Genomic DNA, 72089 nt, shown 5'->3' with positions numbered 1-72089 from the left:
GGCACGTGGCTCTCACCTGACGTTAGCATCTCTGACATATCGGGAGGTAAAGCTCAGACAGGTAAGGCCTTCCGATATCAACCTCCGCCGTCCGATCTCCTTGCGTGTTGTCAGCCGTCGATTCTTGAAGGTGCACGGGCCTGCGTCAATTCAATGGTTTGCGTGGCGTGCTTGGTTTTCCTGTTGACCACCGCAGAAAAGGAATTAAATTGAATTTATTGAGGTCGTAAATGGGTGGTAGAACATTTAATTTTAATGTTCTTTTATATGCACGGCGGTATGGGCACATACACTATATGTGTCATATTTTTAAAAGGAGCGTTGACCATTATTTTTTTATATAAACACATGGAACGAAAAAAAGGGTGCTCCGGGGTTGTTATACGTGGACCATTGTAAAAGGAATAGATGGGGCAGCATATGTTAAAAAAAATGGAAAATTGTAAAATGTATAGAGTGCATGGTGAAAAGAGGAATGTATATGAGAGTGCGTAAAAATTAGTTTTTTGCTGCAGTGAAAAACTTGCAAGAAAACTATGGTGATGCACAGAAGTGCATAAGTGAATGTGAATGTTTTTATGCGTAGATCTCTGTTGATCTTGCAAGGAGAAAAACAAATGCACAGCAGTGCGAAGAAATTACATGGAACAGGTTGTAATGTTTTGTGAGACATAGTAAAACAGAGGAGTAGCAAAAACCATGTGTGGTTTTGCACAGCAGTGCATAAAGAAAATGGTGGAGCGTTTTTTGTAAGTCTGTGTAAATTTTGTTTTACAGCAGCCTGTAAAAGGAGTTTTACATCAGTAAATGTAAATGGGGGTTTTACAGCAGTAAACCCAGCATAGTGAAATCTCAGGTGGAGAGAAAAGACAGAGTCTTGTTTTTTTGATGGGTGAAAGTAATTTTGGTGAATCCCTCTCAGCAAAGAGGATGAATGTTGTTTCAGGCTTTATATTTTAATTAATAGAAATATTTTTATGGCTGTGTAATACTCTATTATGAGTATATTTGTTTTTAATAGTTTCGTTGTGCAAAGGTCCTGGTTTGTGTTTGTTTGTTATGGTTTTTGGTATTTTCCCATTGAAAAATACCCAACAGTGGTATCAGAGCTAGTCCAGGCTCTTTGAAGGCTCAAAGATGCTGAAGGAAGGACTCTTGTTGCAGCAGTGAAGGTTCTCCAGCAGTGTGAAGCCACAGCCAAAAGGATTAAGGTATTCCTCAAGCTTTCCTTTGTGTTACTGTTATAGAAACAGTTAGTGATTAAAAAAACACAGTCAAGTATTTAAAGCCTAGATAAGAATGGCAAGGTCTAAGAAGAAAGCCTTCAGGGTTGTTAAAAATGTGTCTCCCCCTTCTACTAAACTAGAGGGCAATCCATTAGAATACATTTTATTTGAAACCCCAAAGTTTGATGGAAACTTTGATGTATGGGAAATAATGATGAGGGCTTTCCTAATGTCTGAGGGGATTGAAGTCTGGGAGTCAGTGATTGATGACAGCAAGATGGATAAAGAATCCATGGAGTATGATGCACAAGCAACAAAACTAATCTTGGATGGACTCCCTGATTCTGTGAAGAGGAATCTAGGAAAATACTCATCAGCAAAGGATATATGGGACAGACTGCATGACCTTCATGCAAAGGGAGCACTGACCATGAAAATGAGTCAAGAAGAAAGTCATGAACCCATCATAGAAGCTGAGAATGAAAAGCTTGACCTCATCAAGCTTCAAGTAAAGGAAAGGGATGAAGAGCTTGCCAAGCTTAAGAAGGAGCTTGACCAATGCAAGAGGAAACATCATGAAGAAGTCATATCCATGACAAATCAGTTGAATGAAGCAAAGAAGCAGGCAGATGTCTTGACAAGTCAACTTGAACAAAGACACAAGAAAGTGAATAAGCTTGTGGAAGAGATTGGACAGTACAAGGTAGAGGTCTCCTCCCTTAAGTCAGAACTACAAGAAGCCAGGAAGCAGGCACAAGGAGCTGAAAAGAAAATGGAGAGCAGTCAAGCAGAAATCTCCAAAATGAAGTCTGATATTATCTCCTTCAAAGTAGTAGCAGTTGAAGCTACTCGTAGCAAGGAAGAAACTGAGGGAAAACTAGCAAAGAAAAATAATGAATGTGAACAGTTAGAAGAAGAGATTGTCCTCCTCAGGAAGAAGGTTGAAGGGATGAACAAGATCATGAAGAGCTCTCAAGCTTTGGATGACATGCTCAGCTATCACAGATCTCCATTTCATAAATCAGGACTTGGGTATGTAGGTGAACCCTCAAACAAGGATGAGGATGCTTTAAGCAAAGGAGATGTGAAGAAGCCAGAAAGAGATGGTGATGCTCCTAGTTCCAGCAAAGGCAAGGAGAAAAATGAAGGCTGCAATAGAAGAGATCCTGCTCCAAGCAGAAAACCAGCTCCAAGAATAAATGTAGCTGATGTCAAAGAGGCAAGAGGCAATGGTGATCAACAAAGGATCTCAAGGCAGCAAGGCTTCAGAAGTGAATCAAGAAAACCTCTTTCTCCCAGGTACCAAAGTTCATTTTACAGTTATTGTTATGCTTGTTCAAACTTTGGTCATATGGCAAAAGACTGTAGAGCATTTCATGGAGATAGATGTTGTGGTCCCCGACAATCTCCAAGAAATAATTTCACAAGAAGAAATCATGAATTCTTATTCATGAATGAAGTTGAATGCTTCAAGTGTCATAACATTGGGCATATGGCACGTGAATGTAACTTGACATGGGCTCTTACACAAGCTAGTCCCATGCAAAAGAAGAAAGTTACACAAGTATGGAGAAGGAAGGTAATACAATCTGAAAACCCCTTGAACTCCCTAGTGGATCTAAATTTATTTTGAGAAGAGTCTGCCAAAAGAAGACAAGCATACATTAAAGGGGAGCTTGTAATTTTTGTTTAACAGTCATTTGTTGATGGAGGATGTATTGCAGCGCAGCAGTTGCAAATGAAATCTTTGTTAAACCCTCTAAAAGGTAATATGCAGCAGTGATGAAATCAGCAATGTTTTTGCTCTGTGTTTATGCAATATGCATAGAAATGCATAAAGAAGAAAAGATGGCAGCGCTGAAATGTAAAGAGCAGCAGCGAGATAAGAGAAAAATGCAAAGCATGGAAACCCTCACAGCAGTGGGAAGATAGAACATAAGACAGCAGTTTGGAAATTTTTTTGAGCACATGGATTAGAATGAACAGCAGTTTTGAATTTTTGCATGGCAATGGAAGGTAGTTTCCTTCTATGTAATGTGAGAGAATATACTCACAGCAGAATGAGTGTAATGCACAGCAGATGAAATGTTTCATACTGGGAATGAAAATGCAAAGCAGTGAGAAGAAAATGAGAAGAAGGCAAAACGCAGCAGAACGTAAATGCCAAGTGGCTGAGAATGCAATGAAATTCTTTCACACAGCAGTAAAAAAAATGTAATGTTTTTTTTATGCAATGCAGCATGCAAAGAAATGCATAAAGAAAAACAGGGACAACAGATTTTTAATGCACATGGGTGAATGATAATTTGTGGCAGCAGAAAGCCAAAGGAATTGCACAGTAGTGCATGGTGTAAAAAAAATGAAGACTAAGATTGTGTGAAGCAAGGGTGCATAAGAAAAGGCAGCAGCCTGTGTTATTTTGTGGAGAATGAAGTGCCAAGAGTATGGGCACACAGCTGTATGATGAAACAAAAGGCAGCGACAGTGCAAATTGCAGAGGCAATGCAGCAGCAAGAAGTTATGGATAGCAGCATGATGGCAAGAAGGAGAAGCACACAGCAATGCAAATGTGAAAAATGCAACAGCAAGAAGTTTTGAACAGCAGTACATGCAAAAGAAATTTTCCTTACAGCAGTAAAGGTAAATGTAATGAATTTGTTGTTCATTGAATTAATATGCAATATATGCAACAACAGTGAGTGTAAGAAATGTTTACACACAACAGTGTAAATTTGTAAGGTGGGACAGAGTAATTGTTCCAGAAAAGACAGAGTATTATGTCTTTGAAGAATGCACAGCAATGCAGAGTTTGCAAAGAAATGTAAGTGAAGTGCAGCAACACAACAGCAAGTGTAGACACAGCAGTGTGGGGTAGACGCAGTAAAGAAGATGGCACAACAGTGCAGCAGAGAATATGCATCAGCATAAGAGAACATTGTAATGAGTTTGCACACACAACAGTGCAATGATTGTTTGTTTTGAAACTGCATGTAAAGCAGTGTCTGTTTGTAATCCCTCTGTTAATGAGGAAGGTGCTTTTCAGCACAGTCATTTGGTGAAACCCTCTATTAAAGAGGAAGGTGCTTTTCAGCACAGTGTCATGGTAAATCCCTCTATCAAGAGGATGATGCTTTTCAGCATAGTCACAGGTGAATCCCTCTGTCAAGAGGAAGGTGCTCTTCAGCACATTGTTATGGTGAATCCCTCTGTCATGAGGAAGGTGCTCTTAAGCACAGTTTCAGGTTAATCCCTCTATTAAGAGGAAGACAACTTTGTTTGTTTGTGAACTGCATCAGAAGCAGTTAGTGAATCCCTCTATGTGAGGAAGATGTCTTTGTAACAGCAGTGTTGGTGAATCCCTCGATGTGAGGAAGTGTTTGGGTATGTTTGAACGCCCAACAATTGAAATTAAAGGGGAATGTTGAAAATGTAATTTCAACGCAGCCGTATTGCGCTCTCCAAAACCGCCAGATTGAAAACCACAAAACCGTCCAGAGCACATCGCACCGCCTTCCCATGAAAAGTTGTTTCCGTATATTGGCCTCCGATGCGTTTTGGTGCAGGCACGTGGCTCTCACCTGACGTTAGCATCTCTGACATATCGGGAGGTAAAGCTCAGACAGGTAAGGCCTTCCGATATCAATCTCCATCGTCCGATCTGGTTGCGTGTTGTCAGCCGCCGATCTCTTGAAGGTGCACGGGCCTGCGTCAATTCAATGGTTTGCGTGGCGTGTTTGGTTTTCCTGTTGACCACCGCAGAAAAGGAATTAAATTGAATTTATTGAGGTCGTAAATGGGTGGTAGAACATTTAATTTTAATGTTCTTTTATATGCACGGCGGTATGGGCACATACACTATATGTGTCATACTTTTAAAAGGAGCGTTGACCATTATTTTTATATAAACACATGGAACGAAAAAAAGGGTGCTCCGGGGTTGTTATACGTGGACCATTGTAAAAGGAATAGATGGGGGCAGCATATGTTAAAAAAATGGAAAATTGTAAAATGCATAGAGTGCATGGTGAAAAGAGAAACGTATATGAGAGTGCGTAAAAAAATAGTTTTTTGCTGCAGTGAAAAACTTGCAAGAAAACTATGGTGATGCACAGAAGTGCATAAGCGAATGTGAATGTTTTTATGCGTAGATCTCTGTTGATCTTGCAAGGAGAAAAACAAATGCACAGCAGTGCGAAGAAATTACATGGAACAGGTTGTAATGTTTTGTGAGACATAGTAAAACAGAGGAGTAGCAAAAACCATGTGTGGTTTTGCACAGCAGTGCATAAAGAAAATGGTGGAGCGGTTTTTGTAAGTATGTGTAAATTTTGTTTTACAGCAGCTTGTAAAAAGAGTTTTACATCAGTAAATGTAAATGGGGGTTTTACAGCAGTAAACCCAGCATAGTGAAATCTCAGGTGGAGAGAAAAGAGAGTCTTGTTTTTTTGATGGGTGAAAGTAATTTTGGTGAATCCCTCTCAGCAAAGAGGATGAATGTTGTTTCAGGGTTTATATTTTAATTAATAGAAATATTTTTATGGCTGTGTAATACTCTGTTATGAGTATATTTGTTTTTAATAGTTTCGTTGTGCTGTTTGTTTGTTATGGTTTTTGGTATTTTCCCATTGAAAAATACCCAACACACCTTGTAGATCACTTCTTAAATTTGTAAATTTGTTCTGAAAGTTTACCAGCATTATTGCCAATAAGCTATTTTATTAGTGATCTTCTAGTTGTGAGAAAGAAAGCAACAAGTTTTTTTCTCTCTGCTGATATTGTTTCAGAGGCTCCAGAGATCTCTACCGACCTATCCCTTATGAAAATGAATTTAACAATAAGGTTGTAGATTTGGAAAACTTCACAAGCTTTCTGCTTCTTCTCGTCCAAGTCTGTAATCCTCACAAGTAAGGTTGTCGAGTTGACGATTGTATAAACGAACACACGCATGGGTAAATTCTACCATTAGACTACGGTCTACAATATATAACGTTGTAGACTAGTATAGCAGAATTTTGGACTATATGAATTCAGGTAACATGCCTTAGACGAGAGACTCTTTAGTAGGTTTTCACTCCAATCACTGCATGACTGATGGTGTAGGAACCCACAACATATTCTTAAAATGGCTCCAGAGTCGCTTTCTATTTCTTGTTAAATCTAGGATTTTACTGTGTATTTATAAGTAATCTATTAAAAAAATAAGAACAATGTTCTTGGATAAAACTACGAAGCCATCACCAGAAATTTTTAAAACGAAAACGACATCGTCGTTGTCATATTTTCCATGGTTTTCGTTATCTGCCATTCTCATCCATTTGCACTTTTTATAAAATTTTATATTAAATTAATTACAAATATAGGACATGATAGTTTGAGGAAGTGCTGATGCATGTTGTTGCTCTGTCATGTTTTCTGTTGGCTACGAGCAAGAATGTTCGATTTTAATTTTTTTTTTTTAACTTTTATTTTTAATTAAACTAATGCTTACTGCAGTTCTGTTGTTGGTAAGATATTTATAGGAAATGTCATTAAGATCAAATATGGAGGAATGGATCGACTTCATTCTGATTTCCTTTAGCATGGGCTTTCCTATGAAAAGAGGACAAACGAAAAGACTCATAATTGTGGGATAGATAATCATTGAATGTCTAATCTTGAAGCATTTTAGAATGCATTTTTCCTGGTCATTTAACAGGCTAATAAGCATGTTAATGTTAAAGTCCGTTTGATATTTTTATAATTTTGAGATTTGTTATTATCTATTAATATTTTATAAGAAATTGTAATTTAGAATGGAAATTATAGTATTTATTTTGTTAGTTTATAAATTAGTGTAATTATATAAATTAAATAATTGGTAATTATTCATATGTATCAAGATTTACATTCCAAGTTATTAAAATTGAAATAAATATATTAAAATTATATATATATATATATATATATATATATATAAAAGGCATGCAATAAATTAATTAAAAGAAAGTAATTAAGTTGAAAATAGATTTCAATCTTTAATTTGTGTATATTACTATGAATATTTTAGAATATTCCATGGAGATTAAATCATTATCATTAATTTCATAATTAAATTAATAAATATTACTAATTAAATTGTTATTCTAAAAATCTTATTCAAAAATAAAAACACTAGGCTACGCTTTCCTTCACTTTTTTTCCCATGGAAAAATCATAATTTTCATTAATAATTGGAAATTACATGCTGAAGATGCTGATATCATATGATGTATCAATGGTCAAAGTCACTATCTGTACTATTCTGTCTAAAACATATGTCAATCCCATATAAGAGAGACTGCTATGATAATTACATATGATAAGTTCAGTAATATATACACATAAATATATGCTATAATTCAAATAATTACATCAAAATTGCACCGAAAAAACCTAGAAGTCAAGGCCTGTATGCCTTGTCAATAAAGCTCATCTACTAAAGGCCTGTGGTAGTAATTGTAAATCACCAGGTCCTGTTTTTCTCTGATCAACTAGATCCCCCTTAGCTGATGTAAGGCATCTTTGGATAGCAAGTCAAAAATTTTGTTGCGCTCCCTGCAGATGTGATGACAAGAAATAGTGTCAAATTGTGTTCTCAGTCTCAGTGCATCATCCAAAATATGATGGAGTGTGTGTGTGTGACAAACAGATTGTTGGTTAAACCATTTAATTATGATCTGTGAGTCACCAAAAATCTACAAACGACGACATCCATTAATAAGTGCAAAGTATAATAAATGATGAAGGGATATAAGTTCAACAAAGTTATTCATCCCTCCCCCCAATCCCATCTGAATCTTGTAGAAATGGGAGTTGGTGATATGAAAAAGTATGCCTCCTCCACAACCATGATGCTGTGTCAAGCCATCAAAAAAATCCCATGGGATGCCATAATCAATAATTTCAGCAAAGATGTACATGCAGATGGTTCTCGGGTATCCTTCGATATGTTGTGAAAAGTTGTGATGAGGTGTGTTGTGGCAAGTGACCATAGAGGAGTAGTGTCTGTAAATATAATTTTATTCCTCTAAAGTTGGATGCACCAAAAGATCATTACAGATAGATTTTGAATCCTATGAGATTGAGCATTTGTCCACCATCGATCCCATGCCTCCTTGACCTCTGAACCATGCCAGAAATTCTGAATATGAATTTGGATATAACATTCGACCGGATGGAGGTAGAGGTAGGGCAATATAGGAATAAGTGATCAACTATTCCATATCATGTTTTCATAGTACACACCAATATGGGCCATGAATGGTGCATTTTTGTAAGTTGTCCATTGTAGGAATCTTATTCTGGAGAATGCACCACATGAGCAGAGAATTCTTCCCTTCACTTATATGATAAGAAAATTTATCATAATTTTTGTAAATAAGTTCAACTCATATTCTTTCTAATTCTTATTTACACTTGAAAAACAAAACCAGCTATTCTCACTTTTGATGAAAAACCTATAAAATTCTTTAAAAGTGAAACTTGTCTTTTTTGAATTATGACTGATATATCTTAAGTCAACATTTTGAAGAATAAAATTTGTAAACATTTAGTTTACAATCAAATTTAAATGTATAGATATCTAAACTTTCGTAGCATATTTGTTTAAAACAATATTCATAAGCAACTTTAGGGAAATTAGTTAACTTTATGTTAATTATACAAAAATGATCTCTTCTCATATTAATTCATTAAAAATAGATTCAATTATCTCAATAGATATGTTGAATAGAGAAGTAAAGGTGAGTTGTGGCACAATGGAAGGTTTGTAGTTAGCGAAACTTTGCAGTGTATGTGATGGAAGCTTTGTGAGGTTTTTTTATGGGAAGGAGTTTCTCTGGGAGGTTTGCTTGAGGTCTCAGTCTCTAGTAGACAATAAACACTAACCATTTTGATGTAATGGAAGACAAGGTGGACTATTCCTACCACCCTAATGGTTATGTCCAAATCTGCGCTAACCCTCTAGCTTAGATGCACCTTGCAGAGTCCTAGGGCACACATATCACACACATGTCACATTTTTAGTAGACTATGGAAGACAAGTAGAAGGAATGGATGAGAATTTTCCTTAGCCTCAGTTTGAATCCCATGGAGTGGTAGAGCTATGTATGCCACCTCCATCTCTTATTGAGTAGGATAAGGGGGGTACCTCAATGTTAGTCCTTCCTAAAGAGCTAGAGGATGTGTTACTAGGTCTTTTCTCTCATAGTAAGTAATGTTTTTCCTCACAAGCACCAGAGGAGTTCTATACATGCCATGTTTTGAAGGAAAAAATAGGGTTTGATGAAGACCAGTTAAGGGATTCTACCCCTATGGGATTATAATATTTCCAAAATGAATGTATTTAGGATGCACCAAAGGTTTTAGGGCCTATCTACAGTTTAGATCCAGAGTTGGATAATGTCCCTTTAGGAAGCATCTCATTAGGTTTCTTGGAGGGAAACCCTAGCGGGGAAAACCCAACAATTTATTTTACTAATGGGGAAGGAGTGATCCAAGATAAAATCGGTGCCTAGGTGAAGCTAAAGAATTCCCTAGAAGCCCTGGAAAAATCAGTTGGGAAAACTGCCAAAGGATGAAGATGAAAAAGAGCTAGTGTACTAAGATCAAAATTGAAGACCCAAAATTGGTTCTAGGAGAGGACATCTAAATGCAGGAGGTGTTGAGAATGGTAGAATTGGTGGTGGTAGGGAGAGAAAGAGGGAAATTTGTTTTTGCAATATTTTTGCAAGAAAGGGTTAGCAAAGAATGGAGTAAGTCAGTGTACGTGGTGCCCTTGGTGAGTATCTTGGCTTGTGGTTGGTTTATGTTCTATTTTGAATCAACAAAGGCTACATCATGGGAATTGGGGAAAACTAGAGTAAAGACACAACACCAATTTTATTGAAATGGTGAACTCCCCTTTTTGATGCTAACTACTAAAGTCTCAAAATTGCTCCTATATGGGTAAGATTGATTTGGTTACCCTGACAATTTTTGTCAATGGAAGCATTTTGGACCATAGGAAACAAATTGGGGGAACTCTCAGAAGTTGACATATCCTTCCTCTCTTTGGGAAACATGGCTTTAGGTCAGATTTGGGTAAATTTAAATCCCTAGGCTAGTATATATATATATAATTATAATTGTGATTCCTTGACATTTCTCAATGTGAAACATTGAATTACGAAGGGATCCCTTTTAGGTGTAGAAGGTGTCATCAACACAGGAACATTGTTAAGGATTGTCCCCTTCCTTTTTTTGGAAAGAATCGATTAGTGGATATAGAGTTGGGTAGGAAAAGGGGGCCATAGTCATATGATCAGGTGGTGAGTGTGGAGGTGTTCCCCTCATCTTAGTAGTAGAAGTTGGATCCTTCAGTGCCTCAGTCAAAATATCAAGCCCGAATGGTTCTAGTAGTCATGGAAACCTTGCAATGGACATGAGACTCTCGATCAAGGTTGATACATATGCTCTTTCTTCATTAATGATTACCTTGAATAATTCGTCTCCCCATCACTTGGTAATAAATTTAATAAACTCATTCACCAGTTTAGACATCGGTTCTGATCCCTCTTCTACCCTTGCTCATCCTGGTGATTTATCTCCCTCACACTCTCCATTTGTATAAGTGATTTGTCCATACCCCACTACAAATCCTTCTTGCCCCTCCCCAAAGGTGGCCTTGGCCATTGTGTAGGAAGACTCTTCATAGTTCCTCTCCCACTACAATCTTCAACCTCAACATCCTAAGGGAGATCCCACTCTTTATGTTGGTAGTCTTTGCCTCTCCACCTCATCCAAGGCTAGTGGCGACCTGCGGGGGTGAAAATCCCCTTGTCGAAAGATCGACATAAAGCCAAATAAGATGTAGTAGAAGGAAAATATTGTCCAATTAATGGGGCGATTAGAGTAACACTATCCCTACAAGGATTATCCTCATGATTTTTCTATATTTCAACTATTGGGGTTTGGCTAACCTATCTAAAAGGCTAGCCTTGAGGGGACTCATGTTTTCAGAAAATTTAGATATAATTTTACTACAAGAAACATTGGGGGAGGGTAGTAAGATTACCTAGGTGTTGGAGACCATTTTCCCAAGCTAACTTTTCATATGTTCAGATGCCAGTGGAAGATTTGGGCATCTGTCTATAGGGTTCAATAAAAGAACCACCAATGTATCTGGCTCTTGGGGTTCAGAAATGGCCCTGAGAAAATAATTTGTTTGTTTAGAGTTAGGGTTGGACCTCTAGATTATAAACATTTATGGCTGTTGTCAAGACTCGGTCCCATAATAGGACTATTCAGTGAGGAAATATGTCATCTTAGTAGATAATCTAGTAGTGGGGGTGATCTTAATTTCTTGATAAGGGCCTTTGAAGTTTGCGGTCCTCATTCCAGGTCTAACCCCCTCTCTGATTTATTTTATCACCTACTTGTAGGTCTCAAAATTATTTATGTGAACATGATCAAAAGTAAGCCTACTTGGAGAAATAGGAGATCAGGAGAGGTGATGATTACAAAATGCCTTGATCATTTCCCTTTGGAAGAATCTTTGATGGAAAATATCACATTGTTTAGGAAGTGGATAAGGAATGATGGTGAATCAAATCATCATCCATTTGTTTTGGAATTAAATGAGGGAGTGCATAAACCAACTAACCCTTTTAAGTTTATTGCCTCATGGTTAAAAGACAATAAATTTCACAATTTAGTCTAGAAGAAATGGATTCCCTTTAATCCAAATATGAGATTCCCTATGAACTTGAGAGTCCCTATTGCAACCTATTTTGTATAAAACCTAAAGGGGGTAAAAAGAACCACGATTTAGTGGTCCATCCTCAAGAATTAGAGGGAAGATAAAGAAATAAAATTAGTGGAGGAAAAATTGAGGAGTTTGGAGGATCCTGAAGGGGGGGTTGTGAGACTAATGAACTAAAACAAATAATATTTCAGCTAGAAGCATATAAAAGATGAATTCTAGAAGAGAAGGAGTCCCTATGGAGACCTAAAATCGAAGCAGTTTGCCTTAAGAGTCGGGAGGATAATACAAAAGTTTTTCAAAATTTCACTAAAGGGATAAAATCCCATAACACCATATAGGTGTCAAATGATCAAGAAGGGGGTAAGAACACCACTTTTGAGGAGTTATCTAGGCTAGGGAATAGGCACTTCAACAACATGTGTAATGCGCCTTCTAAAGCTTCTATAATGAAAGTGATTCGGGTGGCTTTGGATTTTCCCAATTTTGCTAATGATGAAGACAACCAATGATTAATGGTGCCAGTTTCAGAAGATAAGCATCAAATGGTTTTTTATAGTATTTAGAAAGATAATAACTTTCGGCCAAATGGTTATCCTATACAATTTTTTCTAGGTCTTTATGATATTTTAGGAGAAGACCTGCTCAGAGTGGTTGAGGACTCTTGTTATAATGGAAGGACATTAGAATTTTTCAACTCAACCTTTATAGCCCACATTCCCCAATCAGATGACCCTCAACCATTTGATGATTTTAGGCCAACATCTTTATGAAATTGTACCTATAAGATGATCACTAAAATCATTGCACATAGGATCAAGCTCATAATTTCTAGAAACAAAATCTAGGGAACAATTTGACTTTTTGTAAGATCATCAGATCCATGAAGCTATTGGGGTAGCTCAAGAAGTCTTTCATAGCCTCAATAGTAGGATTTTTTTTTTTTTTTTTTTTTTGTGTAACACCCTTAAACATACCTAACACCAACCGAGTCGAATCTAGCATAGGGAGTCTGACCTTAATGGACACAATGATAATTGAACCTACACCTCATGACAGAGGAGCATTGACTTGGTAGGAGGGGCTTCAACCAACTAATCTACCCATTAAGGCAAGGCAGTTGAAATCTATTGTGATTAAAATTGATCTATCTAAAGCATATGATAGGGCTATTTTTATATAGTTATTTATGATTCTTACTCACTTGGGATCTGAACTCCCTTTCATAAATTGCACTATGAGTTGTATAGATTTCATCTCTTTTGTTTTTATCATGAATGTATCAATATCCCCCTTTTCTCATGCACAATGAGGGCTTCACCAAGGATTACCCCTTTCCCCATTGTTGTTCCTTCTAGTGGATGAAAGCCTTAGCAAGTTCTTATTTAAATCCAAATGAAGGTGGACCTAAAGGATATAGAAGAAATTGAAGATTTAGAAATCACACAACTATTATTGATAGATGATATCTTATTTTTTAGTGATGGTTCTATGAGTGACATGGAATCCATCATGGTTTCTCTTCTCCTCATCTAGAAAGCTACTGAAATGTAAGTAAATATTACAAAATTGTCCCTATCCTCACTCCTATCTATTGACGAATCTAGGAATGCTCAAGCTCTCTTCCCCTTTCATATTAATACATTTGAAAATGGTTTAATATATCTTGGGTTCCATCTCAAGCCAAATCATTATTGGAAGGTATCTTGGCAATGATTAATTGTGAAGTTGGGAAACAGGTTAAAAGTCTGGAGCATCAAATGTTTTTCAAGAACGTGACAATTGGTACACATCAAATTAGTACTTGAATTTGTGCTTTCATGCGTGAGATGGGACAAAATTGTTGTTCCCAAATCATGGAGATGGTGGGGTTTAAAAAAATCCCTTTATTTGCAAAATCATTTGATGCATATGTGGGTTGGAGACTTTTATCCACAAACATCCTAAGGTCATTAGTTGTTCATAGAAAGTATATATATCCTAGCACCATGGAGGAATGTATTTGTTGTCCAGAAAAGAAAAAAGATATTTTTTTTTATCATATGGGTGGCGGTCTTGTCTTCCTTCTCAATGATTAAAGGACATCTTTCTTGGAAGGTTGGAAATGGGGATAAATTGAGGATCAATGTGGATCCTTGGGTGTGTTATGGGCTAAACTTTCATCTTCCACACGATTTGGTAAATTTTCTCTACAAGAATGGAAGGGTTACACTAAACCAAGTGGCAGATCACACGTGAACATCCATCTAGGATAAAGGATGGGATGATGCATTCAAGATTAATATTCGAACTACTTTTGAGGTATAGTGGACAAACTATACAATAACCCTTAGCCTACCACATGTCTGTATTAGGGATAGGGAAGATTCCCTATGCTAGGTTATCTCTACCTTCAGGGAATACACTCCAAAAATGGGCTACAACCACTTAATTAGTGCTAGTAGGCCAAGGGGCCACGTGTGGTAGTGGAAGAAAATTTGGAAATTAAGATTCCTAGCAAAGGATTGAGTCTTTATCTGGTGTCTCGTCAAAAAAAGTACCCATTTAGGAAAATAGTCGCAAGCACCATATGCAAGGGCCCAATTGGCGCCCTCTTTATAAAAATGTGGAAGAATCTATTTGGCTATATTTTCCTATCATGCCCCTTTACATTGGGGGATCTCAAAATATTGTAAAAGGATTTTAGATCTGGGTATTGGTTGCATGGGGAATCATTTTCTGAAGCTTAGAAAAACTAGTGGGAGTAGATAGGTGTTAAATAGTTTAGAAATATTACCCCATTAATCTGTTGGGGAGTGTTTATCACAAGGAACAATTCCATCTTCCAGGACAAAATATCCTTCTTTGATAGGGTGGTTGCTTATATTCTTGATATATTCTCCCTTCTTCCTACCTTAGATTCTTCTCTCGCCCCCCTCCCCCCTACATCATCACATCCAAAGAGATTGATCATTATTTTCGTTAGGCACACTTCAATGGGGATTGCCTTGCTAGTGACGATGGTTGGGGGAGGGGGGAACATTCCTGTTTATGCATGAACAACACTCAGACAAACTCCATTTTTTATTGGGGAGCTGAAGGATCAACCAATCTTGCAGAAGTGCTAACACTTAAGCTTCTCCTTTTGCTTGATGTTAAAAAAGATTGTTGGTCCCTATCGATCATTAGAGATTCCATGCTTGTCATAAACTGTTTCAACGAGACTCAGGTTGCACAACCACTCATTGCTTCCTATTTAGAAGAAATTGTTCATATAAAATCTTATTTTCTCATATATCTACTTTCCACATCTATAGGGAATGTAATACATCCACAAACACATTATCTAAAGAAGGTGCTACACAAGCTTTGGGGATTTGGAAGGTATTTGAATAGCTAGGCGAAGACACTCAAGAATATTTCCATAAGCCTTTTATCGAAGGGATCCAAGGTGACAGTAATAGGAATATATGACATTTCTTTCTTTCTTTTTTCTTTATGTTTATTGGACGGTTTATGTTTTTGTTTATGAAACTCGAAAATGGATATATACATGTTTACTTATGTACACAATTTCAGGTCTCTAGTTTGTACAAACAAATATGAAAATTGGGAGTGACTTTGTGATTATCCTATATTTTGTAACAGTTCAGAGATGATATCTTAGAATGCACAAAGATGCATCTACAAAATGTAATAGATTCATTTTATCAATGAAGAAATTACAATTTTTTCCATGGGAAAAATGTGGAATAGAGCTTTCACAATTTTAATTTAATTATCAATAATTATTAGGTGGATGGTAGGGACTTAATATTTATGGAATATTCTAGAATATTCTTAGTAGTATGCAAAAATCAAAGGTTGAGATTTATCTTCAAAGTAGTTATGGTTTTTTTTGTCATTTTAATTAAATTGGGAAATTAAAATAAATGTCATATGAAGTGTTCTATATGAAGTAAGTTATGGATTTTTGGGACTTTCCGTATTGATAAGCAATGAGATTGACCCATTATATTATATCAAAATATATTTAGAGAATAAGAATCTCCATCTTAAAGTAGAGATAGATATCCATTACTAAAAAATTTGTTCTAAATAAAATTATAATTTAGTTAGTTTATATAATTTTTTAAATTTTAACAACCATTTAAATTTTGATATATATATATCAATTGTATTAATCAAATTATCATATTATGTTTAGTTATGGTAAAGATTTGAAAAAATTGCATGACTTGATAGGAAAATGGATGAGTTATTGAATTATATAACCCTTAACATACACCATAAGATTGTAATGGTGAACAATAAATATGTAAATTGTGCAATTTTATGCCTATTGTATGAGATCAAATTAGGTCTTTTCCTTAGTTCATGGGCGTTAGTATTTTTTATGCAAATTTTTAAAATTTTATTTGAAAAAATAATTCAAAATTTGTTGAACTATCAAAATTATTTATAAATATTTTTGTTTTGTTAGATTTAAGATTTTTGTGATTCATAATGTAGAAGTAAGTCTTTTGGATTAATTACATTGTTAGGATTTGGTCTACGTTTCAAACCAACTAATGTGGTTCATCGTCAGAACCTTGTCCTCAGGATGAACCACATTAGTTGGTTCTAAACCTAGACCAAATTCTAACAATGTGATTAACTCTAAAGACTTACTTTTATATTTTTATTTTGGTCCATTGCAATTTAAAGTAGAATGATAATAATATTTATAATTAAATTAATATTGATCATTACATTTATGATTAAATTGATAAAAATAAAATCTAAAACAAATAAATAAACTTATGTTATATAAATTTTGAAAATAAATAAATATTATTATTATTATAGTAAAATAAATAAATAAAATTTAACAATAAATAATAAATCTATAAATATTTATAAGTAGAACTTCGGCCTAAATCACATAAAGAGAGACATTTGTTGACGCGAACCGACCAGTGTGGCTCATCGTGAGGACAAGTTGAAGAAACAGATCCAGCTTTGCATGTTAAATAGTCTGAGCAGAGCCTCCACCGGCTATCTTCATTAACAGCTAATTTTGACTAAGAGACGGTAGTCAAAAAGGCAAAAATATCATTTAATGGCAGTTAGTTATAGATAATATAAAAGAAATAATTCTAGAAGTTGACTACGTTAATAATTTATTAAAGACCGTGACTTATATGGGAATTAGTTAATTTAAGGACCTGACATCTATATATATATATATATATAAATCTAAAAAATATAAAGTAATTTCAAGAAAATAGAAGTTATAATAACTATATATTCCTAGAAAGATCAACTTAAATAGATTAAAATATACATATAAAAATAAAAATAATACAAGTGAGGGAAAGGTATAATCTAAAAATTCAATAGAGAGGAAATTAAAGACTAATATATATAAAAATATATAAAGTAGGTAGGTTAGTTAAAATGAACTAATTTTATATAGTGATTACTAATATTTTCAAATTATTAATATTTTTTTCAACATTTTAAGGTAGATATACTTTATATATAGATATATAAAATTAGTTAGAAATATACATGATCAAAATTTATATTTATATATATGAGAGTATATAAATATCATATTATGAATTACAATTTTCTTGAGAATGAACTAAGCTTACTAGTTCTAAATAGGTCTACTTGATAATGAACCAAGCTTACTGTTTGGTTTGAAACAAGTCCACTTGATAAATTTTGATGTGATTATCACTTCAAAAAACACTTGATAATGATCACAAAAATCTTAATTCTATAATATCATAGATATTTGTGATGCTTTAAACATAAGGTAAGAGATTGAGTAGCCATATCGATCATGGAACGGCGCCACATGCACATTGTAATGACTGAACCCGGCCCATGACGCCCATTTTGCTCACACGCGAGTTTCATGTGACCCAAAGCGTGTTGAAAGTGGATATAGCGTTAGACGTGGGAGCGACTCCCTCTGAGTGTCCGACTACGCAGAGGAGTACATCTTAGAGTCGCTAGTCTTAAGTTATTTACCAATAAAAAATAATAGGTTTATTTTTCGATTTAAATTATTTAAAATTTAGTAGAGATTTATTAAAATTACAATTTTTATTTATGAATTCTTTGTAAATTTTTTATAATCTAAATTCAATTTATTCCATTTTTCACAATCCAATTTTTTTTAAAAGTATTAAATCATATGTGCAACAACAGAAATTAAAATGTGATCGCAAATATTTTTGGATGAATTCTAACCACAAATCTAAAGAAACTCCAGAGAGTCGCGCTTAAATACAACTCCCATCTTTGAGCAAAAGTGAGAATAAACCAACTCATACACGTGCACGCACCCTCCACCCACAACTACCTGTCAATACAACGTTTCCAACCACAAACTAATGCATTCTGCTTTTCGTTTGCTTCTCTTCTATTAATTGCTTCCTCTCATCTGACTCCTTAAGATCATCTTCACGGTGGCAGACTCATTTATCCAGTCACTTAGAGCGAAGAGTATTTATATCATATCATTCATATTGCAGACACCATTTGTTCATTAATTCATTCATTGATAATGGGGAAAGGAGGTATTTTCCACCAAAATCAAAATCATGGAGACAATGGATCATCAAATGGAAACTCTGGTCCTCACCTCCTTTCGCCTTTTCAGATGGGTTCGCTGTTTAATCTATCTCACAGGTAATTCACTATATTACCAATTTGTTAGACCAATTTGTTAGGATGGTTTCATCGTGAGTAATTTATATAATTTCATGCAACGCCAATGGGCATTAGGTGTTAGTACTCATGATCTGCACTTACCTTCAGAGTTGTGTTGGCTCCCATGACCCGATGTCGTGCACTGGACAACATCCCGCAGCCCTGCCACGTGGAGTTCTATTCTCAGAGAACCACGAGAGGAGGCCTCCTCATCACCGAAGCAAACGCAGTCTCACCACAAGCCATAGGGTACGTGCGCTCTCCTCATCAGTTGCACTTCGTTTTCTTCCTCTGATTAAATTAATGCATATTATTTTGGAATGCAGTAAAGAAGGTTGAAAATCATAACCTTTTATGTAATCTTGTGCAGCTTTCCACATTCTCCCGGAATTTTCAAGGATGAGCAAATTAAGGCCTGGAAAAATGTTGTAGACGCAGTTCATGAGAAGGGCGGTATCATTTTCTGCCAGATATGGCATGTTGGCCGGGCGTCGCACACAGGTAAGAAATGAACAAATCCTTTCCATTATTCAAGAACATAGTTATTTGCTGAGAAATACCAAATGTAATTGTAGCTAGCAATCTCATTGCATTAGCACACACAACTAAACATTTCAATAAGTAGATTTTGGATTAGAATAAATCTGTGTTCCGGCATAAAATAAATTAATAATGGCGCATACTTTTAACAGTTTCTTGTTGTTTGTTTATTTGATAAAGCAGTTTATCAGCCCAACCAAGAAGCCCCGCTGTCCTCCACCAACAAGGAGATTCTACAACAGTGGAGTATCTTGATGCCGGACGGCTCTAGGGACACCTGCTCCCAACCCCGTGCCCTCGCGACGGCAGAAATCTCTGAAATAGTCGACCAATTTCGCCAATCCGCCAGAAATGCAATGTCGGCGGGGTTCGACGGCGTGGAAATACACGGAGCTCACGGTTACCTGATCGATCAATTTCTCAAAGACGGCGTCAACGACCGAACCGACGAATACGGCGGAAGCATTGAGAACCGCTGCCGTTTCGCCCGCGAAATTGTGGAGGCGGTGGTGGAGGAGATCGGGGCTGAGCGCACCGCTATACGACTATCTCCCATCATAGACCACAATGGGGCAAAGGATTCCGACCCTCTGGCTCTCACTCAGCACTTAATTCGTTTCCTGAATGGTTACCCGCTGGCCTATCTGCATGTCACCGAACCACGGTTTACCAGGGAGGGCCTCAAGGAAGGTGATCCGCAGGAATCCGAGAAGATGACTGTAGAGATGTGGAGCACAGTGAGAGGGGAGTACAGAGGATTGCTGATGCGGAGCGGGGGATATGTAAGAGAAAGTGGAATGGAAGCCGTGTCGAAAGGCCATGCAGACCTGATATCCTTCGGCCGTCTATTCATTTCGAATCCAGACCTGCCTCTCAGATTCGCCATTGATGCCAAGCTCAACGAATTCGATAGATCCACATTCTACACTCATCATCAGGTTGCCGGTTACACTGATTACCCATTTTACATAAATTTTCCTACTGCAAATACAAAAGCTAATCAAATCTAGAGTACGAAAAGCAAAGGCTCCACATTCAATTGAGTATGCACTTCTACTGTAACCATGTCAATAGCAGTATTAAGAACGAAATATAATATTCGGTGACTCTGAAAGTGTTTATGGTTTGGTTCTTTTTCATTTGAGATTTAGATTTTTATTTTATTTGTTATTGGAATATATTTGTCTCACACTTACATGGAGCTGATGCATCGTCAAGTTGTCAGATTCGTTGAAGTTATGACCGTTTGTTTGGATTGTTTTTTGTTTTTAGTCATTTATGTTTCTTGTACTATCATTCAGGGATGGAATTTGACTATAACTAGTACTAAAGTTATCTAAACCATCAAATTTAACGAGTGATTCAGATTCAAATTTAACGAGTGATTCAGATTTGAAATTCCTGCATGAGTACCATCTTTTTTTTCTTTTGTCGTTTTGTTTTCTTTTATTTTTATATGTTTTAAAACGTTACAAATGTGTCGCAAGTCAATGTATTGATTCATCAAAGATAAGCGGGATAGTCCATTTGTTTTTAGTTGGACTTTAAATAGCAGTGTTTTGGATGGATTTACCAGTCATTGGTTTTTAGTTGGACTTTAAATAGCAGTGTTTTGGATGGATGTCCCAGTCATTATCTGATATATAAAGTTTATATTTGTTTGGGTAATTGTTCATAAGAAAATTAAAGTTGAAGATGACTTCTTTGCAAGTGGATTATTAACTTGAATTTAAGATAAACCTAAGCGACAATGAACGATAAAGCAATTTTATATGATAGGATTTGTGGACGTAAATAAACGGTGTGGTCCAAGGCTTATATCAAATACAAGTAGTGAATGAAATCGAATTGATAGAAACTATGAGAGAAAAAGAGAATTAATAGAAAAGTGAGCAGGAATATAAATGGTGTGGTGGAAGGTTTATATGAAATACAAGTAGTGCATGAAATGGAATTGATTGAAAGAAATTATGGGAGAAAAGGAAAATTAATACCAAAGCAAGCAGGGATATAGAGCAATGCTTTTGTGTTATTATTTTGTTATTTTTATAGGTATTCTTTGATAAGGTTTTTTCTCAAGATATTGTCGAGGATTTATCGCTTTTGAGAGGTGTGGCTTTTACTTTTATTTATGTGGGTTTTTATTTATGTGGGTTTTCATGATGGTTGATTGTAGTGAAGTTATTAGTGAGTTTTTCATCTTCTCACAAGACTCAGTCTTGTTAAATTTTTTGATTGTGTTCATTAGAAATTAGCCTCTTCACTAGAAACCCTAAGGTAAAGTTTGTGCTATGTTGTTCTAAGATATGTGGTTGTAAAGTTTGTGCTATGTTGTGCTTAGATCTATGGTGGCTAGCATTGATTTGTGATGGGTTAGCACCTAAGAGCTTTCCCTATTGCAAGGTCTCGTGGCTTCACGAGAAACCCCAAGGTAAAGTTTACGCTATGTTGTGCTTAGATCGGTGGTGGCTAACATTAATGTACAATGTGTCTTAGGCTCCATAGATCGTACCAAGCACATAGCTCGTATGTCCATTGGGGTAAAGCCTCCTAGGAAGTAGCTTGCACTAAGGTTAGTGGTTTCCTCCAATTAGGTTCATTATTTCTTATTTCTGCAAAGGTTGATAGGGTTTCTTGACCTTTAGAGTTTTGATTAATAGATTATATGGTTTTAAATCTAGTGTTTTTGATCTTTTAGGTTGCCCATAAGTATGTTCCTACCAATGGTGGTGTGAAGAAGCCACACATATATCATCATGGAACTCTTACTCTTCAGTAAGTTGGTGTCTTATAGGTTATGGGAGAGTGTTCTCAAAGTCTTTGATTGTGCTAATGAAACTCACAACTTCATGATACCGCAAGGTGAAGTTTGTTCTATGTTGTGCTCAGATATATGGTGGCTAAAATTGATATGTGATGGATTAGCACATGAGAGCTTCGTCAAGTGCAGGGCTTGGGAACTTCAACAAAAATCTCCAAGGTAAAGTTTGTGCTATGTTGTGCTTGAGTATTTACTGTTCTGGTTATGAGTTCTCTGTAATGCCCTTTTTTATGGCATGGGTTGTTGGTTTGAATCCTTATTCAAAGGTTTAGTTTAGTTCCATGGCTTGTACCAAGCGGATAACTTATAATTCCACTAGAGTGAAGGCTCTGAGGAAGTAGCTTACGACCAAGGTCAGTGGTTTCCTCACATTAGGTTCAATTTTACTTATTTCTGCAAAGGATGATAACGTTTTCATTCTTGAACTTTAGGGTTTTGATTAATAGATGTCAAGGTTTTAAAGCCAAGGCTTTTGATCTTTCAAGCTACTAGTAAGGATGATCCTACCACTGGTGGTGTGAAGAAGTTTCACAAATATCATCATTAGGTGTCTTCCAGGTTATGGTAGTGTATCATATTTGTAACTGATTTAATTTATTTTTAAATGATTTTGGGGGTTTTGAAACTAGGTGAAATACTATTATAGTGATCTTATGGAAGTTTCACAATGTGTTTTTTTATAATTGTTTGTTTTTCTGTTCTTTTGTAATTTTATTTCTAAAACTTATATAATCTTTTGAGCGTGTTGAGGTGAAATTTGAAAATATCAGAAAAGTATTGAGCAATGAAATTCGAAAATATCATAAAGATATTGAGCAACGAAATTCAAAATGATGCAGGAGCATCTGGTCGACAGGGCACAGACCGAGAAGAGGCAGAACAGGTTTCTGAAGAAGATTGGGAGAAATGAATATTTCAACAGAAGGACAGCAAGACTGTCTTAGTTTTTTTTATTATCATTTTGTTCTTTAAGGATTAGACTACAGCATTTAGTTTATTAGCTTAAGTGACTTGTTAACTTGTTTCTGTTTCAGTTGTAATAACAGGTCCTAACTAAAATTGTTAAGGGCTTGTAGTTATAGGTTTTGAATTAAGATTATTAGAGAATTAGACAAAAGACCATAAATCATTGTAAAGCATCAAACCCTTACGAGACAGAAGGAACAGCTAAGTTAACAATAGCCAAATCATGTAACTGGAGTAACTGTCAGGTAACTGTAATCTGGAACTAACTAACAGTTACCTAACCACTGAGCTATTGTATAAGAAGATAGAAAAAACACATGTAAAAGGTTCTGGAGTGCGACATTGAAACAAGAGAAATAGCAGAATACAACTCTTTTCCTTCATATATATTGTTCAGTGCATCTTAAATAAATTTACAGATTGTGATTTTATGTCCTCAAAGAAATATCTTGCATCTACAGTGAATTCTTTTCATTGCATCTATTACAAATACGAACCGTGACAGAGTTTCACACAGCATCCACACACAATTCATTTATTCTCATTTACTGTTCATATTCACACATTGCAAAATAGTATTGTAACCAAATATCATCACTCTGAGAGGCAACCGCATACATACACCAAGTTCTGTTCAAGAAAATACATTGCAGGTCGACACAGTGACAGGGTTTTCTAATTACAAGCGTCCCACGACCAGCCGAAGCCGAAGTCAAGTGAAGAACGAAAGGAGTCGGACTATCAAGCAAGAAAAGCCACGGTTCTCAAAACTCAGGTAAGCAACAACACCAAAGTCCAAAGAAATTATTACATTTGCTGTGTATAACTATTTCCAGACATAACATTGCCAACGGCCAAACAAATGAGCACTCATAAGACTATCCAAGCACTGCTGTAGAATGACCGAGTGACGAGAAAGCAAAAGACCGAAACATTCATCGAAAATTACCATAGAAACCCTCAGAAGTTACAGAGTGGGTCGAACCCTCACACAGACTTGACTCATTAACGAAATACAGACAACCATGGCAAACAAATACCGTGCAGACTAAAAGCCACAGAAGAAGGTGAAATAGAAACAGAGCTACCCGGAAGACAAGCGGTCGAATCCCCTGCAAGGCCACGGAACCAGTTACCTGCAATCACCGTGACATACATTGTTAGGGTCGCGGATGTAAACAAACTCATGCAACAGTAAATAGCCAGAGAGCGACGAATAGACAGAACAGAGTGAGGAAAAACCAGTGTAGAGCCACGGTGCGGAAACTTACCAGTTGTAACCAGGTCCAGAAGTTGCAGAAGCTCAGCGATAACCTGACCACAGAGGAGCTGTGAAGGGTTAGGCGGAATTCGAGTTGAGGACAAGAGCATACAGCATGCAACGAAACCCTTACCTGAGCAGACGAAGTTGAACGATGGTTTGAAACCAGAGACGGAGTTGCAACTTTGAGCTTCCCACCAAGACGGAGCCGAACCTCTGAACAGAACCCATAAGTAGAACCGAATACCAGAGCAGAGCCACAGAGGGCGGAACATTGCAGAGAGTAACAAAACCCATGCACAGAGCCGAACATCAGAGCAAAGCCACAGAGAACAAGCATAACAGCGAAAATGACCGAATGAGCGCGAACATTCCGGAGAAAAGGGCCAAGTGATAGTTAGGGTTTTGCCAAATCCCGAGACGGACAGGTGGAGCGTGGAGAGGCGGATAGGTACAGGCGGGTGATTAAATATCACCTAATTCATAAATACGCAATCAACAAATATCCCATTACAACATAATCACACAAGTCCACGTAAGGTTCGGGAGTGAGGGGCCACGTGGGCTGGGTCCCCATCAATTGGTATCAGAGCAGTTTTCTTTAGTTAAGAGAAGATGGCAGAAGGACAAGTGCCAAGACGAGGACGTGGAAGAGGTGCACGTAGAGGAGCAGATGAAGGATTGCGAGAGCAAATTAGAGTTCTTACAGCTCGCTTGGAAGCAGTAGAAGCGGGTAGACGAAGAGACCCAGAACTGGGAGACACCAGTGAAGAGGAGGTGATGACTGCTGCAGAAGGGTCTGATGAGGAAGCTCCAGAATTGAGGTTGCTGCAACAGGTTTTGATGGCCAGCAGCAAACCAAAAACAGAAATCTCAAATTATGATGGCAGTCTGTCTGCGGAAGTCCTGTTGGACTGGATAAGCGAACTGGATAAATATTTTGAAAATGAAGAAGTCAGTGAGGATAAGAGGGTTAAGTTCGCTGCCACTAAGTTGAAGGGACACGCACTATTATGGTGGGACAGTGTCCAAGCAGACAGAAAGAAAATGAACAAGACGCCGATACGGCTATGGTCTAGAATGATAGCAAAGTTGAAGGGCAGATTCCTGCCGAAAGATTACCAGGTGGAATTATATCGGCGAGTGCAGAGTCTAAGACAAAAAGGGATGACAGTTAGAGAGTATACAGAAGAATTTTACAGAGTAAATTTACGTGCTGGTTATACTGATGATAACCCAGAAAAGACAGCAAGGTACGTAAATGGATTAAGGATGGAGATACTAGATGAAATTAGTATTCTTTCTCCCCGGAATATTGAAGAAGCCTTTCAGAGCGCTGTTAAGGTGGAGGAAAAGATTAACAGAAAACAGAACAGCAGAAGAGGGAGAGGAAGTAGCAGAGGACGAGGACAGTCCTACGGAAGAGGTAAGAGTGCTGCAAACAGCGAAGAAAGCAGCAGTTCAAAAGCTTCAGGAACAGCCGAAAAAGGAGATAGCACCAGAGGAGGTCGGTCATACCAGAGAGGACGAGGGAATGGCCGCGGAAGAGGGGCGAATGTCCAGTGCTACAGGTGCCACAAATGGGGGCACAGAGCCTTTGAGTGTCCAGAAGCTGAACAAGCTGGTCAAAGAGGAACGCTGATGGCACAGCCTGAAGAAGCTGAAGCACAACCCCGGGAAGTGGAAGACATGGCAGAAACGGGGGAAGCTTTAATTTTGAATAAAGTGTTGATAAAGCCAACCAAGGAAGTGGCTGAAACAACCCAGAGGAAAGCACTATTCCGGACAGTTTGTAAGTCGCATGGAAAGTGCTGTAAGGTAATTATAGACAGCGGGAGTACTGACAACTTGGTAGCCACGGAGATGGTGGAAAAGTTGGGGTTGAAGCGGCTGAAGCACCCCACACCTTATAAGGTGTCGTGGCTGCAGAAAGGCCACCAGTTGTTGGTCGATGAACAATGTGAAGTGGAGTTCCGCATTGGCAAGTACCACGATACAGTGGTCTGTGATGTCATGCCAATGGACGTGTGTCACATACTGCTCGGAAGGCCATGGCAGTATGACAGGAAGGTGACACACGATGGCAAAACAAATTGTTATAAATTTACGAAGGATGGGGTCAAACATACACTTGTACCCATCAAGGAGGAAGATACAGCTGGATCCAGTGGGACAAAAGCATTATTACTTGGAGGAAAGCAGTATATAAAACAGATTGAAGAGAATGAGATTAATTTTGCAGTGGTAAGGAGGATGAAGCCAGTATTACTGAGCGTGGAAAGGTCAGAATTGCCTAAGGAGATCCAGGAGCTGTTAGAAGAATTCCATGATATTGCGGCTGAGGAGTTACCTGATAAGTTACCTCCCAAGAGGAGCATCAGCCACCATATTGACTTTATACCCGGATCAAGTTTACCGAACAAGGCAGCGTACAGAATGAGCCCCAAGGACAACGAGGAGGTACGCAAACAAGTGCAGGAATTGTTAGACAAGGGACTGATCAGAGAGAGTTTAAGCCCCTGTGCGGTACCTACAGTCCTTGCACCCAAGAAGGGGGGAGAATGGCGAATGTGCACAGATTCGCGGGCCATAAACAAGATCACCATTCGTTACAGGTTTCCCTTGCCTAGAATGGATGATATGATGGACTGTCTTAGTGGGGCAGCGTATTTTACTAAGATCGATCTGAAAAGTGGGTACCATCAGATCAGGATAAGAGAGGGAGATGAGTGGAAGACAGCCTTCAAGACCAACGAAGGACTGTACGAATGGCTGGTCATGCCATTTGGATTGAGTAATGCTCCAAGCACTTTTATGAGATTAATGAACGAGATGTTAAAAGAGTTTATAGGAAAATTTGTAATAGTCTATCTGGATGATATTTTGATTTTCAGCAGGACGAGAAGAGAACACCTTCAGCATATCCGAAGGGTGTTCGAAAAGCTGCAGCAGAACAAACTGCTGGTAAATTTAAAGAAATGCACTTTCTTGCAGAAGGAGTTGATTTATCTGGGATTTGTGGTAGCAGAGAATGAGTTGAAGATGGACCCAGAGAAGATTGAAGCGATCATGAGTTGGCCGTCACCCAAGAGTTTATTTGAGGTACGTAGTTTTCACGGTTTAGCAAGTTTTTACCGGAAGTTTATCAAGAATTTTAGTGAAATCTGCGCACCCATGTTGGAGACCATCAAGAAGGCCAGCCAACCTTTTTGCTGGACTAAGGCGGCAGAAAACAGTTTCCAACTCCTGAAGCGTAAGATAATAGAAAGGCCAATCTTGAGACTGCCCGATTTCAGCAAACCTTTTCAGGTTCGGTGTGATGCCAGCGGGACAGCTATTGGCGCTGTACTCAGTCAAGAGGACAGACCAGTGGCATTCTTTAGTGAGAAGCTGAATGAGAGTCGGCAGAAGTATTCGTCATATGATAAGGAATTTTATGCAGTGGTTCAAGCCTTGAAACATTGGAGGCACTACTTACTGGGAAATGAGTTCGTTTTGTTCTCTGATAATTCTGCTTTGCAGTACATAACTCAGCAGCACAAACTGAACCATAAACATGCCAAGTGGGTAGAGTATCTACAAAGTTTCACCTTTGTGTTGAAACACATAAGTGGGCAAGCCAACAAAGTGGCGGACGCTTTGAGTAGAAGAGCCCTGCTCTTACAGGAAAGTGGCATACAGGTGATGGGATTTGAATATCTGAAAGATTTATACCAGATGGACGCGGTTTCAAAGAAGCTTTTGAAGCATGCCAGAATCCCGTATTGAGGAATACAAGCCCATGGCTAGATTACAATCTACAGGAAGGATTGTTGTTTCGAGGGGGACAGCTGTGTGTTCCAGATTGTTCGATGAGGGAAAATCTAGTGAGAGAGAAACACAGCGGCGGACTAGCGGGACATTTTGGCGTCAATAAGACAGTGGAGCAGCTCGCGCATTTTTATTACTGGCCAAGGATGAATCGAGACGTGCAGCGGTATATAACCAGATGTAAAATCTGCCAACTAGCGAAGGGACACAGCCAGAACACGGGGCTGTATACACCCCTACCTGTTCCAAGCAGGCCGTGGGATTCAGTCAGCATTGATTTTGTCCTAGGATTGCCTAGAACACAGAGGGGGTATGATTCAGTGATGGTGGTGGTGGACAGGTTTTCCAAGATGGCTCATTTCATTCCTTGCCGGAAGACAAGCGACGCCACGAACGTGGCACATCTTTTTTTTACGGAAGTAGTTCGACTACATGGCTTACCAAAAACTATTGTTTCAGACAGGGATGTGAAATTTACAGGACATTTTTGGCACACCCTGTGGAAAAAGCTGGGCACACAACTAAACTTCAGCTCTGCGTATCACCCGCAGACTGATGGACAGACAGAGGTGGTAAACAGGAGTTTGGACAACTTATTACGCAGCTTGACGGGAGAGAACTCACGATTGTGGGACCGAGCTCTTGCCCAGGCAGAATTCGCTTATAACGATTCGCCAAATAGGAGCACCGGTCTTAGCCCATTTCAAATCTTGTATGGTATGCATCCGCGAGGAGTACATGAATTACGAGATTTGGGACAGCTAGAAAGAAGGAGTGCAGACGGGGAAGATTTTGCAGAAGCAATGAGTGAGCTGCATGAAAAGGTCAAGACAAGACTACAGGACAGCACGCAGAAATATAAGCAACATGCAGACATAAGGCGGCGAGAGGTAAACTTTGAAATTGGGGACGAAGTCCTTGCACATTTGCGCCGGGAACGGTTTCCTAAGGGCACGTATAACAAATTGAAATTTAAAAAAATCGGCCCGTGCAAAATTCTGCGAAAATTCTCAGCAAATGCATATGAAATTCAGCTGCCACCTGATATAGGCATATCACCCATATTCAATGTGGCAGACCTGTTTCCATACCATGCCCAGGCAGAGGAAGGACGAGTGGTACAGCCACAACGGGACACCCAGCTCGAGGACAATCTTTGGAAGAAACAGTTACCATCGGTCAAGACCCATGAGATAGAAGGAATCATCAGCACGCAAGTGGCCAAAAAGACACGCAGAAAGGAATATCTGCGTTATCTCGTTAAATGGAAGGACCGTCCAATGGAGGACAGTTCTTGGCTTGACGAGATGCAGATCCGAAAGGCAGGTTACTCGGTGGAAGAACTCATGGAACGGAGCCATGAGAACTCTCTTTTACCCCGGCAGCCTGATGCAGGAGCATCTGGTCGACAGGGCACAGACCGAGAAGAGTCAGAACAGGTTTCTGAAGAAGATTGGGAGAAATGAATATTTCAACAGAAGGACAACAAGACTGTCTTAGTTTTTTTTATTATCATTTTGTTCTTTAAGGATTAGACTACAGCGTTTAGTTTATTAGCTTAAGTGACTTGTTAACTTGTTTCTGTTTCAGTTGTAATAACAGGTCCTAACTAAAATTGTTAAGGGCTTGTAGTTATAGGTTTTGAATTAAGATTATTAGAGAATTAGACAACAGACCATAAATCATTGTAAAGCATCAAACCCTTACGAGACAGAAGGAACAGCTAAGTTAACAATAGCCAAATCATGTAACTGGAGTAACTGTCAGGTAACTGTAATCTGGAACTAACTAACAGTTACCTAACCACTGAGCTATTGTATAAGAAGATAGAAAAAACACATGTAAAAGGTTCTGGAGTGCGACATTGAAACAAGAGAAATAGCAGAATACAACTCTTTTCCTTCATATATATTGTTCAGTGCATCTTAAATAAATTTACAGATTGTGATTTTATGTCCTCAAAGAAATATCTTGCATCTACAGTGAATTCTTTTCATTGCATCTATTACAAATACGAACCGTGACAGAGTTTCACACAGCATCCACGCACAATTCATTTATTCTCATTTACTGTTCATATTCACACATTGCAAAATAGTATTGTAACCAAATATCATCACTCTGAGAGGCAACCGCATACATACACCAAGTTCTGTTCAAGAAAATACATTGCAGGTCGACACAGTGACAGGGTTTTCTAATTACAAGCGTCCCACGACCAGCTGAAGCCGAAGTCAAGTGAAGAACGAAAGGAGTCGGACTATCAAGCAAGAAAAGCCACGGTTCTCAAAACTCAGGTAAGCAACAACACCAAAGTCCAAAGAAATTATTACATTTGCTGTGTATAACTATTTCCAGACATAACATTGCCAACGGCCAAACAAATGAGCACTCATAAGACTATCCAAGCACTGCTGTAGAATGACCGAGTGACGAGAAAGCAAAAGACCGAAACATTCATCGAAAATTACCATAGAAACCCTCAGAAGTTACAGAGTGGGTCGAAACCTCACACAGACTTGACTCATTAACGAAATACAGACAACCATGGCAAACAAATACCGTGCAGACTAAAAGCCACAGAAGAAGGTGAAATAGAAACAGAGCTACCCGGAAGACAAGCGGTCGAATCCCCTGCAAGGCCACGGAACCAGTTACCTGCAATCACCGTGACATACATTGTTAGGGTCGCGGATGTAAACAAACTCATGCAACAGTAAATAGCCAGAGAGCGACGAATAGACAGAACAGAGTGAGGAAAAACCAGTGTAGAGCCACGGTGCGGAAACTTACCAGTTGTAACCAGGTCCAGAAGTTGCAGAAGCTCAGCGATAACCTGACCACAGAGGAGATGTGAAGGGTTAGGCGGAATTCGAGTTGAGGACAAGATCATACAGCATGCAACGAAACCCTTACCTGAGCAGACGAAGTTGAACGATGGTTTGAAACCAGAGACGGAGTTGCAACTTTGAGCTTCCCACCAAGACGGAGCCGAACCTCTGAACAGAACCCATAAGTAGAACCGAATACCAGAGCAGAGCCACAGAGGGCGGAACATTGCAGAGAGTAACAAAACCCATGCACAGAGCCGAACATCAGAGCAAAGCCACAGAGAACAAGCATAACAGCGAAAATGACCGAATGAGCGCGAACATTCTGGAGAAAAAGGGCCAAGTGATAGTTAGGGTTTTGCCAAATCCCGAGACGGACAGGTGGAGCGTGGAGAGGCGGATAGGTACAGGCGGGTGATTAAATATCACCTAATTCATAAATACGCAATCAACAAATATCCCATTACAACATAATCACACAAGTCCACGTAAGGTTCGGGAGTGAGGGGCCACGTGGGCTGGGTCCCCATCAATTGGTATAAGAGCAGTTTTCTTTAGTTAAGAGAAGATGGCAGAAGGACAAGTGCCAAGACGAGGACGTGGAAGAGGTGCACGTAGAGGAGCAGATGAAGGATTGCGAGAGCAAATTAGAGTTCTTACAACTCGCTTGGAAGCAGTAGAAGCGGGTAGACGAAGAGACCCAGAACTGGGAGACACCAGTGAAGAGGAGGTGATGACTGCTGCACAAGGGTCTGATGAGGAAGCTCCAGAATTGAGGTTGCTGCAACAGGTTTTGATGGCCAGCAGCAAACCAAAAAAAGAAATCTCAAATTATGATGGCAGTCTGTCTACGGAAGTCCTGTTGGACTGGATAAGCGAACTGGATAAATATTTTGAAAATGAAGAAGTCAGTGAGGATAAGAGGGTTAAGTTCGCTGCCACTAAGTTGAAGGGACACGCACTATTATGGTGGGACAGTGTCCAAGCAGACAGAAAGAAAATGAACAAGACGCCGATACGGCTATGGTCTAGAATGATAGCAAAGTTGAAGGGCAGATTCCTGCCGAAAGATTACCAGGTGGAATTATATCGGCGAGTGCAGAGTCTAAGACAAAAAGGGATGACAGTTAGAGAGTATACAGAAGAATTTTACAGAGTAAATTTACGTGCTGGTTATACTGATGATAACCCAGAAAAGACAGCAAGGTACGTAAATGGATTAAGGATGGAGATACTAGATGAAATTAGTATTCTTTCTCCCCGGAATATTGAAGAAGCCTTTCAGAGCGCTGTTAAGGCGGAGGAAAAGATTAACAGAAAACAGAACAGCAGAAGAGGGAGAGGAAGTAGCAGAGGACGAGGACAGTCCTACGGAAGAGGTAAGAGTGCTGCAAACAGCGAAGAAAGCAGCAGTTCAAAAGCTTCAGGAACAGCCGAAAAAGGAGATAGCACCAGAGGAGGTCGGTCATACCAGAGAGGACGAGGGAATGGCCGCGGAAGAGGGGCGAATGTCCAGTGCTACAGGTGCCACAAATGGGGGCACAGAGCCTTTGAGTGTCCAGAAGCTGAACAAGCTGGTCAAAGGGGAACGCTGATGGCACAGCCTGAAGAAGCTGAAGCACAACCCCGGGAAGTGGAAGACATGGCAGAAACGGGGGAAGCTTTAATTTTGAATAAAGTGTTGATAAAGCCAACCAAGGAAGTGGCTGAAACAACCCAGAGGAAAGCACTATTCCGGACAGTTTGTAAGTCGCATGGAAAGTGCTGTAAGGTAATTATAGACAGCGGGAGTACTGACAACTTGGTAGCCACGGAGATGGTGGAAAAGTTGGGGTTGAAGCGGCTGAAGCACCCCACACCTTATAAGGTGTCGTGGCTGCAGAAAGGCCACCAGTTGTTGGTCGATGAACAATGTGAAGTGGAGTTCCGCATTGGCAAGTACCACGATACAGTGGTCTGTGATGTCATGCCAATGGACGTGTGTCACATACTGCTCGGAAGGCCATGGCAGTATGACAGGAAGGTGACGCACGATGGCAAAACAAATTGTTATAAATTTACGAAGGATGGGGTCAAACATACACTTGTACCCATCAAGGAGGAAGATACAGCTGGATCCAGTGGGACAAAAGCATTATTACTTGGAGGAAAGCAGTATATAAAACAGATTGAAGAGAATGAGATTAATTTTGCAGTGGTAAGGAGGATGAAGCCAATATTACTGAGCGTGGAAAGGTCAGAATTGCCTAAGGAGATCCAGGAGCTGTTAGAAGAATTCCATGATATTGCGGCTGAGGAGTTACCTGATAAGTTACCTCCCAAGAGGAGCATCAGCCACCATATTGACTTTATACCCGGATCAAGTTTACCGAACAAGGCAGCGTACAGAATGAGCCCCAAGGACAACGAGGAGGTACGCAAACAAGTGCAGGAATTGTTAGACAAGGGACTGATCAGAGAGAGTTTAAGCCCCTGTGCGGTACCTACAGTCCTTGCACCCAAGAAGGGGGGAGAATGGCGAATGTGCACAGATTCGCGGGCCATAAACAAGATCACCATTCGTTACAGGTTTCCCTTGCCTAGAATGGATGATATGATGGACTGTCTTAGTGGGGCAGCGTATTTTACTAAGATCGATCTGAAAAGTGGGTACCATCAGATCAGGATAAGAGAGGGAGATGAGTGGAAGACAGCCTTCAAGACCAACGAAGGACTGTACGAATGGCTGGTCATGCCATTTGGATTGAGTAATGCTCCAAGCACTTTTATGAGATTAATGAACGAGATGTTAAAAGAGTTTATAGGAAAATTTGTAATAGTCTATCTGGATGATATTTTGATTTTCAGCAGGACGAGAAGAGAACACCTTCAGCATATCCGAAGGGTGTTCGAAAAGCTGCAGCAGAACAAACTGCTGGTAAATTTAAAGAAATGCACTTTCTTGCAGAAGGAGTTGATTTATCTGGGATTTGTGGTAGCAGAGAATGAGTTGAAGATGGACCCAGAGAAGATTGAAGCGATCATGAGTTGGCCGTCACCCAAGAGTTTATTTGAGGTACGTAGTTTTCACGGTTTAGCAAGTTTTTACCGGAAGTTTATCAGGAATTTTAGTGAAATCTGCGCACCCATGTTGGAGACCATCAAGAAGGCCAGCCAACCTTTTTGCTGGACTAAGGCGGCAGAAAACAGTTTCCAACTCCTGAAGCGTAAGATAACAGAAAGGCCAATCTTGAGACTGCCCGATTTCAGCAAACCTTTTCAGGTTCGGTGTGATGCCAGCGGGACAGCTATTGGCGCTGTACTCAGTCAAGAGGACAGACCAGTGGCATTCTTTAGTGAGAAGCTGAATGAGAGTCGGCAGAAGTATTCGTCATATGATAAGGAATTTTATGCAGTGGTTCAAGCCTTGAAACATTGGAGGCACTACTTACTGGGAAATGAGTTCGTTTTGTTCTCTGATAATTCTGCTTTGCAGTACATAACTCAGCAGCACAAACTGAACCATAAACATGCCAAGTGGGTAGAGTATCTACAAAGTTTCACCTTTGTGTTGAAACACATAAGTGGGCAAGCCAACAAAGTGGCGGACGCTTTGAGTAGAAGAGCCCTGCTCTTACAGGAAAGTGGCATACAGGTGATGGGATTTGAATATCTGAAAGATTTATACCAGATGGACGTGGGTTTCAAAGAAGCTTTTGAAGCATGCCAGAATCCCGTATTGAGGAATACAAGCCCATGGCTAGATTACAATCTACAGGAAGGATTGTTGTTTCGAGGGGGACAGCTGTGTGTTCCAGATTGTTCGATGAGGGAAAATCTAGTGAGAGAGAAACACAGCGGCGGACTAGCGGGACATTTTGGCGTCAATAAGACAGTGGAGCAGCTCGCGCATTTTTATTACTGGCCAAGGATGAATCGAGACGTGCAGCGGTATATAACCAGATGTAAAATCTGCCAACTAGCGAAGGGACACAGCCAGAACACGGGGCTGTATACACCCCTACCTGTTCCAAGCAGGCCGTGGGATTCAGTCAGCATTGATTTTGTCCTAGGATTGCCTAGAACACAGAGGGGGTATGATTCAGTGATGGTGGTGGTGGACAGGTTTTCCAAGATGGCTCATTTCATTCCTTGCCGGAAGACAAGCGACGCCACGAACGTGGCACATCTTTTTTTTACGGAAGTAGTTCGACTACATGGCTTACCAAAAACTATTGTTTCAGACAGGGATGTGAAATTTACAGGACATTTTTGGCACACCCTGTGGAAAAAGCTGGGCACACAACTAAACTTCAGCTCTGCGTATCACCCGCAGACTGATGGACAGACAGAGGTGGTAAACAGGAGTTTGGGCAACTTATTACGCAGCTTGACGGGAGAGAACTCACGATTGTGGGACCGAGCTCTTGCCCAGGCAGAATTCGCTTATAACGATTCGCTAAATAGGAGCACCGGTCTTAGCCCATTTCAAATCTTGTATGGTATGCATCCGCGAGGAGTACATGAATTACGAGATTTGGGACAGCTAGAAAGAAGGAGTGCAGACGGGGAAGATTTTGCAGAAGCAATGAGTGAGCTGCATGAAAAGGTCAAGACAAGACTACAGGACAGCACGCAGAAATATAAGCAACATGCAGACATAAGGCGGCGAGAGGTAAACTTTGAAATTGGGGACGAAGTCCTTGCACATTTGCGCCGGGAACGGTTTCCTAAGGGCACGTATAACAAATTGAAATTTAAAAAAATCGGCCCGTGCAAAATTCTGCGAAAATTCTCAGCAAATGCATATGAAATTCAGCTGCCACCTGATATAGGCATATCACCCATATTCAATGTGGCAGACCTGTTTCCATACCATGCCCAGGCAGAGGAAGGACGAGTGGTACAGCCACAACGGGACACCCAGCTCGAGGACAATCTTTGGAAGAAACAGTTACCATCGGTCAAGACCCATGAGATAGAAGGAATCATCAGCACGCAAGTGGCCAAAAAGACACGCAGAAAGGAATATCTGCGTTATCTCGTTAAATGGAAGGACCGTCCAATGGAGGACAGTTCTTGGCTTGACGAGATGCAGATCCGAAAGGCAGGTTACTCGGTGGAAGAACTCATGGAACGGAGCCATGAGAACTCTCTTTTACCCCGGCAGCCTGATGCAGGAGCATCTGGTCGACAGGGCACAGACCGAGAAGAGTCAGAACAGGTTTCTGAAGAAGATTGGGAGAAATGAATATTTCAACAGAAGGACAACAAGACTGTCTTAGTTTTTTTTATTATCATTTTGTTCTTTAAGGATTAGACTACAGCGTTTAGTTTATTAGCTTAAGTGACTTGTTAACTTGTTTCTGTTTCAGTTGTAATAACAGGTCCTAACTAAAATTGTTAAGGGCTTGTAGTTATAGGTTTTGAATTAAGATTATTAGAGAATTAGACAAAAGACCATAAATCATTGTAAAGCATCAAACCCTTACGAGACAGAAGGAACAGCTAAGTTAACAATAGCCAAATCATGTAACTGGAGTAACTGTCAGGTAACTGTAATCTGGAACTAACTAACAGTTACCTAACCACTGAGCTATTGTATAAGAAGATAGAAAAAACACATGTAAAAGGTTCTGGAGTGCGACATTGAAACAAGAGAAATAGCAGAATACAACTCTTTTCCTTCATATATATTGTTCAGTGCATCTTAAATAAATTTACAGATTGTGATTTTATGTCCTCAAAGAAATATCTTGCATCTACAGTGAATTCTTTTCATTGCATCTATTACAAATACGAACCGTGACAGAGTTTCACACAGCATCCACGCACAATTCATTTATTCTCATTTACTGTTCATATTCACACATTGCAAAATAGTATTGTAACCAAATATCATCACTCTGAGAGGCAACCGCATACATACACCAAGTTCTGTTCAAGAAAATACATTGCAGGTCGACACAGTGACAGGGTTTTCTAATTACAAGCGTCCCACGACCAGCCGAAGCCGAAGTCAAGTGAAGAACGAAAGGAGTCGGACTATCAAGCAAGAAAAGCCACGGTTCTCAAAACTCAGGTAAGCAACAACACCAAAGTCCAAAGAAATTATTACATTTGCTGTGTATAACTATTTCCAGACATAACATTGCCAACGGCCAAACAAATGAGCACTCATAAGACTATCCAAGCACTGCTGTAGAATGACCGAGTGACGAGAAAGCAAAAGACCGAAACATTCATCGAAAATTACCATAGAAACCCTCAGAAGTTACAGAGTGGGTCGAACCCTCACACAGACTTGACTCATTAACGAAATACAGACAACCATGGCAAACAAATACCGTGCAGACTAAAAGCCACAGAAGAAGGTGAAATAGAAACAGAGCTACCCGAAAGACAAGCGGTCGAATCCCCTGCAAGGCCACGGAACCAGTTACCTGCAATCACCGTGACATACATTGTTAGGGTCGCGGATGTAAACAAACTCATGCAACAGTAAATAGCCAGAGAGCGACGAATAGACAGAACAGAGTGAGGAAAAACCAGTGTAGAGCCACGGTGCGGAAACTTACCAGTTGTAACCAGGTCCAGAAGTTGCAGAAGCTCAGCGATAACCTGACCACAGAGGAGATGTGAAGGGTTAGGCGGAATTCGAGTTGAGGACAAGAGCATACAGCATGCAACGAAACCCTTACCTGAGCAGACGAAGTTGAACGATGGTTTGAAACCAGAGACGGAGTTGCAACTTTGAGCTTCCCACCAAGACGGAGCCGAACCTCTGAACAGAACCCATAAGTAGAACCGAATACCAGAGCAGAGCCACAGAGGGCGGAACATTGCAGAGAGTAACAAAACCCATGCACAGAGCCGAACATCAGAGCAAAGCCACAGAGAACAAGCATAACAGCGAAAATGACCGAATGAGCGCGAACATTCCGGAGAAAAAGGGCCAAGTGATAGTTAGGGTTTTGCCAAATCCCGAGACGGACAGGTGGAGCGTGGAGAGGCGGATAGGTACAGGCGGGTGATTAAATATCACCTAATTCATAAATACGCAATCAACAAATATCCCATTACAACATAATCACACAAGTCCACGTAAGGTTCGGGAGTGAGGGGCCACGTGGGCTGGGTCCCCATCAATTGGTATAAGAGCAGTTTTCTTTAGTTAAGAGAAGATGGCAGAAGGACAAGTGCCAAGACGAGGACGTGGAAGAGGTGCACGTAGAGGAGCAGATGAAGGATTGCGAGAGCAAATTAGAGTTCTTACAGCTCGCTTGGAAGCAGTAGAAGCGGGTAGACGAAGAGACCCAGAACTGGGAGACACCAGTGAAGAGGAGGTGATGACTGCTGCAGAAGGGTCTGATGAGGAAGCTCCAGAATTGAGGTTGCTGCAACAGGTTTTGATGGCCAGCAGCAAACCAAAAACAGAAATCTCAAATTATGATGGCAGTCTGTCTACGGAAGTCCTGTTGGACTGGATAAGCGAACTGGATAAATATTTTGAAAATGAAGAAGTCAGTGAGGATAAGAGGGTTAAGTTCGCTGCCACTAAGTTGAAGGGACACGCACTATTATGGTGGGACAGTGTCCAAGCAGACAGAAAGAAAATGAACAAGATGCCGATACGGCTATGGTCTAGAATGATAGCAAAGTTGAAGGGCAGATTCCTGCCGAAAGATTACCAGGTGGAATTATATCGGCGAGTGCAGAGTCTAAGACAAAAAGGGATGACAGTTAGAGAGTATACAGAAGAATTTTACAGAGTAAATTTACGTGCTGGTTATACTGATGATAACCCAGAAAAGACAGCAAGGTACGTAAATGGATTAAGGATGGAGATACTAGATGAAATTAGTATTCTTTCTCCCCGGAATATTGAAGAAGCCTTTCAGAGCGCTGTTAAGGCGGAGGAAAAGATTAACAGAAAACAGAACAGCAGAAGAGGGAGAGGAAGTAGCAGAGGACGAGGACAGTCCTACGGAAGAGGTAAGAGTGCTGCAAACAGCGAAGAAAGCAGCAGTTCAAAAGCTTCAGGAATAGCCGAAAAAGGAGATAGCACCAGAGGAGGTCGGTCATACCAGAGAGGACGAGGGAATGGCCGCGGAAGAGGGGCGAATGTCCAGTGCTACAGGTGCCACAAATGGGGGCACAGAGCCTTTGAGTGTCCAGAAGCTGAACAAGCTGGTCAAAGGGGAACGCTGATGGCACAGCCTGAAGAAGCTGAAGCACAACCCCGGGAAGTGGAAGACATGGCAGAAACGGGGGAAGCTTTAATTTTGAATAAAGTGTTGATAAAGCCAACCAAGGAAGTGGCTGAAACAACCCAGAGGAAAGCACTATTCCGGACAGTTTGTAAGTCGCATGGAAAGTGCTGTAAGGTAATTATAGACAGCGGGAGTACTGACAACTTGGTAGCCACGGAGATGGTGGAAAAGTTGGGGTTGAAGCGGCTGAAGCACCCCACACCTTATAAGGTGTCGTGGCTGCAGAAAGGCCACCAGTTGTTGGTCGATGAACAATGTGAAGTGGAGTTCCGCATTGGCAAGTACCACGATACAGTGGTCTGTGATGTCATGCCAATGGACGTGTGTCACATACTGCTCGGAAGGCCATGGCAGTATGACAGGAAGGTGACACACGATGGCAAAACAAATTGTTATAAATTTACGAAGGATGGGGTCAAACATACACTTGTACCCATCAAGGAGGAAGATACAGCTGGATCCAGTGGGACAAAAGCATTATTACTTGGAGGAAAGCAGTATATAAAACAGATTGAAGAGAATGAGATTAATTTTGCAGTGGTAAGGAGGATGAAGCCAGTATTACTGAGCGTGGAAAGGTCAGAATTGCCTAAGGAGATCCAGGAGCTGTTAGAAGAATTCCATGATATTGCGGCTGAGGAGTTACCTGATAAGTTACCTCCCAAGAGGAGCATCAGCCACCATATTGACTTTATACCCGGATCAAGTTTACCGAACAAGGCAGCGTACAGAATGAGCCCCAAGGACAACGAGGAGGTACGCAAACAAGTGCAGGAATTGTTAGACAAGGGACTGATCAGAGAGAGTTTAAGCCCCTGTGCGGTACCTACAGTCCTTGCACCCAAGAAGGGGGGAGAATGGCGAATGTGCACAGATTCGCGGGCCATAAACAAGATCACCATTCGTTACAGGTTTCCCTTGCCTAGAATGGATGATATGATGGACTGTCTTAGTGGGGCAGCGTATTTTACTAAGATCGATCTGAAAAGTGGGTACCATCAGATCAGGATAAGAGAGGGAGATGAGTGGAAGACAGCCTTCAAGACAAACGAAGGACTGTACGAATGGCTGGTCATGCCATTTGGATTGAGTAATGCTCCAAGCACTTTTATGAGATTAATGAACGAGATGTTAAAAGAGTTTATAGGAAAATTTGTAATAGTCTATCTGGATGATATTTTGATTTTCAGCAGGACGAGAAGAGAACACCTTCAGCATATCCGAAGGGTGTTCGAAAAGCTGCAGCAGAACAAACTGCTGGTAAATTTAAAGAAATGCACTTTCTTGCAGAAGGAGTTGATTTATCTGGGATTTGTGGTAGCAGAGAATGAGTTGAAGATGGACCCAGAGAAGATTGAAGCGATCATGAGTTGGCCGTCACCCAAGAGTTTATTTGAGGTACGTAGTTTTCACGGTTTAGCAAGTTTTTACCGGAAGTTTATCAGGAATTTTAGTGAAATCTGCGCACCCATGTTGGAGACCATCAAGAAGGCCAGCCAACCTTTTTGCTGGACTAAGGCGGCAGAAAACAGTTTCCAACTCCTGAAGCGTAAGATAATAGAAAGGCCAATCTTGAGACTGCCCGATTTCAGCAAACCTTTTCAGGTTCGGTGTGATGCCAGCGGGACAGCTATTGGCGCTGTACTCAGTCAAGAGGACAGACCAGTGGCATTCTTTAGTGAGAAGCTGAATGAGAGTCGGCAGAAGTATTCGTCATATGATAAGGAATTTTATGCAGTGGTTCAAGCCTTGAAACATTGGAGGCACTACTTACTGGGAAATGAGTTCGTTTTGTTCTCTGATAATTCTGCTTTGCAGTACATAACTCAGCAGCACAAACTGAACCATAAACATGCCAAGTGGGTAGAGTATCTACAAAGTTTCACCTTTGTGTTGAAACACATAAGTGGGCAAGCCAACAAAGTGGCGGACGCTTTGAGTAGAAGAGCCCTGCTCTTACAGGAAAGTGGCATACAGGTGATGGGATTTGAATATCTGAAAGATTTATACCAGATGGACGCGGGTTTCAAAGAAGCTTTTGAAGCATGCCAGAATCCCGTATTGAGGAATACAAGCCCATGGCTAGATTACAATCTACAGGAAGGATTGTTGTTTCGAGGGGGACAGCTGTGTGTTCCAGATTGTTCGATGAGGGAAAATCTGGTGAGAGAGAAACACAGCGGCAGACTAGCGGGACATTTTGGCGTCAATAAGACAGTGGAGCAGCTCGCGCATTTTTATTACTGGCCAAGGATGAATCGAGACGTGCAGCGGTATATAACCAGATGTAAAATCTGCCAACTAGCGAAGGGACACAGCCAGAACACGGGGCTGTATACACCCCTACCTGTTCCAAGCAGGCCGTGGGATTCAGTCAGCATTGATTTTGTCCTAGGATTGCCTAGAACACAGAGGGGGTATGATTCAGTGATGGTGGTGGTGGACAGGTTTTCCAAGATGGCTCATTTCATTCCTTGCCGGAAGACAAGCGACGCCACGAACGTGGCACATCTTTTTTTTACGGAAGTAGTTCGACTACATGGCTTACCAAAAACTATTGTTTCAGACAGGGATGTGAAATTTACAGGACATTTTTGGCACACCCTGTGGAAAAAGCTGGGCACACAACTAAACTTCAGCTCTGCGTATCACCCGCAGACTGATGGACAGACAGAGGTGGTAAACAGGAGTTTGGGCAACTTATTACGCAGCTTGACGGGAGAGAACTCACGATTGTGGGACCGAGCTCTTGCCCAGGCAGAATTTGCTTATAACGATTCGCCAAATAGGAGCACCGGTCTTAGCCCATTTCAAATCTTGTATGGTATGCATCCGCGAGGAGTACATGAATTACGAGATTTGGGACAGCTAGAAAGAAGGAGTGCAGACGGGGAAGATTTTGCAGAAGCAATGAGTGAGCTGCATGAAAAGGTCAAGACAAGACTACAGGACAGCACACAGAAATATAAGCAACATGCAGACATAAGGCGGCGAGAGGTAAACTTTGAAATTGGGGACGAAGTCCTTGCACATTTGCGCCGGGAACGGTTTCCTAAGGGCACGTATAACAAATTGAAATTTAAAAAAATCGGCCCGTGCAAAATTCTGCGAAAATTCTCAGCAAATGCATATGAAATTCAGCTGCCACCTGATATAGGCATATCACCCATATTCAATGTGGCAGACCTGTTTCCATACCATGCCCAGGCAGAGGAAGGACGAGTGGTACAGCCACAACGGGACACCCAGCTCGAGGACAATCTTTGGAAGAAACAGTTACCATCGGTCAAGACCCATGAGATAGAAGGAATCATCAGCACGCAAGTGGCCAAAAAGACACGCAGAAAGGAATATCTGCGTTATCTCGTTAAATGGAAGGACCGTCCAATGGAGGACAGTTCTTGGCTTGACGAGATGCAGATCCGAAAGGCAGGTTACTCGGTGGAAGAACTCATGGAACGGAGCCATGAGAACTCTCTTTTACCCCGGCAGCCTGATGCAGGAGCATCTGGTCGACAGGGCACAGACCGAGAAGAGGCAGAACAGGTTTCTGAAGAAGATTGGGAGAAATGAATATTTCAACAGAAGGACAACAAGACTGTCTTAGTTTTTTTTATTATCATTTTGTTCTTTAAGGATTAGACTACAGCATTTAGTTTATTAGCTTAAGTGACTTGTTAACTTGTTTCTGTTTCAGTTGTAATAACAGGTCCTAACTAAAATTGTTAAGGGCTTGTAGTTATAGGTTTTGAATTAAGATTATTAGAGAATTAGACAAAAGACCATAAATCATTGTAAAGCATCAAACCCTTACGAGACAGAAGGAACAGCTAAGCTAACAATAGCCAAATCATGTAACTGGAGTAACTGTCAGGTAACTGTAATCTGGAACTAACTAACAGTTACCTAACCACTGAGCTATTGTATAAGAAGATAGAAAAAACACATGTAAAAGGTTCTGGAGTGCGACATTGAAACAAGAGAAATAGCAGAATACAACTCTTTTCCTTCATATATATTGTTCAGTGCATCTTAAATAAATTTACAGATTGTGATTTTATGTCCTCAAAGAAATATCTTGCATCTACAGTGAATTCTTTTCATTGCATCTATTACAAATACGAACCGTGACAGAGTTTCACACAGCATCCACGCACAATTCATTTATTCTCATTTACTGTTCATATTCACACATTGCAAAATAGTATTGTAACCAAATATCATTACTCTGAGAGGCAACCGCATACATACACCAAGTTCTGTTCAAGAAAATACATTGCAGGTCGACACAGTGACAGGGTTTTCTAATTACAAGCGTCCCACGACCAGCCGAAGCCGAAGTCAAGTGAAGAACGAAAGGAGTCGGACTATCAAGCAAGAAAAGCCACGGTTCTCAAAACTCAGGTAAGCAACAACACCGAAGTCCAAAGAAATTATTACATTTGCTGTGTATAACTATTTCCAGACATAACATTGCCAACGGCCAAACAAATGAGCACTCATAAGACTATCCAAGCACTGCTGTAGAATGACCGAGTGACGAGAAAGCAAAAGACCGAAACATTCATCGAAAATTACCATAGAAACCCTCAGAAGTTACAGAGTGGGTCGAACCCTCACACAGACTTGACTCATTAACGAAATACAGACAACCATGGCAAACAAATACCGTGCAGACTAAAAGCCACAGAAGAAGGTGAAATAGAAACAGAGCTACCCGGAAGACAAGCGGTCGAATCCCCTGCAAGGCCACGGAACCAGTTACCTGCAATCACCGTGACATACATTGTTAGGGTCGCAGATGTAAACAAACTCATGCAACAGTAAATAGCCAGAGAGCGACGAATAGACAGAACAGAGTGAGGAAAAACCAGTGTAGAGCCACGGTGCGGAAACTTACCAGTTGTAACCAGGTCCAGAAGTTGCAGAAGCTCAGCGATAACCTGACCACAGAGGAGATGTGAAGGGTTAGGCGGAATTCGAGTTGAGGACAAGAGCATACAGCATGCAACGAAACCCTTACCTGAGCAGACGAAGTTGAACGATGGTTTGAAACCAGAGACGGAGTTGCAACTTTGAGCTTCCCACCAAGACGGAGCCGAACCTCTGAACAGAACCCATAAGTAGAACCGAATACCAGAGCAGAGCCACAGAGGGCGGAACATTGCAGAGAGTAACAAAACCCATGCACAGAGCCGAACATCAGAGCAAAGCCATAGAGAACAAGCATAACAGCGAAAATGACCGAATGAGCGCGAACATTCCGGAGAAAAAGGGCCAAGTGATAGTTAGGGTTTTGCCAAATCCCGAGACGGACAGGTGGAGCGTGGAGAGGCGGATAGGTACAGGCGGGTGATTAAATATCACCTAATTCATAAATACGCAATCAACAAATATCCCATTACAACATAATCACACAAGTCCACGTAAGGTTCGGGAGTGAGGGGCCACGTGGGCTGGGTCCCCATCACAAAAATATCATAAAAGTATTAAGCTTCTTATCCCAAAGTTTCCTTTTAAGATATTGGTTCAAGAAATTAGGTGGGATTTTAAAGTATGTGCTTGGAAACTTGGAAAGCTTTTACTAGGGGTACCCTTGTTGTCTCATCATTTGTGTATTCTTTCTGTTTGATTTCAAAACATGAAACAATTAATTTCATTCTCTTTGCCACAATGCACATTAAATTTGTTCAATATTAAGTGTCTATGGTTTGGATACATAAACTGCTCTGTATGGTCACCATCTTCTAATTAGAAAGCGATTAGATGCAAAGCATTTTTTTCTTTCTATTAAGTCTCTTTTATTTGCTTTTTTATATTTTTCTATTTTAACAAAATTATTTTTAACCTAATTTGTTATGGTAATGTAAATTATGCCTTCGAATACTCCCTTGAATTTTCGCTTTAATATTGAACCATGTTGGGAAATGATACAAAACTTAATGTTAGTGTAGACATTGTATGGATTTAGTTCACGTGTTTGGTTTATCATCCCATTATTTGTTTCCCTTGTAATTAAATGAAAATGTTCAAGTGTAAGTTCATTGGGTTTTCATTGTGTGAGAAGTCCCTTTCTTATGGTGACATCATTTTCCTTGTTTTTAATTTTAAATTCTATTGTTATTTCTGTGGGTTGTTTTCTCTTAGTTCTCTAAATCTTTGTAAATATTTGTGTGTTTCAGATGGATCTTCATTTTCAAAGCCATTTTATTTTATCTTTGCAGGATGTTGCTAAGGCTTACCTTGTGGGCTTATTCAAGGATACAAACATGTGTGCTATTCATGCTAAAAGTGTTACTATTAGCCCAAAGATATACAACTAGCGAGAAGGATTCACAGTGAGAGGGCTTAAGCTTCTATTCTTTGGAATATAAGAGCCATTGAATATTACCATTTTAGCGAGAAGGATTCACAGTGAGAGGGCTTAAGCTTCTATTCTTTGGAATATAAGAGCCATTGAAGATTACCATTTTTTGATATATAATTGTATCTCTGTGTATTTATTAGACTATACTATTTTCATGTTAGTTCTACAATTCTGATTTATGTTTACAGTACATTTTAAGTGGATGACCTTGCTGGATTTTTCTTTTGTGATGAACCTTCATTCGGTGGATTTAAGCTTGTTGTATTCTATTAGATGTTCAAGAAACTAACTTCCAAGCCTATTTTATAATGATTGAATATAATATTTTGAAAGTGCATTGTTATTAATTTTATCAATTATTCATTGTTGTATGTTTTTCAAGTTGTTTTGTGGGTACAATGATAATTGATACTTCTTCATAAGCCACATAACACATTTTTAGATATCGCAATATTATTTTCTATAAGATGTCTCGACATGAAAATCAATTGCTTTGATTTATGTTTTATAATGGTTTTAAATTTATGGTTTCTTGAATGTAATTAATTATATTTTCTAATGAATAGTCAATGTGTCTTCTTTATGACACAAAAAAACAAAGAAAAATCTTGGTAGCCTTTTTTTCTGAATTTTAATGAAATTTTAGTGGTTAAAGATATTTTCATATTTAGTTTTTATGTAAAAGACATTACAATCAATTCAAAAGATCTTGACAAGATTTTAGACTTTGTAATTGAGAGATTCCTAGCAAAATATGAGATGCCATGAATTTTGTTTTATATTTCTTATATTTTTTACTCTGGTTATATCTCACTTATCTAATATGCATTAGATTGTTCCTTAACTCTTTAGTACTCACCCATTTAAAAAATTCATATTGGAGTGAGTTGGACCATTTTATCATAGACCACATATATTTGAGTTCAAAAATTCTCATAGTTGGGTTGTTAACTTATAACACTCTATAGTCGTGACTAAATCCTAAACAATTGATAGCCTCGTATTATTATTATTGGAATATATAATTTATTTCTCATTAAAAAGGTTATTCACTTGTAGAGTGAAATATGCTTTATGCAGAGGCTTTCAAATGCCCATTCTTTCATTTATAATCGATACAATCAAATATATTAATATTATAATTATCCTCAGTCGTGAAGTTTCCTCCTTTAGGTTTTAATTCTCATGAAGGTTGAGTGTAGTGAAGTCACGTTATTGAGTTTCTCATCCTCTCAAAAGGCTGGAGTGTTCTCAAAGTATTTGATTGTGCTAATACTAGTAAATGTGTGGTTGGAATTAGCTCTTTCAACCATGATATATCTATATTTAATTAAATTAATAAAGATTTAAATAAAAAGTGTTTACTTGATGATTTCTTGACATACAAACATAATTTAAGTGATATATTTGTTTAGAGAATTTTAGTTATTCCATGTTTCCTTACCTATTATAAACTTCAATGTTTAAGCTAATTTATGGCTTTTATATCACTTTGTTCTCTCAGAGATATTAATGATAGCTCAAATATTCATTTGTCTTGTCACAATACAATTGGTCTCATACTCTATTTATGGCTCAAGTATAGAAGTATTTCTATACTAGAATTTCCACAAACTTCAGTTATTGAAATTTTCTCTTCATATGAGGAATGAATGAATTCTTTCAAAAATATTTGAAGGAGTATAGTGGATGGTATTTACAAAAGTGAAAACATACTATGTCACATCATGACGAGTTGTAGTGGCGACAAATTTTGTTCATTCCTTCTTTCCCTTAGATCATTAGTCATTTCTAAGTTTGATTGCGTTCATAATGATGAGTTGTGGTGGAAGGGACTTTTGTTCATGCCTTCCTTCCCTTAGATCATTAATCGTATATAGTTTGGATATGTTCATAATGATGAGTTGCGTTGGCCTTTACTTTTTTTCATACCACACGATTATGGTGCCCACCATTATTGGCTTTTCTCATTAATGATATCTAAATTAGGTTGGTAAGAATTTTTATATTACCTCATATCCAAAAAATCGTTCCATTTTGGTCGGTATATTATTCTAAATGGTCCAAAAAAAATCATGTTCTTATTCATAAAAATAACCCCCAAAAAAGAAAAATGGGCAAACACTAAAAAAGAAACGATTGGCAACTATTTGATCCCACCTTTTTAGAGGATGGAGGAGAGGAAACTAATACAAGATGTCATGAACACTCGGAATTCTAATGAACATGCATAACCCAAGAGGAATGTATGGGAAATAGAACCAATCCATGCTTCTAAATATGCTGGAATTGTGGTAAGAAAAGGGGATGGGTTGGTGGGAAGAAAGAGAGTCAATGTAAAAGATAATTTAGATTCTGATAAAGAGCATCCAGCTGTGATTGTTGATTTTTAGGATCTTCTAAAATAATAATTTCTTCTGTTGGGTAGTGGATCCCGCCACAATAGGTTTTTGTTGCTTAAATCTCGCGTTTTAGTCAATATAAGGTAAATACCCCGCGAAATGCGGGTGTGGAGCGAGAGTCTAGGGTTGTCCGCCCTATAATAATGCAATTTAGTATAAAGTTGTGTCGGCCTACCCATGGTCTGTAGACCATGGGATTGTATAAATATAGCGGGGCTCTAAGTGTAAAGATAGTTCTAAGTACTTGGGAAGTAATAGAAAAGGCAAAGGCATGGTTAGAGGATAGAAGTGGATCTGAAGGTATTGGGTCATAGTAGTAGAAAGAGTCTCTGTAGCTGAGTGCGCAGAGGCCTAGTAGAGTCTGCAACTGACTGCACGGACCCCTATAGCTGAGTGCATAGGGCAGAGTCAGGTCTGCATTGAACTAGAATTGAAAAGGGTTATTAATAAAGATAAGTTGATTCAGAATATTGTGCATCTGTTTGTAGATCTAAATTTCTATGTGTTGTTTATCTTTATGCATTTATATGGTTTTTAGTTACACGCACTTATCTGAAAGTAAATAAGTAATAAGAACATTGGGCTCGCACAAACTAAGTTAAAGCACTAATATATTAGCACAGTAAAAGATCAGGATCAGGATAATATTGTATTCACAAAGGTGCACACAGGTTGCAAGGGATAGAAAGTTGCGTGGGGCAGCGCAGTGCACTGGTTAGGATCGCGTACTTCCATAACCCTCATCAAGACATCCCTAGGGTGTGGAAACCTAGTTCCAGCACCCTCCCATACTACTTCGGGTGAGACCTCAGTCCGCGCTCCGTGGACTGTTGCCGAAAGGGCCAGTAGTACCAGGATTTGCTTGGCTAAACTCACTGTTGAACCTGGGTCAGGCCCCACGTAGCCAACAAATGGTTCTATTGTCGGGATCAGGATCTGCCTAAGGGATGTCTGATGTCATGCCACTGGAACCCAACAAAGAAGGAAATTGAAGAGTGGTTGGACAAGAAGATTCATGAGTTCGCGACACAGGAAAACAGAACTTCGCAAGTATCTGAGAAAAGGTGGCTGGATCGCTACGTGTATATGGAAATCCACGAGATTTTATTTGTATCCTTTCCTTCTGAACTGTATGAGTGGATCACGAGATTAACCGATAGCCAGGTAAGGTGTAAGCTTGACCAATCGATAGTGTGGACTCCAGAATTAGTGCACAGACTAGAGGCATCAAAGGACAAGATTGCATGAGCTGTGGATCATTGGCTCGACCAGATAACAGGGGGATTTATCACTAAGTTTTCGATGGACATGACCATGAGCTACAGTGAGGCAGAACGACATTTTCTCAAGGGACCATGAGGTAGGTATGTTACATCTTTTAATACCTAGATTAAGATGCTATTATGTGAAAAATGGATTATGCGAATACATTAATGTTTGGAACGACGTGGAGTGGAAAGATCTACAAAGGTAGCGGGGAATTAAGAAACAGTCCCTTAATTTCACCTTTGCGAGAGAGCGATGAAGATATTGCTCGGGTCTCTCCGAGAAGTGCGGTCAGTTTGATAAGGTAGTGCATTCTACAGTTACCAGCTCCACCTACGCCACCACCCACTTCACCTCCCTCACCTCCATCTCCACCCACTCCGCCTCGACCAACCCTACAGTTTAGCATGGTGAGCACGATCAAACTACTCGTATTCAAAGGAGAAGGGAATGAGGACCTGGACTAGTTCTGGTTTGTGGTAAGAGTAGTGTGGGAAGCACAAGGGGTCACAGACGACAACATTAAGAAGGCTACATTGGTGGTGTTGCAGGATCGTGCATTGATGTGGTATATTGAGCGCTCTAACGACCACCCAAACGCAGGGATAACAGAGATCCAGAATGCGTTAAATAGAGAATTTAGCTGTCTGAAATCAGAGACATAGTCAATCATCAGGTTTAAATAGATCGCAATGCTTCTAGGCGAGACCCCTTGGGATCTGGATCAGTGACTGAAGAGTACGATCCATGAGGCTAATATGACACTCATGGATGCACAACATCGTGCATGATTTGTGGCATCCCTGACACCACACTTAAGGACGACGCTGTCACAACAGAAACTTTCCACCTAAGCTGAAGCATTGGAAATGGCGATGAGGTTGGATGAGGCCCCAATACAAGATCCTGGGTTGGGAGATCAATAAGTCCATGCGAAACTATAGAATCTCTACATGGAAATGCTCAGCTTGAAGTAGGATAGGGCACCACGACCAGAGGCACGTGAGGAATTATGGTGCATAAAATGCAAAGGCCAGGGCCATGACAAGGACCACTGTCCAATATTCGCGAACTACTTCGCAGGAGGGGGGCCAATGCCTTTGATACCGGAGGCACAGGCAGGGCCGAGTGCGACACCCATGTTATGGTGAATGATCTGTCAGATAGGAGGAAAACACACGATGAATGATTGTCATTTGTTGCAGAAGTATACGCAGACTCCCCAACAGTTGTTTTGTAATTTCTGCAGGTTGGTAGGCCATGATGAGCGCACTTGTCGTAGCTACGAGCTAATGATGGATTGTACCCCAACCTATAGGATGCAAACACAAATGCAAGCCCTAGACCCAGCTGCGGGGATGGCGCGCACTAGATTTCAGGGGCAGGGTCGAGCACGAGGAGGAATGGGACCAGGAAGGGGCCACGGATAGTTGATTTGTTACAATTGCGTAGGAGCAAGGAACTATGTCCATGATTGCACCAACCCGATGAGGATATGCTATTCATACTCTCCTCAGTTTGATCATGAAATAGTAGATTGTCCTACGTTGATCACACAGATGTGCGAAAAAGGGGTACTCCGACCTCCTCCGACTCAGAATATCCAAATGATGAGGTCTGAACCACGCAAAGAAGACCCGAATGTAAACATGATGCTCAGAAGCGGTGCAACCACAGGGGAGAATAAGGGGAAGCAACCCAAGGAAGATACATGGGTTTGCAAGGCTCCCATGAAGGAACCTAAGTTTGACTTAGAATGTGCAAAGGAGACGTTTATGGAAGCTAAGAAGAGCTCCATGGAGGCCTCCACTTCAGGTAGTAATGATCAACCAGAGCTAGGAATAGATCATTCCATGCTTACTACCTTTCTGGAGACCTGCATGAAATTGTTGTGCGATAACAAGGCAGTTAAGGGACTATAGGAGCTAATCACCAAGTGCACAAGGTCAGGAGAACCGTTCATAGTCCGGAAATTGGAAAGCATGCACTGCGCACCAGGAGGGAGATGAGATTGACGGTGTAGATTGGTGAGTACAAAATGGATTAGGTCATCCTAGATCGGGGATTGGAAATGAATGTGTTACCGAAGAAAAAATGGGAATGCATGGGTAGGCCCATGTTGCAGTGGTCCCCTATTCAATTAAGAATGGAAAAAAAACAAAAGATTTTGCCCATGAGAAGGTTGCAAGGAGTAACAGTTGATATTGAAGACGCGAGCACACAGATGGATTTTGAGGTAATAGAGATTGTTGATGACAACAATCCATATCCCACATTACTAGGAATAGACTAGGCCACTGATACGAATGGATTCATCAACCTGAAGAAGCAGAAGATGATATTCGAGAAAAAGTCACTATGCGTAGTAGTCCCGCTAAACCGAGCCGAAGGAGCACGCTACACCAAACCGGTGCGCAACGATGAAAGCGATGATGAGTTGGATTGTATTTACCAGATAATGGCGCGAGACCAAGATCGGGTGATTCTGACTACAGATGGGAGAATCTCGTGGGAACGCGACAGCTCCTGTACTTTGGATTTAGACGAAGAAGTAGAGCGCTGGCAGAACCGGTTGCACGAAGTGACAACGCTAAATTGCAACATGATGATTAGATCACTGTGTTGTGTGATGACAGAGGCAAGGGAACTACCAACATATGAAGGAGTGACAGCGGTGGATGAATTCTTGAACAAATATGAAAGCGCAGTACCGGAACAACAACAATATGATGCGTTGGAATGGGCACTGTGCGCAACACCTGCACAATTGTGGAGTACACATCAGGAGACCATTGTAAACTAGATCAAATGTAGATAGCAGATACACTTACGGTTTGGAAGCCCCTAGCATTGAACGAGAGCCAGGCAGCTAGGATGAAGTAGTTTGCACGCCACCTGTGTCGATGGGTGAAGACGTGTGCTGTGCAGTCCACACATGCACACCCCACACTAAGGATAAAAAATCAAAACCAGATGCAGCAACAGGGAAAGCGACACACACCACAAAGATTCCACGTTGAAGCATTCAAAAAGGTATGTGGAATCATGAGCAGAGTTCAACAGGCGAGACGCACTGATTGGGACCTGCGCGTACCAGCGGTTCGATGGGCCTATAGGGCCATGAGAAAAAGCTTGAGCATGGAAATGACTCCAATGCTGTAGAGCAGAAACGAGGCCATAAGAGTAGAGAAGAATCCCCATACAACAACTCCCACAGTTGGGATAGTACGCGAGGACCCGGGTAGACGAATTATGCAGTTACAGGAATCCATTTGGCGAGTGAACTTGAAACTTCACGAACTCAAAGAATTTTGGGTATGGCTGGGAAAGAAAAGCATGTTATTGGACGTAGAGATCAACAAACTGCAAACTGAAAATGCGCAACCATGCTGCGCTGAGAAACTAAGAATGACAGGACAAGGTATAGCCAACTTTACTACTACATTAGAATAATTTTTGGCCCTGCTACCATGGCTATGACAGCACCTTACTAGAAAAAGTAACTAGGGGAGTGCACCATACAAGGAAGAATGTGAAGCATTGACGGATGCGAGGGTAATTGAGGGGTGCCCTCGGACAGAGCTAGAAGGTAAATTGAAGCCTCACACAGGTGGTGCGACCACCTGACTACCCGTAGAGAGCACAGTCTCAGCACTCCAAGTAGATGAAAGAGAGTGTGGGACTATAAAAGAGTCTGTATGGGAGTTGCACGATACAGAGGTTGTGCGCAGGATCAGTATGTCATAGGGATCGTTACCGTGCATAGGGGGATGCGCTATCGCATGGGTAGGTTGGGAGGTTACCGTTGGTGTCATTGTTCATGACAAGAGGTCCAAATTAAGGCAAAAGTGAGTGGGCGGTGGGCAATTAAGACATAAATTAAGAGCTGGATTTGGGACGATCTAGCACCAAGAAGGCACTAATGACTCAAAAGTGGGGGGAAGGGTTGAATTGAAATTCAAAAGGTGCTATAAAACCCCCAGGGCTAGCCATAAGGCAACACTTGGTTGTTTGAGAACTAAGCAAGAACAAAGCATTGAGTGCCGCGTACCCTTACCATCCTCAAGTGTAGACACAATGATGACTGCTAGAACAAGAGTGCGATTCGTCGAAGTTACCGCAGAGCCCTGTATGGCCCATGAGGAGCTTGGAGAGGCGGCAGCTACGCCAGAAGTTCCAAAATTGCCATGCACGTCACGGCCACAGAAAGATAAGCAAATGATGGGGCTAGTCCGTGTATCCCCAAGAAACCCATGGTTTGGCAAATTGTCAATGGCAGAGAAGGGAAAATCCATCACCATTGAAATATATGAGGAGGAGGAAGACTTGCAAGCTCTGACTGCCCAAATTGAGGTGCAAGACAATGAGGCAGAGGATGTCTCCCAAATGCCTTCCACGACAAAGTTACCTCCTTACATGCCCCCGTGGAAGGGGAAATCCAAGATACCGAAGGACCTGGAGGCCACGAAGAATGCACTCCAGACCCCGCTCGTCCTTGATGATATAAGGTTTGAAGGTCTACCATTGGGACGAGTACCTACTATGAAGTTCAAAGATTGAGACCTCATGGATAGTGAGAAGTTTCAACAGTTGGATATAGATAGGTTAATGAAGTAGAAATGGTTGCGCGGTGTGGAGAGGGCTAGGTTACTCCATCTACGATGGATACCCCACTACCACCGTGCGCCCATCACCATTTTTGTCATCAGGAAGCTTCCGTACCTGGTCCATGATGGGTATCTCTGGCTGGAGGAGCCGATTCCCATCATGGCCGATCTAATTCACCAAATTTCTCGACTTCCAGTCAAAGGAAACGACCCCGTGGCTATAACAGGAAAAAGCAGCGACTTGGCCCTCGCAGAAGCTATGAAGGCCAAGTATAAACTAGAAAAGAGAAAGCGGGGGTACGTAATAACAAGCATTAAAGACCAAGGGGTGCACGTAGCCACCTCGCTGTTGGCTGGTAAGGTAATGAGGAAATGCCACGCTGACGAAGTACCAACGTCTGTGATTGCGTTGGCAGAGCAATGCACAAAGGGGGTCCAGTTCAACTAGGCGCAGTTCCTTTGCGATGAGTTCTTGACAAACTGTAGGGAGGCCCAAGAGCAAGGTAATACCTTCCACTATGCGTGGTTGCTCTTATCCATCCTATTGGCTACAGGGGAGCTGTTGGAGGATAGCCAATTTCTGATAATTGAGGGTGACTTGCCCAAAGCTGCGAGGTACACCTCACTCTGGGCTACAAAAGACGCAAAGAGGAGTCAGGAGATAAAGGTGTTCTGGGTGTTCGTGAAGGCAAGCATCTAAAAATGGGTTAACTGCAGACCGTGCTTGTCCCCTAGAGTTCATAACAACTTGCAAAGTGCGACAGAATTCAAAGCGGAAATGCATAACCTGTATATCTGGGCGTGCAAGGACCCAACACAAAAATGGGTGAAGCTTCTATCCATTGCAACAGATGATGAAATATTCACAGTAATGGAGTAATGGCCTCCAAAGTGGCATGCCCCAGACTTGGTAGAAATGGAGAAGGTCACAACTCAGCAAAGAAAGAAGGACACCAAGCTGTGCATCATGCAGTTGGCTGATAAAAGGCACCAAGAACAAGAAGTAGCCACACAATAGAAGGCAATTGATGCAGCATTAGCAGCACAGACAGTAGAGACCATAATCACACCAACTAGAGAGCCCGAGGAGGGCAAGGAGATGTCCACACGGTAGCAGACCAGGGAAGGGGACAGGATAGAGGAACGAGTGGACCCCGGTTCTGCATCAACCCAACTCAAGCGGTTGTTATGCCCTAAGAAAACAACTCCCCAAAAGAAGGGAAAAGCCATAAAGACGACCATCGACTCGATCACGCTCACAGAAGGTGATCTATTGGATATCAACAAAATGATTCGTGAGGTCGCCAAGGACGCACTCTAGGGATTGTAGATGGAGCAGAACACTGTGTTGGGGGTGCTCAGTGTGCAGCTAAAAGGTTTACAAGTACATCACCCCCAAACAGGCACAATGGCCCAGTATGTCACAGCAAGAACTACTGAGGCCGAACAGACGTTGAGCGCTCGTATGGGAAACACCTTCGTCTTTCCCGAAGGCATGCTAGCAGCAGGAAGTGAGGGTGACTGGGTTGTGATGAGCAGCATGAAAGGTGTCGGCTTGAACTTGGCCACCCTGCTGCACGAAATTTTGTACTAGCTGCAGGATGGGGTCATCACAAAGCTCTGCACCTAGGAAGGTCGAATGATCTGGGTCTTGCTTGAGTAGAAAAGCAACATGGACCAACTCAGCATCCAACAAGATGAGTTGGTTGAGTAGGCTTGTGGACTAGAATAGGCTGTAGAGGATACATGCAGGAGCGTTCCCGAGTTGGTCATGCTGGCAGAGCTCCCAACAGTAGAATGGGTATATAGATTGGCAGCCGAAGTCCATGAGGCTCGGGAGGAAACGAAAAAGGTTCAATTGGAGTTAAACCTATAGATCGCCAAGTTGTGACTGAAGGCGTAGCCCTCCATGCCCCCAGAACTTAGAGAGCAGCGCACCCGCGCTATCCAAATGGGGTTGGAACAAATTGGCCAGGTAGCACAGGATTGCACCAGGCTATTGGAGCAAGCACTCACCATGCTTACGCACCTGTAAGAAGACCTGAATCTGCAGTGCCTAGAGACCGAGGTGCGTGAGTTGTAGTAGGACTACGATAGTGTCCAGGGCACCATGCAGACGGTTGTCCTTACTCAATGACTCCCCAGACTACAGTAGGCAAGGGCACTGAAGGACCAATTAGACGCCACACGCCAAAAGAAGCCCTGCTTAAAGAACACATCGAACCATGGATTGATGAGGCATTCACAATTACATCTACCATTGAAGGAAAGCTGACATAGATGTAGGAACTGTATGCGGTTGGACAGGACGGTGACCCTGCTCACAAAGGTTTAGAGATACGTATGTAGCAGATACAGCAGAAAGCCGAAGAGTGTGCTGTGGATACCCAAGCTACATGTGACCTCCTGGATGGACTTCATGCAAAGATTTTTGCACCAGCCGAGTGACTCGGGATGAGTCATGATGATTATGTTGGGGGCCTGTTGGGTAGCGGACCCCCCCGCAGTAGCTTTTTGGGGCTTAAAGCCTGAGTTTTGGTCAATATAAGGTAAATACCCCGTGAAATACGGGTGCGGATCGCGAGAGTCTAGGGTTGTCCGCCCTAAAATAATGTAATTTAGTATAAAGTTGTGTCAGCCTACCCATGGTCTGTGGACCATGGGATTGTATAAATAGAGCAGGGATCTAAGTGTAAAGATAGTTTTGAGTTTTTTGGAATTAATAGAAAAAGGCGAAGGCATGGTTAGAGTATAGAAGCAGATTTGAAGCTATTGGGTCGTAGTAGTAGGAAGAGTCTCTACAGCTGAGTGCGCAGAGGCCTAGTAGAGACCGCAGTGGAGTGTGCAGACCCCTGCAGCTGAGTGTGCAGGGTAGAGTCGGGTCTGTATTGAACTAGAATTGAAAAGGGTTATTAATAAAGATAAGTTGATTCAGAATATTGTGCATCTGTTGGTAGATCTAGATTTCCATGTGCTGTTTATCTTTATGCATTTATATGGTTTCTAGTTACATGCAATTATCTAAGAGTAAATAAGTAATAAGAACATTGGGCTCACACAAAATAACTTAAAGCACTAATATATTATAATAGTAAAAGATCAGGATCAGGATAATATTGTATTCACAAAGGTGTGCATGGGTTTCGAAGGATAGAAAGTTGCGCGGGGCAGCACAGCACGTGGGTTAGGATTGCGCACTTCCAAAACCCTCATCAAGACATCCCTAGGGTGTGGAAACCTGGTTCCAGCACCCTCCCATACTAATTCGAGTGAGACCTTATTCCACGCTGCGGACTCTTACCGAAGGGCCAATAATACCAGGATTCACTTGGCTAAACTCAGTGCTGAACCTTAGTTAGGCCCCATGTAGGCAACAACTTCCAATGATATCTTAATTAATTATTCTTTTATCAATTTCATTATTAACCAATTATACATAGAAAATATCGACAATAAAAAACTAATGACGATAAAATAATGAAGAGACAACAAAACACAAGAGACACAATTTTTTATCATATGGAAACCCAACCTTGAGAAAAATATAGTAACATTTTCTTAGAGAAATGTCCAATTCAACAAGAGATACAATTTGATCTTCCATTAAAAAATAAAGTCAAACTGACCATAAGCAAACCCAAGTCAAAGTTGTCCAAACAGAGATAAAATCATCCTACTGAGATAGCCTCGAAAATTTAGTCAACTTCACCTTAGAATATGGTCAACTCTTCCATAGAGAAATTAGGCCTACCTCAAAAAACCTTTGATCTTCCTTAGAAGAAACTTTTCTTGCCTCAGATGACTTTGATCTGCCTTAGAAGAAACTTGTTCTATTGCCTCAGAGAATTCCCACATGTAAACAGAAGATAAGTAAGTGATTTGAATTGGTTCGAAGAGGAGGAGGACAAATCACCTTATATATAGTGAATGAATGAACCTTAATGGGTGTGTCTCTATGTTGGGTCCACTTGACATTTTGGAGGAGTTGATTTGACCTTTGGGGAAAGAATAATTTAAATTTTAAATTTTAAATTTTATTATTTTCATTTCCTTTTCATGGGTCGATCTAGAGTAGCTATGAATATCGACCGCAACTACCCAAAAAATAAACACTCGCTCTTAGCTAGGGAGGTATTCACTTTAACTTCTTCAAATGCATCTCAATGTTGAAAATTTTCTCCATCCCAAGAAAATGTTGAAAGAGCTTGCTATGTTGATGAATCCATCCACCGGATGTTCTATCATATAACCATGTAAAAACCATCGCACATTAGCATCATGCATAGGAATCTAGTCACCCACTAGATGCATCCCTTTTGGAAATGGATCTAGTCACCCACTAGCCAAGGCCCTTCTAGGTTTCCATTAGCATTTTGGCCTTTTGGGGTCAAGGCTAGTCCTTGTTTCACCAATCAACCAAGTCATCACTTAAAATCAGGCACCCCCTAACACATGGTGCAACCCTAGGCCCATTTACCATTCCCACATGTCATCACATGATATTGAATGGAAAATCACTTTCATGATGCTATAGGAACTCACCCAACCCACTAGCCAAATAACCATTGGAAATATTCTTAGGTAACTGATGAGCCCCAGTATTACAACAAGAATTCCACAAATCCCAAGGCTACCAACTTTAATTATCAATCCAGAGTTTATACAAACTTAAGAGGTGTCGACACTATGTGTGCAACATGCAATGTGTTGTCCTTTCACTAATATGATGCAATGAAGTGAATGAAGATGCACATAGACCATTATGTTATAAGCCTATCTTAACTTTGCAGGGAAATGGATGAATGAAATATAGTTTATTCTATTGCAGAGAATCAAATGGAAAGAAAGAAACCCTAATCTAATTGCATGAAAGTAAATGACAAAGAGTAAACCTAATCTATTTTGTAGAAAGGAAATGATAGGAAAGTAAACCTAATCTATTTTGCAAAAAATAGACCTATTCTATTGTAGGAAAGGAAAATCAAATTATATTCTACTTGCAAGAAGAAAATCAAATGCTAAAGGTAAATCACTTCCATTCTATTTAACTCATAACAGAAACAACATAACCTAGTTGCATAATGAAACCATGACTATGAAAGCATAGTGTCTAGGTGGTCTCTAGTCTTCTTAAATCCATATTCAAGGCTTAAATGACATTTTGGAGTGATGAGGAATGAGAAACAATATTTGGAGGCATTTCTAGAATCAATTTGAAGAAATATGTGTGCTGCTACATGATTACTATAGGATTTCTATAGGATGTTTGTTTCTTGAGTTAACCTACTAAATTCCAAAGATAATCAAATGAAAATGTTGTGGGGTGAATTTTTTTATTCATTTCAATGTTTTTATGCTTCAATCCAATTGGAATGAACTTTAAAGAAGTTCATTAACACATGCTAAAATGGAGTAGAACTTTATTACTAAAACTAGAAATTTGATAACATTGAACTAGTAAGTTGATCTAAGTACCTAAATGCCTAAGCTAATAAAGTGAAACTGTTAAGTGGTAATTTTTTTAATTAATTTGAATTCTTTTAAACTTCAATCCAAGTGGAATCAACTTGAAATAATCTCATTAATGCATGCTAAAATTCAATAAAAATTTATTACTAAAGCGAGAAATTCTAGAATTATGAACTAGTAAACCAATCCAACTAACTCAATGTGAATGTGAATTTGCAGAGTAATTCTAAGGATGCATCATACTCTTACCTATATAAATTAACTGTAAAATAACTTACTTCAATCATTTGACCAATATAACCTACAAAAAATGAAGTATGAATACTAAATGAAAAATCGAAATTGCAATAATAGGAGATGTAAGTGAATAAGAAATGCAAAAAAGATAAAGAAATTGTACAACACAGCTATGAGGCTCCTGGGATGGCCAATCCCAGGGATAACTAGAGTCCTATGAAGGAAACCAAGCCTTAGAATTTTTAGGGTGATTTAATGGTATGTTAAATCCCTTGTTATTTTAATATGTCAACCCAGGGGTTTCGTAAACTTAGAAGAACACCAAAATATATGGGACCTCAAATGAAACTGTTGTATAAAGTTTGTTTGGGATGGAAAGAAAGAAAGGAAATGCATATTGCAAATCTAAAATATTTTGAAAAGAAAAGATTCAGATCTATTTTATGAAAGCATAAAATTGTTTTCTCAATGGAATTAGTTTACTTTATAAGAGAGAGTAGAGTCTCTTGTTCAAGAATCTTAGTTGTCCTTCTACAATCTTTCTATAATAACATTGCCAAACATCTAAGAAATCAGGAAAGAAATCATATAAATGAAAGAAAGTAAATATTTTTTTCAGTTCATTTCTTAACTCATGGAGAAGAGTCTCTTGTTCAAGAATCATAGTTATCCATCTCACATAAAAACTAGCTACTGAAAGGAAATCAATCTTCTCATAACAAAACACACTTGCGGAAAGTAAATCACAACTAGATGAAAGGAAGTAACAGAAATTAAACTATGTTATAGATGTATTTGAATTGTGGTTGATGGGGATCCATACATTCCTCAATGATCACACATGAACAACTATAACTCCTTAAGAATCAAGTAACATTCATAACTCATAATTGCAAGAAAATGATATTATTCATGTTGAATGAACAGTCATAAATTTGATGCTAATGAATAACTGACAATTGTTTCTTTCCTTTCGAAGGATGGTCCTCATATTTATACATGAATTAGGGATATCTACTCAATAAATGTAGATGCCTTAAATATCTACTAGATCCATACTTTTCTCAACTTATCCGTAAATACTAGATACAAATCCGATGACACATCAAGATCTCCACGATCTTTCTCCTTGGAATACGGTCCACCTCTTGAGTTGAAATTCGAATTTGTGGATTGGAGGCCACATAAGGGTGCCTTGGAAGCTTCCAAATGATCTACACATGTCATCAAACTCAACCCATTTCTAGGTATAAGCAAATACATGTTATTTTTCTAACTTTTAATCACAAAATCACTCTAAATATATGAAATTAATAACTTTGGAAAATGTAAATGTGAACTCATATAGTAATGATAATGTAGGGTTATGTAATGATAATGTGATGGAATGAGGTGAAAAAATGAGGATAAAGGTGAAAAATAGAGTGAAAGTGAATGTTAATTTGGCGGCCCAATAGAAGTTGAAAATGAAACCAAACATCATTATTAGAATAATTCAATTACATCCCTACTAGAAATGAAAGTAGAATTGCTAAATAGTGATTTTTATTCACGAGAAGACTAAAAAAATCATGACCCTAGAGGCTAATTCCAATTGGTACTTATACAAATCAATAGGGATGCATCCTCCTTCACTATTATAAATGGGGCCAAAATTTCATGGCTATTAGTTGGATACGCTACTTATTGGAATTGGTTATTTGACACATTGTTGCTCATGAAATCGTCGTTGGAATTCTATCGAATAGTCAACAGTTTAGTAACGTCGGATATTCAAGGGTACAAATGTCGATTATTTGAAACATAAAAACGATGAAATGGTCATTAAGAAACCAACATTTATAAGTCGGTTTTGTGACACTACAAATTGTCAAATATCCTACGGATAGATCGTCGAATATCCAATAGGTCACACAACAATCTATAGTTGGATATTCGACACATAGGTAGTTTCTTCTAAGGGGAAAAATTTACACTTAGGCGTTGGGTAATTGACAACATAAGTAAATTATGTGGCAAATTTTTTATCGCTCTAACACATTCAGGTTGATGATGCAGCATCGGATAAGTGATAGACAAGATTTTAGTTCGACGAGAGTGTTAGGGAACCAATTCTTCTGTTTGTTGATTCTTCCATTGAGTATTTGATGAGTACTCCGACTAAAAAACATCAAATATTTGAAGGCATTCCTTTTCCTTTGAATATTTGATGGAGTCATGATTTTTTTAAAAACGTCTAGTCCATCGAATATGCGACAAAGATATGCATTTAGAATATATATATATATATATATATATATATATATATATATATATAGATATATATATATATATATATATAGATATAGATATATATATATATATATATATATATATAATACACATCCATGGAAGAGGACCCCAGAACTAAACCAGTTACCATTTTCGAGGGCACTCTACACTAGTCAATGCTTTTACATTGGGTTCCATCGGGATAGATCTCAATTTTAGATCTCCCATTGAGCGGTTTTACCAAATACATCTTTGGGAAAAGTTTGTAGGAGCCGCTATACAGAGCTTTGGGAAGATGTGGATGAAAGCGTCGGAATGGGAAGTGTTTCTATTGGAGCAGGAGGAACCCACCTAACATCATGGCATGGCGGAGTCACCTTGGCAGTATAGTTATGGTACAGAAGTCTTAGCACCAAGATGAACGAAGTGGGATGATGCCAGGGGATGACACCATCCCGATGGAATACCTTGGTGGGTGCACCCTGAATGATTGCAAATGGTCCACAAAGAGAAATTAGCAGGTAGTGGACACTTGGATAGGGCACCAGAGTAGCGACCAATGAGGAGTCGAGAAGGAGGTCTCTAATACGATAGCTTAGCATGCTAAGGTCGAGCTCGAAAAGCAGTTTTGGGAGCACAAGTTTAAGCACCAATAGATAGGCATCGAGCCACATGGCGGCATTCCGAAATCCCTATATATGGAAATCTTGTCAGGCCTCGAGGCGTTGGGAGGTGATTTCCCATACCACTGATCCTATAGATCAACAACAGAGAAACACTTCAAGGCCACTCCCCCTAATACTGCAAACCATAATGGGGTGATGTCGAGGATGGTTTCTTAAACCTGGTGGTTTTTTATTAACAAAGGAAAATTCTCACAAAACAAAGGTCTTAGGGAACCTTTCTATCTCCTCTGATAAGATAGGTGGAAACATGCAATTTTCCCCGATGATGCAAGTGATGACATCAATGGTGGACAAGTGGCAATCATATTTGGCATTTTCAGGTAGCAAAAGGGCCAGGGAAGGCTAAAGAGCATTGTACCAGGGAAGCGTCGGGCAAGGGGCATATGGTTGGTGAGGCTTATGTCAGAGATGACTAAGCTTAGGAGAAATTCTATTACCTCTTGCTATAGCAGGGGAACCCCATCGGGACAACTCATCTAGTAAGGAAGACCCTGACGGTTTATGAAGGGGCATATGAAAAAGGCACCGAGAGATAGGCATCAGGACATTTCAGCATTTACATGTTGGCAAAGAGACAACAAATGAGAATGAGGTCAGGTTGTCCCCATGGGACACGTCGACGCGACAGCATGACCTTGACAGGTGTATAAAGAGGCACAAGCTAAAAGCATTAGGATAGAAGGGGCTACGAGGTAATTCCTAACTCTTGGGAATTTTGTGTAGAAAGAGACCAAGGGCATGGAAAGGGGCACAAATAAAAGGTGTCAGGCTTGGGAGCTCTGGGCTTAGTGCCAACCCGTGGTCATTTCACATAGAAATGAAACCAAGGGCGTAGAGGTTATAATGAATCATGGAGACTTTTAAGGCAACTAAGTGCTTGCTTGTGGTCATTTTGTGTAGAAATATACCAATGACATAGAGGATTAACAAAGGGAATTAATCCCGCATAGGGTATAAAGCAACTTAGTGCCCAAAGGCCTAAACAATGGTCTCAAATACCTAGTCTTATGGGAAAAAAATAGGTAAAGGGCCGAGAAATAGGTGTTAAAGGTAAAAATGTGGAACTATCAGTTTGGAAGCATTTAAGCCAAATTAAACAATGGATAAAAAATAGAAGCCCAACTAAAACCTGTAAAAGGCTAGAATTTGTAAAATTAGTGAAAGAAATCAGTTTAACGTGCATACAAAAGTTTGTTGAAGGGATACTCCTACAATATTTCTACGTCATGCATAGGGAAGGATGAAGTTGTGTCACATCTAGAGGAAAAGCATTGATTACTGGTGGAGGATGCTACTTTATCTTGTCAAAGAAAGTGGCAATCCCCACCTTACATCCTTCAAATATAAGAACCACATTCGCCATTCAAATTACGAGTTGTTAAAGTAAGGGCTACAATGTGCAAGAAATTGGTGCAAACCATGAGCACAATATGGGTTGGGATGAATATTCAACCCACTTCTCTTACTTAGACCAAAACTAGATTTTGACCAAACAAAAGAGGATCAACATTGGAAAAGAATTGAAGAGGCAACATGATTTTATCATCAAGGGGAAGTCACTAGATATACATCCCAAGATATCAAACAAGAATGTAAGAAGCAACATGACCAAGAGGAATAACATAAAGAATAACAACATTAAAAGGTACATTTTCCAAAGTATTGAGGGGCCTCTTAGGCTCATAACATGTCATCATACATAAGACATTAGGCATTAGGTAAATATGGATACATATATGAACTAATGTAATAAATGGTTAGTTGGAGTAGGTGCAATCATTTCAGCCATCCTTTCAATGTACAAACACATATGAAGAATGAATAGAAAAGTGGTTGGTTAACCTTCCCAATATGATATCTTTGTTATGTAATTAATTTCAACTATTGAAGATAGTTGAATGTTCAGGAACTAACTTCTCTAAAAAATGCATTACTAGTAGCATCTAGAATATCATACTAAATTCAACATTTAATGTTGACAATAGGTGAATGTTGTGGATAAGAAACCTTGTATCTTACATCATCTCCATTCCAAAAAAGGTACAATGGTTCAAATCCTTCTTTGTTAAGAAAGAGGAAAATAAGAATTTCTTAATCCATGTATTTATGGACCATTGAATGGGAAACAAAAACTATGCCATCCCATTAGAACAGAACTATATTAGAAAAAAATGTATGGTAAGAAATTTTGTTATTACACTATAGGTTACATAGAGAGTAAAAGGCAATGAACTTACCATTGGAAGTAGCATACAAAATACAATGAACTTACATGTGTTTTGAAAAATATAATCCCTTGCTATAAGAAATGGTTTAGGCCCAAAGTTTGGATTGTAAAAATATATACAATATATTTTATTCGTAGGTGGGCCAACCCCCCAGGGAAAAATCACTGCAAGAGTTAAAGGGCACACAACTTTTGTGGCGTGATGTGGTCACATGGATCTAGACCTCGCGTACAGCAAACCTGAAATTACAAATGATTCGCTAGTTATATGGAAGGGTTACCCTAAGCGGATAATTGGGAAATCCACTATTGGGGAAATCAACGGTTGTGATCAACCCTAACAACACTCCCTTGTGAAATGTCTTACCGCTTAGGGTGCCCCCGAGAGTGGTAATAATTTTCCACCCATACCACAATTCCAAGGCAAGCGAGCAGGATCAAGGAAATGAGTATCCATGTCAGCAACTCCACCTCATCACCACGTCACCCCTCCTCACTCCACCTCACTCACCCTTTTCTATGTCACTTTCCACATTGTCCCACCACATCATCCATCTGTACTCCTTTGTCCTCATCGTCATAACTATGTTTTTTTGCTCTCTCATCTAAAAACTCAATTTTTTCCTATTTCACTCATTTAACCTGTTGTTTTCATGCTAACTGCTATCATCTTCAACAACTTTAACTCTGTCACCAATTTCTCATAAAATTACCATGTATTTAAACAACCTTAATCACTCTATAAATTTTAAAAGAAAATCAAAATGACTAAAAAGGCTACTTTGTCTAGTTCCTTGACCCATATTCCTCTCATGGACATGGAGCATGATATATTTGACCCTGTCTATCCACTTAATTTAATGGAAATTCATCAAAGTGTCCTTGCCAACCAAATTGAGTCATAAATCTCATTGAGAATGGTCAAGTCAAGTTTGGTCTCTGTAATAATCCCTCAAACATATTTTTTCCTAGAATTCATTAGTTATTTGACTTCACCCATGTACTCACATAGGTGTTATGTAATGAAATATTTAGGAGAAAACATTATGCAATTCTTCTCATTTCTAATTCACCGTGCCCTTAATTTCTTCAATCTGATAATCATACCACTTTCTCTGTTGAAACTCTCTTGTTCATTTACCAAACTCTGTGAACAGAAGATAAAATAGAATGTACAACCTTGTTTTGCCTCTAGGCGTAGTCCTTCCTTTTGAGTCAACCCAATTTCCCATAGCTTGTTTTTTTTAGAATGTCAGACGTGTTTTGTAAATAATTGTGAGAATTTTGAGAAGAGATTAAACCTTAGTAATAGAATGCCAAAATATAGGGTTGCTTCATTTAATGATGAAACCTGATGGTGTATTGGATATTTCAAACTTTTGGGAACATTCAATTAACTCACATCTCCTCAATTTCAGTATTGTTGGGTGTTTCAGGATTCCTTATTTATTGGTATACTTCTTCATGTATGTGCATGTTGAGAGATGTTATATATCTAACCCAAAAATATATGAAAATAATACCAATATACCCAATAGCTGCAAATAATCACCAAAAATAACAAGATCTAAATATAGATAGAAATGATTCTTTATTGATTAAACCCTTAAGGTAGGGCAACACCATACATTCACTCCTTAAGGAAGGAGAATACTCCACAAGCCATATGCCTGTTCATACAATATTCCTTGACATCTCTCCAAGTGGAGTCTCTAACCTCTATATAGACCTCATACATACAATACCATGGGTCATTACCATGGTTCCCTCATACCATCGAACTAATACCATGGGCCCATTACATTACTACTAACTACTTGTGGTTCCTTACATGATACGGGTTAACCACCTTATTTATTACTATGGCCCATCCCATTATTATATTATTCCCTTGGGTACCTCCCTTTGTACCCCATATTATCCCCCCTAGTTATATAACATTACACCCCCCTTAGCATGTTTCGTCCCCGAAACATGGGAAGAACACAAATAATAATATCTACTCAAAAGAGTAGTCCACTAGTACCATGCATGTGCATCTAGCCATCCAAGAGAAAGGTGAACCCTCGATCTAACTGGTGCCTCGCTCGCTTGAGATGGAAGTTGACTGTGGCAGCTCTTCTGTGTTGATGTGTAGTAGGTGGATCTTCACTCCTCTCTATCTGTCATGCAGGGGTTGTTGTCCTTGTGGCTAATTGGTTGCCATTTTGTTGGTTGTTGTCTTGTGGGGTGATGTGGGTGATGATATGTTGAAGTTTTAACCCATGGTGTATTTTTCTTTAATTCACCCCTTACTAGAGCCTATCTGTTATCTGGTGCATGTTGTGGTGCCTGCTGTGGTGTCTTATCTTCCAATATTACTTCAACCACTAAGCCCTCATCTGATGTATCAGCACCTGTATCCTTTTCTGCTTCAGCCTCTATTTGTGTTTGATTTTCGATCATCAATAGCTCATTATCTGATATGTCAGTCCCTGGAACATCTTCTGCTTCAACCTTCGTGGACTTTAGTTGTTTATTGATGGAAATATCCTATAATGTAATTTTCTTCCTTTTATACCAGAGCTTCAGGAATTTCTTCTACACATTAATATTTATAGTACCCACCAATTCCATCCATGGGTATCCCAAAACAACATCCATGTTATCCATATCTGAAGTATAAAAATCACCATGAAACACATACTTGTCCATAGAAAGCTTCAAATCCTTATAAACTTGAAGATCCTAATCATCAACCTGTGTGTTTTCAATGTGTTTGGCTAGAACTTGCAATTTTTTTGCCAAATTAACATTGATAAAATTATGCTTACAACTAGAATTTAGACACAACGATCTTCTCCTTCTAAATGAATCCATAAACCTGCAATAATGATATGCTGGTAGAAAATAACCCATTACATGTCTCATTCTTCTATTTTCTAACATGAGACCATTTGTCTAAAAGAACTCTTTCAAATTCTTCATCTGACAATTTGGACAACTGCTTGTTCTCAAGTGAGAACCACCATTTGGCAGCAGCATCTTTGCATGTAAGTAGTACCATACCCCTCCACAAATTCCCAAATTTGAACTTGTGTCTCTGTATGAATTCTTCAATAGTAGGGCTATCTTCTTTTCCTATAAAATATAGCGTCTCCATGAAGAGGGTTTTGAAAAAAATCACTTACTTGGCAAAAATTTGAAATTGTCACAATTTAGTCAATATTGCTTAGAATCCCTATTATGACCTGTTTTTGGAAATGGAACAACCATTCTGCATCTTCCCATGTAATAGAAATCCCGATCCAGGAACTGGAATTTCAGATCTACGCTGCAACTCTCCTGCTGTCACCAAAGATTCTGAAAAAAGAGCTAATTTTAAATCAGCGATATCTCCCTCATTCGTACTCCGATTCGACTGATTTTTTTTTTGAAATTGGTTATTTTTTCACAAATATTCTAGATATGCAGTTATATTTTGGAGATCTTGTGCCACGATGTCCAGATCTGTGCCGCAAACTCGCTGCCCCAAAAAATATCAGCGACACCACTAATTTTTAGATCAGCGATATCTCCTTCATCTGGACTCTGATTCGGCCGATTTTTTTTTTTAATCGGGTATTTTTTCATAAAGAATTCAGATATGTAATTAGAGTTTTCAGATTTTTCCCCAAAATGTACATATCTGATCTGAAAACGCGCCGCCCCAGAAAGTTCCTACAAAAAATAAAAAAATTCTCCACTTTTTCCCAAGAAAGTGCTCTGATACCACTTGTTATAGATCTAACCTAAAAATATATGAAAATAATACCAATATACCCAATAACTGCAAATAATCACCAAAAATAACAAGATCTGAATATAGATAGAAATGATTCTTTATTGATTAAACCCTTAAGGTAGGGCAACACCATACGTTCACTCCTTAAGGAAGGAGAACACTCCACAAGCCATATGCCTATTCATACAATATTCCTTGACATCTCTCCAAGTGGAGTCTCTAGCCTCTATATAAGCCTCATACATACAATACCGTGGGTCATTACCATGGTTCCCTCATACCATCGAACTAATACCATGGCCCATTACATTACTACTAACTACTTGTGGTCCCTTACATGATACGGGTTATCCACCTTATTTATTACTATGGCCCATCCCATTATTATATTATTCCCTTGGGTACCTCCCTTTGTACCCCATATTATCCCCCCTAGGTATATAACATTAGATTTATGGACCTGGGTTTAAATGTCGTGGATGTGAATAAGAAAAATAAAATAGTGGTTAATTCGAATAATTTAGTCAGAAGCAAAAATAGCAATGAGGAATTTCATATTACATTGCATATTTCATGTCAATTATGTATAAAATTATCAATATTTCTACTCCTCCAAGAATTTACCAAAAGTTCAGTCGCTTTCACAAATGAGCAAAGATTTGAAAGCTGGAGATTGGTTTTTATTTGAATATTATGTAGAAATCCAATTGTATGGAGAAGAAATTCCGCAATATAGTATCCTGTTTTTGTGCCTGTGAGGATATTTGCATTGGAATTGATCAGAAAAATCCTGGATGTGGATCAATTGCACTTTGTCCGAGCTAAAAAATGATTTTTTTTCAAATTACCAAGGATTATTGGCCCATTTATTTTGCACAATAGACAAGTAGCAGAGGAGGTTAAGAGAATGCTACAAGAAATCAATTTTCAACAAGGAAAAAAATGGTGCTATGATCCAAATAAAATCATCTCAAAGAGGAGATTAGAGATATCTTGTGCCCCTTATATCCATGAACCAAATCCTGAACTGGAGAATTTAGCAAATGGTGGTTTGGTTGAGACACAATGAATCATGGAGGTAGAAACTCCTCTCCCATTGAAAAGGGATTGAAAAGATATGTTGTAAATGTCATTGATCTTGAGGGAGAAAGATCTCATGGCAGAAAGAAGGAAAAAACAAAAGGAGCTGAAACAGAATTTGAACAACTCATTGAAATGCCTTCCAGTGAAGTTGGTTTTCAATTGCAGTTAGGGGGTGATCCAAGGTTTTTTTTCCTTACAGATGCATCAGAATTGACATGAGTTATAGCGCTTAAAAACCATACAAACATAAGCATGAAAAATGAAGACAAAGAGACATCATCACAAAATATCATGACACAGAGATTTGATTATGGAGTTCATCCAATTTGGACTACATCTCTGGGCCCTACTCAATAGTGGGGAGGCCTTCTTTTATTAAGTGGCATGAAAAGAGAAAAGTACCAGAAGATTTCTACATAAACATCCTTATACATCCAATCTGGAAGATAGCTAGTTGATGGAGAGCCCAACTCTAGAAACAGGCAGCACCACTGAACTCCTGGCGAAAAATATTGCAAAAACACCTATCTAAACACCCAATTAAGATAATCGGGCCTTCTACAACCTTCTCGGAACCTTTTGATCTCTGAGATAAGGTCTCGACCACCTGGTAGGAGCAGGTGCCACTACTTTTCTCTGCAAAACTGTGCTGCTCTCTGCTCTACCCCCCATCTTCAGATCCAAATAATCATATATATATATATGTTGGTGTCGGCAAATCCTTCATAACTGGGCAGTTTTAAAACAAATGACAAGTTTAGGCTAAAATGATAACTTTAGGCCATTGGTTTCAACCATAATCTCTAAATAGTGCATGGGAACAACCCCCTTTCAAACATAGTAAAGAAACCCATTGGAATATAGTTCCATAGTCTATGTTTCTACTTGATTCCTTAACTAGGTTTTAACACTTCAAATGGTGGCTTTAACAGATTAACACCGGTGGAAAAACATTATACCTTTACATTAAGCGATGAGAAATTCTACGATAAATGTAGATTTGATGGAGTTATTAACCGAAATACATATATTTTTCGATCCGTGGAACCCCATCACAATCGCAATCGGCTGGCCGAGGGTGATTCTCATATACGGGATTGATCACATTGTGGTATGCGATCTGGTGAACTGTCGGATCCGACGGGATATAAAATGAAACCTGTAAGAATATTGTGTTTAGATCCTCCCCACAAATTGCAATTAGTGCATATCCATAATCTATGGTACCTGTGGACCCGACGGGAATATACAACATAGCACAATAAAATATCACGTCTTATGTTGATCACAAATCTCAATCAGCATTTTCAGCTGGACCCATATTGCAACCATCCACTTTTTTCTGTGATTGCAATAGGCGATAAATCACATCGCAATTGGGGGTTTGTCGGGGGCTGATTCTTAACCCGCACCTTTGCTTTTCCTGATACGCAATATGCGGGAGCCCAATGGAAACCTTCCACTTGGCACCTCCTCATTGGCTATAACTTTTGCCATGTCATCTTCTCCTGCCATGTGCAAAATTAAAACTTGAACTTTGACTTGCTCTAACTTCTGCATATCAACTCGAACTTGAGTGTCGTTTTCACTATTGGAATCAAGGTGACGAGAACTTTGATCTGATGCTGAGTTAATCCAAAATACACCACTTTGTGTTTTGAGCCTTTCTACCATGCCACTAGGACTTTTGAGAGATCCACCCGGATCCTCCTGGATCCTCCTAGATCAATCCTCCCCACTAAGAGAAGATTTTGGTCCTCCAAAAGTATTAATTAATATGCAACTATTTTTTACTCTGTGTGCACTGCAAGTGTCCTAACAATTCATCCTTCCTTCTCCTTCACCTTTTTCCTTTGGAGCCATAAGCGATGCACCGACACCTGCATCCTCTACAAAACTATAGTACAATATCTTGCAAACTACATGTTTGGCTCTATGAAAAAAAAAAGATCCAAGCATCCCATACTTGCCATGAATTTATAACACATACTCTGTGGTCAAGTTTACATAAAAATGGAAACAATACTCCAACTATTAATAAAAGGCCAAACATCATTGTTGCTTCAACAAGTGATGGAAAACACATCATCACTGCAACACATGATTTAAAAAAAGAAGGACAAACACTATTGTTGCTTCAACAAGTGATGGAAAACACATCCTTACTTCCATAGTTTAAAATGCAACATAGAATAAGGCCAAATATCATTCTTTCTTAAATAAGTGATGGAAAATACATCATAAATTTTACAATTTAAAATGCAACACATGGAAAAAATAATGCCATGACATTCTACCACACCTACAAGAACCATATCTCACTAATCAAAGTGAATGGATAATCTCCTTGTGTGTTCGCTAGTCGAACAACTATTTTGCCTGGATCATGCTCGAATGCTCTTGTCCTTGCGACGCTGCTCTTGATGGAGCCTCCAACATGTGCATCTCTAATGACCACCTCTGTCGCAATGGCTACAATGAGACTTCACCTTCCAGATCTTCTTGATCTTCTTATTCTTTGCCTATTGTTTAGAGGGTCTTCTACACCTCATATTTTT

General features: G+C 39.7%; 1 protein-coding gene across 1 annotated transcript; it reads left to right on the top strand.

Moving 5' to 3' along the window:
- The first annotated feature begins 18377 nt into the window (after nt 1-18377).
- LOC149258585 (12-oxophytodienoate reductase 7-like) lies at nt 18378-45541 on the top strand. Its single transcript, XM_089372130.1, has 5 exons — nt 18378-18651; nt 18781-18921; nt 19043-19173; nt 19396-20150; nt 45378-45541. Exons 1-5 carry the CDS (start codon nt 18527-18529, stop codon nt 45474-45476), a joined length of 1251 nt encoding a protein of 416 aa, XP_089228256.1. The 5' UTR covers nt 18378-18526; the 3' UTR covers nt 45477-45541.
- Nucleotides 45542-72089: the final 26548 nt, after the last annotated feature.

This window comes from Pinus tabuliformis, chromosome 6 (assembly GCF_031772625.1).
Source record: "Pinus tabuliformis cultivar Carrire ecotype Pingquan chromosome 6, CPIR1, whole genome shotgun sequence".
Lineage (NCBI taxonomy): Eukaryota > Viridiplantae > Streptophyta > Pinopsida > Pinales > Pinaceae > Pinus > Pinus tabuliformis.
Note: the sequence above shows the minus strand (reverse complement) of the source record. Positions and strands in the feature narration are given on the sequence as shown.

Coding starts and splice junctions, on each gene's coding strand:
- LOC149258585 (XM_089372130.1), top strand. CDS start 18,527: ATGGGGAAAGGAGGTATTTTCCACCAAAATCAAAATCATGGAGACAAT. Junction 18,652..18,780: donor CTGTTTAATCTATCTCACAG/GTAATTCACTAT, acceptor ACTTACCTTCAG/AGTTGTGTTGGCTCCCATGA. Junction 20,151..45,377: donor CATTCTACACTCATCATCAG/GTTGCCGGTTAC, acceptor TTATCTTTGCAG/GATGTTGCTAAGGCTTACCT.